Source organism: Zea mays, chromosome 8, assembly GCF_902167145.1.
Source record: "Zea mays cultivar B73 chromosome 8, Zm-B73-REFERENCE-NAM-5.0, whole genome shotgun sequence".
NCBI classification, from domain to species: domain Eukaryota; kingdom Viridiplantae; phylum Streptophyta; class Magnoliopsida; order Poales; family Poaceae; genus Zea; species Zea mays.
The window spans coordinates 5,281,038-5,352,717 of record NC_050103.1 but is presented as its reverse complement, the minus strand read 5'-3'; the positions used below and the strand labels follow the sequence as shown (position 1 = coordinate 5,352,717).

General features: G+C 48.0%; 2 protein-coding genes across 3 annotated transcripts; both read right to left on the bottom strand.

Annotated features, from left to right (window-relative positions):
* Positions 1-35,510: 35,510 nt before the first annotated feature.
* On the bottom strand, positions 35,511-36,677 carry LOC103634686 (flowering-promoting factor 1-like protein 1). Its single transcript, XM_008657279.3, has one exon. It carries the CDS (start codon positions 36,535-36,537, stop codon positions 36,214-36,216), a length of 324 nt encoding a protein of 107 aa, XP_008655501.1. The 5' UTR covers positions 36,538-36,677; the 3' UTR covers positions 35,511-36,213.
* Positions 36,678-44,789: 8,112 nt separating this feature from the next.
* On the bottom strand, positions 44,790-51,616 carry LOC100284425 (zinc finger CCCH type domain-containing protein ZFN-like 3). Of its 2 annotated transcripts, NM_001370625.1 has the most exons (7): positions 50,462-50,764; positions 50,130-50,290; positions 49,306-49,371; positions 49,079-49,192; positions 48,721-48,999; positions 48,095-48,415; positions 44,955-45,651 (listed from the first exon to the last, which is right to left on the bottom strand). In NM_001370625.1, exons 1-7 carry the CDS (start codon positions 50,517-50,519, stop codon positions 45,304-45,306), a joined length of 1,347 nt encoding a protein of 448 aa, NP_001357554.1. In that variant the 5' UTR covers positions 50,520-50,764; the 3' UTR covers positions 44,955-45,303. The 2 variants fall into 2 exon arrangements, with proteins under 2 accessions (XP_035817376.1, NP_001357554.1); XM_035961483.1 differs by having other exon boundaries at positions 44,790-45,651; positions 50,130-51,616.
* Positions 51,617-71,680: the final 20,064 nt, after the last annotated feature.

Here is a 71,680-nt window from a genome sequence, read left to right as displayed (position 1 = left end):
AGCAGCCGCCGCGGCCATGCTGCCATTGCCGTGCGCCCGAGAACCGGCCAGCTTAACCACCTCGCGAAGACCAACTCGGCACTACCCCCTTCGCACCTCCGCATCCTATGTAACTCGGCCAACCCCCTCCCTTTCTTCTCCTTTGCCCCACCGACACCGAGCAACGTGGGATTGGCGAGGGGGAGGAAAAGATCCGCCGTCGGCACCATGTGCCGTTGACGTCGCCCGGGCTTCGGGAAGGGATTCAGGGGCATCAGTTGACGCGGTGGAAGCTTACCTGGGGCAGAGCTCGACATCAAATTGGCTACGCCATCGGTGATTGCTCGCCGGCGCTGCAGATCCGCATCACGCCGTGGGCAGCGTACTGTGCTACATAATCACCGGTGAGTCCTGGACGGTTGCGTTCGCCTCTTTCCCCTCTTTCGATTGCACTAGGTAATAGCCAGCATGTTTCGTTGATTCCGTGGGTTGGGTAGTCACCGGCGAGGACTCCACCGTCTGACTCGTCACGACGCCGTGTTCCTGGGCTGTCGCGTTGGGGGGAGAAGATAAGGTGCGCACCGTTGGTTCGCTTACGGACGGTGTAGATTAGATCAACGCGTAACCCTTCGCTGGATCGGATCCTAGCCCTTAGATCGTAAATGGACAGCCGCGAAGTGATCCTAATGTTTTAAATCCAAACCGTCGATGTCCGATCTCGCGGCTGAGATTGCATACCGGTTCAGTGTAATGTGGCTCTAATCTGGAGCGTAGATCTTAGATCGGGCGGTCGTGGTGCGATCATACCCCTTCGGTATGGCATTTTAGCATATGAAACCCTAGGTTTCCTTGGATTAGAACCCGCCATCCTCATGAACTGTCCCCTGTGCCTTAGAAATGTTACCCCGAGACCCCTGGACTTTCCAGGAATTGTGGCCCAGTCCAGAGATGTTTAAAAACAGAGAAATAATTACAGAATTTCCTTTTTAATACAAAAACAAATCTAGAAACTTGTAAAATGCATAGAAAATTCATTTTAGCTCCAAATTGAGCCATTCCAATTTATAAAATTTTGTAATAATATTCTCTACCATTTAGTGTCACTGTTTTGACATGAACTCAGTTAGAAAATTAATTTCTCATCTAATCCTATTTTAATCACATTAAACCTTAGGAAATTCATAACTTGAATTCTATAACTCCAAATTTAGTGATTCCAGTTCCTATGATTTCATTTTAATGTGTAGATTTTTATTGTGTATTTTATTCACATGTTTGGTGCAATGTTGATTTTTGCTATACTATGTATGTATTGTGTTGATGCGAGTAGACGAGCAAGCCACTGTGGAAACTGAGGTTCAACAAGTAGAGATAGCTGAGCAGGAGCTCGTTGAAGGCAAGTTGTGCCCTTGACCACTTTTTACCCAATAATGTTCTTTAATATCATTTATCCATGCATAGGTTAATTTTGATGGGACCCAATAGGTCACCCTAGATTGCTTATCTCATTACCTTGTTTACCCCTGAATCACTTGGGTAGTTTGCTATTGCTTTACATGGTTTTGGGATAATCATTTATTATATCTATGTTCCAATTATTCTTGTTATTCTATTTATGTTCATGTCAAGTTCATTAATGTTAATTGGAACATAGAGCTTAACTTGAGAACCACGTGCCACCACAAGGGTTTAATGGGACGCCCTTGGCTGACTAATTAGGAAAGCTAGTGGAAGACTACCTTACCCGAAAGGGGCAAGGGCAGTAGGGGAGTGGTCAGTGTAGGGAGGTCCTTGGTTGATTTTGCTGCGATGGCGGTCAGACAAGAACCCTGCATTGGAGCTTCCTATAAACTGTAGCGGGTTTTCGGAAGCTAGTGGAACTTTGTAAAGGCCTCGTAGTGTTGCCCTGCCGCGCTTCCTAGGTAGAGGTGTATGGGATTCGCGACCCCTTGGCAGATGGGTAACATGACTTGTGGGTAAAGGGTACAACCTCTGCAGAGTGTAAAACTGGTATACTAGCCGTGCTCGCGGTCATGAGCAGCTCAGGACTCTCTGATGTTTAAATTATGGAACTTAAATTCAATTTTGTCATTTGCATTGCATGAGTTTATTATTAATTTGTTCAATTACTTTACTTAAGATTTGGTATTTACTTACACTTAGTAATTGCTAATAAAATTTGGACCAACTACTTAAAAGCAATGCTCAGCTTTAACCCCTATCATTGATTAGCCTTACACATCACATGAACTCACACCTTTGTAAGTTTATGTCCACTGGTTCCCCACAACTTGTTGAGCTATGATCATGTGTGAGCTCACCCTTGCTGTCTCACACCCCCCCACAGGAGAAGAGCAGGTGGTTCAGGAGGAGCCACAAGGCGAGGAGTATGATCTGATCTAGGTGGTGTTTCTCAGTTGACATTGGCGCCGACGATCCTTAGTTCGTTTTATTTTTATTATTTTATTTTGTAATAAGTCTTCCGCTATGTAATAAATACTCTGATGTTATTGACATTTATCTCTATACACTCTGTTATTATATATGTTGTCTTCTTGGCGCATGTATGAGATGCACCTGGCTTTGTTCCTTAAAGCCGGGTGTGACAGAAGTGGTATCAGAGGAAATGTTGACTGTAAGACGAAACCTAGATAGAAATAGACAAAACCCTTACCTACTTAACTTACTCTGATTCATTCTATACTTATCTTATCTTGATCATGTCTCACCTTTTGCTGTCATACTCTGATTACTCTTACCTTATCTACTCTAAGACAAGATGGATTTCACACCTTGGAATCCTACAACTATGAACTTTTTCAGAGATAGGGAACCTAAGACGAAATTAAAACTATTTTCTCTATCAAAAATGTTGGTTGATTGTTCTGATGATGAATGCTTGATTTGCTTCTTTGATTGATTGAAACATTATAGTTGGGCATCTTAGCATGTACCACCATAAGGTAATGTATTAGCTTTAGTAGGTGACACACTAATCTACTTAGCTAATAAATCCCCCGCAGTAACATTTCTCGTGATTACTCGCCTTGTCTACAGTCCTTTCGTTCTTACCTTGTGTTCCTAACCCAGATGGGCTACCCCTATAGTGTTAGAAGAGAGCACTATAGATGTGATCCTTGGTATGTCATGGTTAAGAAAGGCAAAGACAGTATATACACTGTGATAAGGGTACCGTAGAACTCACTACCACTAAAGGAGAAAGATTTCAAGTTAATATTGCAGTAACCTCCTCATCCATGCGCGCAATGTTCTTTATACCTGAGGAGTTTGTAGGTGACAACATCCGGGTGGTTAGAGATTTTCCAGATGTCTTTCCAGAGGAGTTACCAGGGATGCCACCCGATAGAGAAGTTGAGTTTGTTATTGATCTCCTACCTGGAACCGCCCCTATTTCTAAACGGCCATATAGGATGTCCGTAGAGGAGTTGAAGGAACTTAAGAAGCAGTTAACTGAGTTACAAGAGGCTGAGTACATTCGTCCGAGTTCCTCACCGTGGGGAGCACCGGTACTGTTTGTACAGAAGAAGGATGGATCACAAAGAATGTGTGTGGATTATAGATCACTTAATGATGTTACTGTGAAGAACAAGTATCTGTTGCCTCGTATTGAGGATTTGTTTGATCAAATGAGAGGAGCTAGAGTATTCTCGAAGATTGATCTCCGAACGGATTACCAACAAATGAAGATTAGACCATCGAATATTTCAAAGACGGCTTTCTCGACTCGATATGGATTATATGAGTTCACTGTGATGTCGTTTGGATTAACCAATGCACTAGCTTATTTTACGAACTTGATGAACAAGGTGTTTATGGAATACTTGGACAGATTCGTAGTGGTGTTCATCGACGATATTCTTATCTATTCCAAGAGTGATAGTGATCACGAGGAACATCTGAGATTGGTGCTACAGAAGCTACGAGATAACCAGTTGTATGCCAAGTTCAGCAAGTGCGAGTTTTGGATTGGCGAGGTGCCATTTCTTGGTCATATTATTTCTAATGGAGGAATATCAGTGGATCCTGCTAAGGTTAAGGAGATACTGGAGTGGAGAGTACCCACTACAGTGACTGAGATTCGGAGTTTCTTGGGATTAGCAGGCTATTATCGGAGATTTATTGAAGGATTTTCTAAGATTGCTAAACCTATGACTTCGCTTTTGGAGAAAGGAAGAGAATTTAAGTGGGATGAGAAGTGTCAAGACAGCTTTGATCAATTGAAGAAGAGGTTGATGTCGCCACCAGTATTGGTTATGCCAGATCTACAGAAAGGATTTGATATCTATTGTGATGCATGTGGCCAAGGCTTAGGATGTGTGCTCATGCAGGAAGGTCATGTGATTGCATATGCTTCTCGTCAGTTGCGGAAACATGAATTGAACTACCCCACTCATGACTTGGAATTGGCAGCCGTTGTGCATGCGCTTAAGATTTGGAGACATTATATCATGGGGACCAAGTGCCAAGTATATACAGAACATAAGAGTTTGAAGTATATATTCACTTAGAAGGATCTCAACCTTAGGCAACGCCGTTGGTTGGAGCTTATTAAGGATTATGATTTGGAGATTCACTATCACCCGGGCAAGGCGAATTTGGTTGCAGATGCCTTGAGTCGCAAGGAGCATGTTCATTCAGCCATTGTTGCCCAGCTACCTGATGAGATTGTTGAGGACTTCAGGAGACTTAACCTGGGGATAATTGCTCATACTGAAGGAGTCACTATTGATATGGAACCTACTTTGGAGCAAGAAATCCGCAAAGGTCAACTTGACGATGCTAAAATAAAAGAGATTAAGGATCTGATTACTGAAGGTCGGGTTCCGGAATTTACGGAAGATGAGCAAGGCACTGTATGGTTCAAGGACAGGATGTGTGTTCCTGATGTTGAAAGCCTTCGAGAGACTATTTTAAAGGAGGCCCAAGATTCAGATTATTCTATTCATCCTGGTAGTACTAAGATGTATCAGGATTTGAAGCGGAAGTATTGGTGGTATGGATTGAAGAGAGATGTGGCTGCACATGTGGCTATGTGCGATGTATGTCAAAGAGTTAAGGCTGAACATCAGAGACCAGCTGGACTATTGCATCCACTGAAGATACCCGAGTGGAAATGGGAAGAGATTGGTATGGATTTTATTACTGGATTGCCTCGCACCCAGAAAGGATATGATGCTATATGGGTGATTGTGGATAGATTAACTAAGGTAGCCCACTTTATTCCAGTGAAGACCACATATTCAGGAGCTAAGTTGGCAGAGTTGTACATGGCACGGATTGTATGCCTACATGGTGTGCCAAAGAAGATTGTGTCAGACCGGGGATCACAGTTTACCTCTCGGTATTGGAAGAAGTTACACGAGTCCTTGGATACAAGATTAAATTTTAGTTCGGCTTACCATCCCCAGACTGAGAGGACCAACCAAGTGCTAGAGGATATGTTAAGACCTTGTGCCCTTAAGCGTGGTGGTAGTTGGGATAAGAGTCTACCGTATGCAGAGTTCTCTTACAATAATAGCTATCAGGCCAGTTTGAAGATGTCACCGTTTGAGGCTTTATATGGCAGAAAGTGCAGGACTCCACTGTATTGGGATCAAACTGGTGAAAGGCAGTTATTTGGGCCTGAGATTATACAAGAAGTAGAAGAACAAGTTCGTCAAATAAGAGAGAATTTGAGAACTGCAGAGTCAAGGCAGAAAAGCTATGCTGACACTAGGAGAAGACTGCTTGAGTTTAAGGAAGGAGATTATGTGTACCTCAAGGTGTCACCACTTCGTGGAATGAGGAGATTTAAAGTCAAAGGAAAGTTGTCCCCTCGCTTTATTGGACCTTTCTTAATCTTAAAGCGAGTGGGAGAGGTTGCATATCAATTGGAGTTACCGGATCATCTTGCGGATGTTCATGATGTCTTTCATGTATCTCAGCTGAAGAAATGTCTCAGGGTGCCTAAAGAACAGTTACCAATGGAAGACCTTAGTGTTCAAGAGGATTTGACTTATGCTGAGTACCCCATCAAGATTCTGGATACACTGACTCGTGTCACGAGGAATAAGGTTATAAAGATGTGCAAAGTTTCAATGGAATCACTATGGCGAAGATGAAGCAACTTAGGAAAGAGAAGAAGAGCTTCACATAGATTTTCCCCACCTTTTCCCTAGATCTTCCTAAATCTCGAGGACGAGATTATTTTTAAGGGGGGTAGGATTTGTAATACCCGATTTGTAATAGAGAATATAAATGTCGGCGTTTCGGGACAGGGGGGTCCCTAAGCCGACGAGTGAGTGTGCTGCGTGCCCCAGCCCAGATGGGTCGAGCGCGTGGGCGAGCGCGAAGGGGGGAGAGGCGAGGTGGCCGGAGCCGAGCGTGAGAGAGGTGGAAGTCCCGCGGCCTTCGTGTTCGTCCCGCGCCCAGGTCGGGTGCGCTTGCAGTAGGGGGGTTACAAGCGTCCACGCGGGTGAGGGAAGCGAGCGGCCCCAAGAGAGCGCCTGTCCCGTCCTCGGTCCCGCGCGGCCAACCTCCTCTAAGAAGGCCCTGGTCCTCCCTTTTATAGTTGTAAGGAGAGGATCCAGGTGTACAATGGGGGGTGTAGCAGAGTGCTACGTGTCTAGCGGAGAGAGAGCTAGCGCCCTAGGTACATGCCAATGTGGCAGCCGGAGAGGTCTTGGCACCTTGCTGGCGTGATATCGTGGCTGTCGGAGGTGCGACGGAGCCTGGCGGAGGGACAGCTGTTGGAGCGGTCGAGTCCTTGCTGACGTCGCCCTGCTTCCGTAAGAGAGCTGGGGGCCGCCGTCGTCACAGAGCTTGTGGAGCGCCATCATTGCCCATCCGGCGGAGCTGGCCGGATGGGACGCCGGTCTTGTTCTCCGTGACCCGAGTCGATTCGGGGTAGGACGATGATGGCGCTTCCTGTTGACGTGGTGGGTCTGTGCCCTAGGCAGGGTGACGTGGGGGCTCCTTCGAAGCCGAGGTTGAGTCTGTCCTCTGGTGCCGAGGCCGAGCCCGAGCCGTGGGGTCGGGCGAAGCGGAGGTCGTTCGGCCGAGGCCAGGGCGGAGTCCGAGCCCTGGGGTCGGGCGAGGCGGAGTTTCGTCGTCTTCCGGGTCTTAGCCCGAGTCCAAGCCCTGGGGTCGGGCGGAGCGGAGTTCGCCGTCTTCCGGGTCTTAGCCCGAGTCCGAGCCCTGGGGTCGGGCGGAGCGGAGTTCGCCGTCTTCCGGGTCTTAGCCCGAGTCCGAGCCCTGGGGTCGGGCGGAGCGGAGTTCGCCGTCTTCCGGGTCTTAGCCCGAGTCCGAGCCCTGGGGTCGGGCGGAGCGGAGTTTGCCGTCTTCCGGGTCTTAGCCCGAGTCCGAGCCCTGGGGTCGAGCGGAGCGGAGTTCGCCGTGGCGCCTTTGGCAAGGCCTGACTGCCTGTCAGACTCACTCTGTCGAGTGGCACCGCAGTCGGGGTGGCGCAGGCGGCGCTGTCCTTCTGTCAGACTGGTCAGTGGAGCGGTGGAGTGACGGCGGTCACTTCGGCTCTGCCGGGGGGGGCGCGTGTCAGGATAAAGGTGTCAGGCCACCTTTGCGTTAAATGCTCCTGCAACTTGGTCAGTCGGTGTGGTGATTTAGTCAGGGTTGCTTCTGAGCGAAGCCAAGGCCTCGGGCGAGCCGATGATGTGTCCGCCGTAAAAAGGGGGGCCTCGGGCGAGACGGAAGTCTCTCGAGGTCGGCTGCCCTTGGCCGAGGCTAGGCTCGGGTGAAGCGTGATCGAGTCACTCGTGTGGACTTATCCCTGACTTAATCGTACCCATCAGGCCTTTGCAGCTTTATGCTGATGGGGGTTACCAGCTGAGAATTAGGCGTCTTGAGGGTACCCCTAATTATGGTCCCCGACAGTAGCCCCCGAGCCTCGAAGGGAGTGTTAGCACTCGCTTGGAGGCTTTCGTCGCACTTTTTTGCAAGGGGACCAGCCTTTCTCGGTTGCATTTTGTTCCGGTGGGTGCGCGCGAGCGCACCCGCCGGGTGTAGCCCCCGAGGCCTTGGAGGAGTGGTTACACTCCTTCGAGGTCTTAATACCTTGCGTAATGCTTCGGCTGGTCTGGTCGTTCCCTCATGCGAACTGGCCGTAGCCCGGGTGCACGGTCGGGGCCCAAGCTCTCGGGCTGGTATGTTGACGCTGTCAATGGTTTGGCCGGAGCCGGTTTTTGCGAGAGCAGCCCCCGAGCCTCTGCACAGGGCGAGAGGACGATCAGGGACAGACTCGACTTTTTACATACGCCCCTACGTCGCCTTTCCGCAAGGAGGAGGGGGGGAGTGCGCCATGTTACCCTCGATGGGCACCGAACATGGTGTCTCCGGTGAGCTGCAAGCGGGTAATCCGAGTGGACGTCCGTGCCCCGTTCGTTGGGGGGCGGCTAGGGGCCCAGAGGCACGCCCAAAAGTACCTGCGGGTGATTTGCCGGACCCGGTCCCCTGGCGACGGGGTCCGAGGGCTCGATGTCTCCCTCTGATGGGATTCCGTTACAAGATCGTTCCCGCTGGTCTCGGAAATGTCCTAGGGTACCTCGGGAGCGCAGCCCGAGCCTCGGTTATGTATCGAACGTACCCCTGGTCATCCCTCGCTCGGTGTCTGAGGCGACTGTGAACCCTTCGGGGGCCAGCCTTCGAACCCCTGATCAGTAATGGGCGCGGAGCCCGAGTAGCCTCAGGCGGCCATGGAACCCTTCGGGGGGCTGGCCTTCGAACCCCTGACCAGTAGTGGGTGTCGGGCCCACGCGATCTGAGGCGACTGTTGAACCCTTCGGAGGGCCAGTCTTCGAACCCCTGATCAGTAGGGGGGGGGGGCTCGGAGCCCGGTTCCTTTGCGGAAAAGGATCCTTTTCGGGGTATCCCCCTTTCCCGGTCCCTGTTGCAAGAGATAGAGAAAGAGGAAAAAGGAAAAGGATACGAAATCGAACGACGTGGCATACCTTTTCTGACGCGGTTATTACGGCGAAGGCGAAGCGTCGCGCGCTCCTCCCGTCGGAGGCGCCGCCTGTCCCGCCGCGGAGTTAATGCGACGGGGCGAGTGGTTGACGGGGCGGCCGCTGCGCGTGCGCGATCCGTTCGAGGAACGGGTCACGGGTGCTCCGTCTTCACGCCGTGGGAGGAGGCTCTCTTGCTGTCCCAGGATGAGACGTGAGCCTGGCTGACGACGTGACTGCTGCGCCCGCCCGCCTGCCACCGCCATTACTGCCGGCCCACTTTCGGTCGCTTTGACCGACGCGCCAGGCTGGCGCTGCTGGGTCGCCTCGAGTCGCGGCATAGGCTCCGCAACCGAAGAGGCGCGACGGTGGCACAAGTGGTGTGAGAGCACCTAGAGGGGGGGTGAATAGGTGATCCTGTAAAAACTTAACTTATAGCCACAAAAACTTGTTAGAGGTTAGCACAATAATTGCCAAGTGGCTAAAGAGAAGATCTTGCACAATACGACAATCACAGAGAATTCAACACAGAGGAGACACGGTGATTTATCCCGTGGTTCGGCCAAGTACAAAACTTGCCTACTCCACGTTGTGGCGTCCCAACGGACGAGGGTTGCAATCAACCCCTCTCAAGCGGTCCAAAGACCCACTTGAATACCACAGTATTTTGCCTTGCTTATCTTTATCCCACTTGCGAGGAATCTCCACAAATTGGAGTCTCTCGCCCTTACACTTAAGATTCACAAAGAAGCACGGAGTAAGGGAGGGAAGCAACACACACAAATCTACAGCGAAATGCGCACACACACGGCCAAGAATCGAGCTCAAAGACTATCTCACAGTTTCTCACAAGAACAGAGCTCGAATCACTTAGAATCACAAACGGATGCGCAAAGACTGAGTGTGGATGATCAAGAATGCTCAAGAGTTGCTTGGTGTCCTCCTCCATGCGCCTAGGGGTCCCTTTTATAGCCCCAAGGCAGCTAGGAGCCGTTGAGAACAAATCTGGAAGGCCATCTTTGCCTTCTGTCGTCGGGCGCACCGGACAGTCCGGTGCACACCGGACAGTGTCCGGTGCCCGATTCCTTTCCTTAAATGGCGAAGCCGACCGTTGCATATGCGGGAGCCGTTGGCGCACCGGACATGTCCGGTGCACACCGGACAGTCCGGTGCCCCCTCCCGACCGTTGGCTCGGCCACGTGTCCCGCGCGGATCGCGCGGCCGACCGTTGGCCCTGGCCGACCGTTGGCTCACCGGACAGTCCGGTGCACACCGGACAGTCCGGTGAATTTTAGCCGTACGCCGTCAGAAAATTCCCGAGAGCGGCCTCTTCGGCCGAGATAGCCTGGCGCACCGGACACTGTCCGGTGCACCACCGGACACTGTCCGGTGCACCACCGGACAGTCCGGTGCCCCAGACTGAAACAGCCTGTTGGCTGTACACAGCCAACTTTCTTCTCTTCTTCTTCTTCCTGTTTCTAATACTTAGACAAGTATATTAGTACACAAAACCAATGTACTAAGACTTAGAAACATACCTTTGCTCTAGATTTGCACTTTGTTCATCCATGGGCATTGATTCACATTGAAGCACTTGTGTTGACACTCAATCACCAAAATACTTAGAAATGGCCCAAGGGCACATTTCCCTTTCAATCTCCCCCTTTTTGGTGATTTATGCCAACACAACATAAAGCAGATAGAACAAGTGCAAAATCACTTCAAATAAAAACTCAAATTGATTTTGATTCAATTTTGGCATATATGGATCATCCTTTGCCACCACTTGGTTTGTTTTTGCAAATCAAACTCAAATCTCTATTTCTATGTCAAACACACATGTTGAGGCATAAAGAGAGTCATTCCAAAAGAGATTGATCAAAGAGTTCAAAAACTCCCCCTATTTCCCATAATCAACACTTCTCCCCACAAGAAGCCAACTTTTGACAATAGAGACAATAAGAGACAATAAAAGCTTTTGACACAACAAAAACTCTATTCTACTATTTTCAAAATCTCTCAAGTGGTAGCTGATCCATTTATCACTTTGGCCTTTATTTTCTCCCCCTTTGGCATGAAGCACCAAAACGGGACCAATCTTGGCCTTTTAACCCCATTGCCTCACCAAAGTCTTCAATTAAGAGCAAATGGCAATAAGATTTCATGAGATGAACTTGGAATTAGTTACCCTCTCATCGGAGTGCAGTGGAAGTCTTTCATGGTCCAAGTCCACCTTTTCCCTTTCAATCCTCCTTCGAGACTAAATTATCAAACTCAAGCACATGGTTAGTCTCAAAGGGTCAAGTTGTAACACATCTCCCCCTAAACATGTGCATCACTTTGCAACGGACTTGTGAGGTCCAGGGAGTGTTTGTACAACTTGAGCACCATAATAAGCAACAAAATGCAAAAAGGAACATGATCAAAAGCATAAGTACATGTATGCTACAATTTAATCCAGGTTCCGCGAATCTATGACATTTAGCTCACTACGCAACCTGCAAAAGGTCTTCTCATCTAGAGGCTTAGTGAAGATATCGGCTAGCTGGTTCTCGGCGCTAACATGAAACACTTCGATATCTCCCTTTTGCTGGTGGTCTCTCAAAAAGTGATGCCGGATGTCTATGTGCTTTGTGCGGCTGTGCTCAACAGGATTCTCCGCCATGCGGATAGCACTCTCATTGTCACATAGGAGTGGGACTTTGCTCAGATTGTAGCCAAAGTCCCGGAGGGTTTGCCTCATCCAAAGTAGTTGCGCGCAACACTGACCTGCAGCAACGTACTCGGCCTCAGCGGTGGATAGGGCAACGGATGTTTGTTTCTTAGAGTTCCATGACACCAGGGACCTTCCTAAGAATTGGCACGTCCCAGATGTACTCTTCCTATCGACCTTACATCCAGCATAGTCGGAATCTGAGTATCCAACTAAGTCAAAGGTAGACCCCTTTGGATACCAGAGCCCGAAGCAAGGCGTAGCAACCAAATATCTAAGAATTCGCTTCACCGCCACTAAGTGACACTCCTTAGGATCGGATTGAAATCTAGCACACATGCATACGCTAAGCATAATATCCGGTCTACTAGCACATAAGTAAAGCAAAGAACCTATCATTGACCGGTATGCTTTTTGATCAACGGACTTACCTCCTTTGTTGAGGTCGGTGTGTCCGTCGGTCCCCATCGGAGTCTTTGCGGGCTTGGCGTCCTTCATCCCAAACCGCTTTAGCAGATCTTGCGTGTACTTCGTTTGGGAGATGAAGGTGCCGTCCTTGAGTTGCTTCACTTGGAACCCAAGGAAGTAGTTCAACTCGCCCATCATCGACATCTCGAATTTCTGCGTCATCACCCTGCTAAACTCTTCACAAGACTTTTGGTTAGTAGAACCAAATATTATGTCATCGACATAAATTTGGCACACAAACAAATCACCATCACATGTCTTAGTAAAAAGAGTTGGATCGGCCTTCCCAACCTTGAAAGCATTAGCAATTAAAAAGTCTCTAAGGCATTCATACCATGCTCTTGGGGCTTGCTTAAGTCCATAGAGCGCCTTAGAGAGCTTACACACATGGTCGGGGTACCGTTCATCCTCGAAGCCAGGGGGTTGCTCCACGTACACTTCCTCCTTGATTGGCCCGTTGAGGAAAGCGCTCTTCACATCCATTTGGTACAACCTGAAAGAATGGTGAGCGGCATATGCTAGCAAGATACGAATGGACTCTAGCCTAGCCACAGGAGCGAAAGTCTCCTCAAAGTCCAAACCTGCGACTTGGGCATAACCTTTTGCCACAAGTCGAGCCTTGTTCCTCGTCACCACCCCGTGCTCGTCCTGTTTGTTGCGGAACACCCACTTGGTTCCCACAACATTTTGCTTCGGACGAGGCACCAGTGTCCAAACTTCATTGCGCTTGAAGTTGTTGAGCTCCTCCTGCATGGCCAATACCCAATCCGGATCTAGCAAGGCCTCCTCTACCCTGAAAGGCTCAATAGAAGAGACAAAGGAGTAATGCTCACAAAAATTAACTAATCGAGATCGAGTAGTTACTCCCTTGCTAATGTCACCCAGAATTTGATCGACGGGATGATCCCTTTGAATCATTGCTCGAACTTGGGTTGGAGGTGCCGGTTGCGCTTCTTCCTCCATCACTTGATCATCTTGTGCTCCCCCTTGATCAAGCGCCTCCACTTGAGGTACCTGTTCGTCATCTTCGGTTGGGGGATGCACCATAGTTGAGGAAGAAGGTTGATCTCGTTCATCTTGTTCCTGTGGCCGTACTTCTCCAATCGCCATGGTCCGTATAGCGGCCGTCGGAACATCTTCTTCATCTACATCATCACAATCAACAACTTGCTCTCTTGGAGAGCCATTAGTCTCATCAAATACAACGTCGCTAGAGACTTCAACCAAACCCGATGATTTGTTGAAGACTCTATACGCCTTTGTATTTGAGTCATAACCTAACAAAAACCCTTCTACAGCTTTGGGAGCAAACTTAGAATTTCTACCTTTCTTCACTAGAATGTAGCACTTGCTCCCAAATACACGAAAGTAAGATACATTGGGTTTGTTACCGGTTAGAAGCTCATACGAAGTCTTCTTGAGGAGGCGATGAAGGTAGACCCTGTTGATGGCGTGGCAAGCCGTGTTCACGGCTTCCGACCAGAAACACTCGGGGGTCTTGAATTCTCCAAGCATTGTCCTCGCCATATCGATTAGCGTCCTGTTCTTCCTCTCTACCACACCATTTTGCTGTGGTGTGTAGGGAGCGGAGAACTCGTGCTTGATCCCTTCCTCCTCAAGGAATTCCTCTACTTGAAGGTTCTTGAATTCGGACCCGTTGTCGCTCCTTATCTTCTTCACCTTGAGCTCAAACTCATTTTGAGCTCTCCTGAGGAAGCGCTTGAGGGTCCCTTGGGTTTCAGACTTATCCTGCAAAAAGAACACCCAAGTGAAGCGGGAAAAATCATCAACAATAACTAAACCATACTTATTCCCTCCTATGCTCAGATAGGCGACAGGTCCGAAGAGGTCCATATGCAGCAGCTCCAGGGGTCTTGAAGTGGTCATCACGTTCTTGCTGTGATGCGCTCCTCCCACTTGTTTACCTGCTTGACAAGCTGCACAAGGTCTATCTTTTTCGAAATGCACGTTAGTCAAACCTATCACGTGTTCTCCCTTTAGAAGCTTGTGAAGGTTCTTCATCCCCACATGTGCTAAGCGGCGATGCCACAGCCAGCCCATGCTAGTCTTAGCTATTAAGCATGCATCTAGACCGGCCTCTTCTTTTGCAAAATCAACTAAATAAAGTTTGCCGTCTAATACACCCTTAAAAGCTAGTGAACCATCACTTCTTCTAAAGACAGACACATCTACATTTGTAAATAGACAGTTATACCCCATATGACATAATTGACTAACAGATAGCAAATTATATCCAAGACTCTCTACTAAAAATACATTAGAGATAGAATGCTCATTAGAAATCGCAATTTTACCTAACCCTTTTACCTTGCCTTGATTCCCATCACCGAATATAATTGAATCTTGGGAATCCTTATTCTTGACGTAGGAGGTGAACATCTTCTTCTCCCCCGTCATATGGTTTGTGCATCCGCTATCAATAATCCAGCTTGAACCCCCGGATGCATAAACCTGCAAGGCAAATTTAGGCTTGGGACTTAGGTACCCAACTCATGTTGGGTCCTACAAGGTTAGCACAAATATTCTTAGGGACCCAAATGCAAGTTTTATCTCCCTTGCATCTTGCCCCTAACTTTCTAGCAACAATTTTCTTATCCTTTCTACAAATAGCAAAGGAAGCATTTAGAGCACAATAAATTTCGGAAGGTTCATTCACTACTTTCCTAGGAGCATTATGAACTACATTTCTCCTAGGCATTTGGTGAACAACATTTCTTCTAAACACATTTCTACCATGCATAACATGAGAACTAGAAGCAGTCATAGCATAAGAGTCATAAGCATGTGAATCAAAAACATCATTACTTCTAAAAGCATTTCTAGAGTATCTTCTATCATAGTACATGAAAGCATGATTCTTCTTAACACTATTAGCCATAGGAGCCTTCCCTTTCTCCTTGGTGGAGATAGGAGTCTTATGGCTTGTTAAGTTCTTGGCTTCTCTCTTGAAGCCAAGACCATCCTTAATTGAGGGGTGTCTACCCACTGTGTAGGCATCCCTTGCAAATTTTATTTTATCAACTTCACTCTTGCTAGTCTTAAGTTGAGCATTAAGACTAGCCACTTCATCATTTAGTTTTGAAATTGAAACTAAGTGTTCACTACAAGCATTAACATCAAAATCCTTACACCTAGTGCAAATTGTAATATTTTCAACATACGAGTTACTTGCTACTTCTAGTTTAGCAGTTAAATCGTTAATTTCACCTTTTAAAGAAGAAATGGTTTCATTACAAGTAGAAAGTTCACAAGAAAGTATTCCATTTCTTTTAACTTCTAGAGCAAGTGAATTTTGTGCAGTAACAAATTTATCATGTTCTTCATATAAGAGGTCTTCTTGTTTCTCTAAGGTTCTATCCTTTTCATTTAGGGCATCGATCAACTCATTAATCTTAGCTATCTTAGTTCTATCCAATCCCTTGAATAAACTAGAGTAATCAATTTCATCCTCACTAGATTCATCATCACTAGAAGAATCATAAGTATTAGCATTATGAGTGATTACCTTCTTTTCCCTTGCCATGAGGCAAGTGTGATGCTCATTGGGGAAGAGAGCCGATTTGTTGAAGGCAGTGGCGGCGAGTCCTTCGTCGTCGGAGTCGGACGAAGAGCAATCCGAATCCCACTCCTTTCCAAGGTGTGCTTCGCCTTTGGCCTTCTTGTAAGCCTTCTTGTTCTCTCTCTTCCCATTTTTCCCTTGCTCCTGGTCACTATCATTTTCGGGACAGTTAGCAATAAAATGACCAAGCTTACCACATTTGAAGCATGATCGCTTTCCCTTGGTCTTGGCCTTGCTTGGCTGTCCCTTTCGACCTTTTAGCGCCGTCTTGAATCTCTTGATGATGAGAGCCATCTCTTCATCATTGAGCCCGACCGCCTCAACTTGCGCCACCTTGCTAGGAAGCGACTCCTTGCTCCTCGTTGCCTTTAGAGCAATGGGTTGAGGTTCATGGAGTGGACCGTTCAATGCGTCGTCGACGTATCTTGCCTCCTTGATCATCATCCGCCCGCTCACGAATTTTCCAAGTACTTCCTCGGGCGTCATCATCGTGTACCTGGGATTCTCACGAATATTGTTCACGAGATGAGGATCAAGAACGGTAAAGGACCTGAGCATTAGGCGGACGACGTCGTGATCCGTCCAACGTGTGCTTCCGTAGCTCCTTATTTTGTTGATAAGAGTCTTGAGCCGGTTGTAAGTTTGAGTTGGCTCCTCTCCCCTTATCATGGCGAATCGTCCAAGCTCGCCCTCCACCAACTCCATCTTGGTGAGCATGGTGATGTCGTTCCCCTCGTGAGAGATCTTGAGGGTGTCCCATATCTGCTTGGCATTGTCCAAGCCACTCACCTTATTGTACTCTTCCCTGCACAAAGACGCTAAGAGAACAGTAGTAGCTTGTGCATTTCTATGAATTTGTTCATTTATAAGCATAGGGCTATCCGAGCTATCAAATTTCATTCCATTCTCCACAATCTCCCATATGCTTGGATGGAGAGAGAATAAGTGACTACGCATTTTGTGACTCCAAAATCCGTAGTCCTCCCCATCGAAGTGTGGAGGTTTGCCAAGAGGAATGGAAAGCAAATGCGAATTCGAACTATGTTGAATACGAGAATAATCAAATGAAAAGTTCGAATTGACCGTCTTTTTGTAGTCGTTGTCATCATCCTTTTGGGAAGAAGTAGACTCATCACTATCGTCGTAGTAGATGATCTCCTTGATGCGCCTTGTCTTCTTCTTCTTCCCTTCCTTCCGTCTATGCCCCGAGCCGGAGTCGGTAGGCTTGTCGTCCTTCGGCTCGTTGACGAAGGATTCCTTCTCTTTGTCGTTGATCACAATTCCCTTCCCCTTAGGATCCATCTCTTCGGGCGGTAAGTCCCTTTGTGAAGAGAACGACTCTGATACCAATTGAGAGCACCTAGAGGGGGGGGTGAATAGGTGATCCTGTAAAAACTTAACTTATAGCCACAAAAACTTGTTAGAGGTTAGCACAATAATTGCCAAGTGGCTAAAGAGAAGATCTTGCACAATACGACAATCACAGAGAATTCAACACAGAGGAGACACGGTGATTTATCCCGTGGTTCGGCCAAGTACAAAACTTGCCTACTCCACGTTGTGGCGTCCCAACGGACGAGGGTTGCAATCAACCCCTCTCAAGCGGTCCAAAGACCCACTTGAATACCACAGTATTTTGCCTTGCTTATCTTTATCCCACTTGCGAGGAATCTCCACAAATTGGAGTCTCTCGCCCTTACACTTAAGATTCACAAAGAAGCACGGAGTAAGGGAGGGAAGCAACACACACAAATCTACAGCGAAATGCGCACACACACGGCCAAGAATCGAGCTCAAAGACTATCTCACAGTTTCTCACAAGAACAGAGCTCGAATCACTTAGAATCACAAACGGATGCGCAAAGACTGAGTGTGGATGATCAAGAATGCTCAAGAGTTGCTTGGTGTCCTCCTCCATGCGCCTAGGGGTCCCTTTTATAGCCCCAAGGCAGCTAGGAGCCGTTGAGAACAAATCTGGAAGGCCATCTTTGCCTTCTGTCGTCGGGCGCACCGGACAGTCCGGTGCACACCGGACAGTGTCCGGTGCCCGATTCCTTTCCTTAAATGGCGAAGCCGACCGTTGCATATGCGGGAGCCGTTGGCGCACCGGACATGTCCGGTGCACACCGGACAGTCCGGTGCCCCCTCCCGACCGTTGGCTCGGCCACGTGTCCCGCGCGGATCGCGCGGCCGACCGTTGGCCCTGGCCGACCGTTGGCTCACCGGACAGTCCGGTGCACACCGGACAGTCCGGTGAATTTTAGCCGTACGCCGTCAGAAAATTCCCGAGAGCGGCCTCTTCGGCCGAGATAGCCTGGCGCACCGGACACTGTCCGGTGCACCACCGGACACTGTCCGGTGCACCACCGGACAGTCCGGTGCCCCAGACTGAAACAGCCTGTTGGCTGTACACAGCCAACTTTCTTCTCTTCTTCTTCTTCCTGTTTCTAATACTTAGACAAGTATATTAGTACACAAAACCAATGTACTAAGACTTAGAAACATACCTTTGCTCTAGATTGCACTTTGTTCATCCATGGGCATTGATTCACATTGAAGCACTTGTGTTGACACTCAATCACCAAAATACTTAGAAATGGCCCAAGGGCACATTTCCCTTTCATGGTGGCGCGGTTGCTTGCATGCAGCAACTGGCGCGCCGGTTGCTTGACGCGTGGGCCTGGGCTTCCAAGCTGTCGTGTCAGAAGTCGGAGAAGCGCGTCCACCTGGCGCGGTTGCATGCCGTCTGCATGGCTGCCCGCCCCTTCCGCCCGTTGGCCTGGGCAAAAGTGGGGGGTCGCTTGTAACCGCTGGACGGTCGTGCGCACCATGCGCGGCGGTTTGGCTTCTTCTGCCCTGAGCCGGTTTGCATGACATGCGGGACCCAGCCCCCGAGTCGCAGGGGAGGGCCTTGGAGCGCGTTGGAGAAGACTCAGCCCGCAGCGTCTGGGGGCGCACGTAGGGAGAGTTGCCTTTAAAAGGAGGGAGACTCCTCTCAGAAGGCAACCACGTCTTCTTCCTCCCTTATGCATCGTGTCTTTCCATCTTCCAAGCCCCCGGATGGGGGGTATCCGCCGCCTTTCCGCCTCCTCGTTGGAGGAACGCAGCTCCATGGGAGTTGGTACCTTTCAGCCATCGTTCGGCTTCAAGGATTTTCATCATGCAGCCCGGCTGCACCCCTCCACCGGTGGTCACCCAGGATGGCGACCTCCGGTTTGATGGTGGGGGAAAGCGAGCCGGGCTGCGGCCTCTGCCCCTCCCTCAGCCTCAAGGATTTTCATCACCAGGGCTGGGGAGGGGAGTGCGCCGAGTTGAGGTCGGCCCCTGCGCGGGCGGTGGCCCGCTCCTTCACTCAGTGACCGGAGGGAAGGGCGGCCGTTGTCCGTGGCGCTGGCAGCTGCAGCGTGCCTGGCTTTCGGCGCGAGTAGCTTCGGAGCCGCTCGCGGTGCCGGCGTCCGCCACGGCAGCTTGAAGAGGTTCTGCTGCCGGCGAGATAGCCGGGGCTGGCCACGGACTGACCTCCAACTCTACGGCCTTCTGCCCGTCCTTGCCTCACGAGTTTTGTCGTGGGCAGGGGCCTTCTGGCAGCAGCATCCGCCCTAGGGTCAGTGCTGCCGCTGTTCGACCCCCCGGAGCAGAAGTCGTCGTCGTCGCCGCTGCTGGGGCAGGTGACGGCGCGCCATTCGTCGGCCTTCCGTTGCTCCGCAGGCCTTCCCCCTCGGAGTGGGGTCGTTCGTACCTGCGGAGGGGGAACCGGAGTTCCGTTCGTAATGGCACTTCGAATGCCAGTGTTTTTTGTTCATTGTGGCTGTCGAGGCCTGAACATGTATGTAATTTCGGCACGGAGCCGTGTTTTTTCCTCATTTTCGAGCGCTAAGTCTCGCCTGTTGATTATCTGAACCGCTTTACCAAGCATGAGTCGCCCCGTGTCAAGGTGACGAGTGAGATATCCGTATCCCGGAGGCGTAGGAATCCCTCGGCCCGATCGACCTTGTTGTCTGGGGCTCCTCTAGCTTAGTTAAAGAGACCCCTCGGCCGCCCTTCGATGAGCCGAGGCCAGGGGTAGCGATATCAGTATGAACAGAGGCGGAGTTGGCTCGAGAATGGGAACCTGGTTGGTCGGAGCCTAGCCGTGTTGTCCGTCAGCGGAGCCGACGCACAAGTCGATCAGCCGAGGCCTCGGGTCGGGCTGGCGCCCTTGGAAGCCGGTTGGCCGAGGCCCCAGGGGTAACCGGCCGAGCCGCCTGCTCGGGCCGGATTCCCGGAGGAGTCCCTGGACCACGTCGCCGTCCGAGGCTGGGTCGGACTTTGCTGAAGACGTCGTCGATGCCGAGGGTGCTACGGCTCCCTTCAGCGCGAAGGCCCGAGCCTGCAGGATCAGATCGTCTTGTAGCGTGTGCCTTCTGCGGCCGCCGAGGCCAGAAAAACACACCCTCGCCGTGCTTGCGAAGCTGCATCTTTTTTCCTCTTGTTTCGAGCATCTAGACTCTGTCGGTAACAGGGATGTTTGTGTGAGCGAGAGTTGCTTCTCGCGGAAGGGACGAGTGAGGTATCCGTATCCCAGAGGCGTGGGAATCCCTCGGCTCGGTCGGCCTTACCGCTTACGCGTACTTTCACCCATTCATGAGGCCCTGTCCCCGACTTAGTCGAGAAAGCTTGAAGGACTGCTTCGGCAGGAGAGCTTCCGAACGTGAAGACTTGTTCGGTCCACGGAGTCGCTTTATCCGAGCGCGAGTTACTTCTCGCAGAAGGTGATGAGTGAGGTATCCGTGTCCCGGAGGCGTAGGAGTCCCTCGGCTCGGTCAGCCTTGGCTGCTTACGTGTACTCCGTCGTTTCCAGGATCCGCTTTCCGAAGTAGTCAAGAAGCACGAAAGTAATCCTGCTGAAAAGAGATCCTTTTTCGAGGAAAAATTCGACGCAGAGGGGGTCTCCCCCCTTTTAGCCCCCGAGGGAGGGTCGGGCTTTGCCGAGGCTAGGCCGACCCTTCCTTGACGACTAAACTTTGCGTAGGTGCGAGGTATATGAACAACTTGGAAACATCTTAAGGGTAGAAGCGACGTAGCTGTTTGATGTTCCAAGCGTTGCCGTAGATCTCGCCTTGATTGTTGGCCAGCTTGTATGTTCCGGGCTTCAGAACTTTGGCGATGACGAATGGCCCTTCCCAGGGGGGCGTGAGCTTGTGCCTCCCTCGGGCGTCTTGCCGCAGCCGAAGCACCAGATCGCCCACCTGGAGGTCTCAGGACCGGACCCCTCGGGCGTGGTAGCGTCGCAGGGACTGCTGGTACCGCGCCGAGTGTAGTAAGGCCCTGTCCCGAGCCTCCTCCAGCTGGTCCAGCGATTCTTCTCGGCTAGCTTGGTTGCTTTGATCGGTGTAGGCCCTCGTCCTCGGGGAGCCGTATTCCAGGTCAGTGGGCAAGATAACTTCAGCCCCGTAGACCAGGAAAAACGGCGTGAAACCCGTGGCACGACTCGGCGTCGTCCTTAGGCTCCAGACCACCGAGGGGAGTTCCTTCATCCACCGCTTGCCGAACTTGTTGAGGTCGTTGTAGATCCGAGGCTTGAGCCCTTGTAGAATCATGCCGTTGGCACGCTCCACTTGCCCATTCGACATGGGATGAGCCACGGCGGCCTAGTCCACCCGGATATGGTGATCCTCGCAAAAATCCAATAATTTTTTGCCGGTGAACTGGGTGCCGTTGTCGGTGATGATGGAGTTCGGGACCCCGAAGCGATGGATGATGTTGGTGAAGAACGCCACCGCCTGCTCGGACCTGATGCTGTTCAGAGGTCGGACCTCGATCCACTTGGAGAATTTGTCGATGGCGACCAGCAGGTGCGTGTAGCCCCCGGGCGCTTTCTGCAAGGGACCGACGAGGTCCAGACCCCATACAGCGAAGGGCTAGGTGATGGGTATTGTCTGCAGAGCCTGAGCGGGCAGGTGGGTCTGCTTTGCATAGAATTGGCACCCTTCGCAGGTGCGGACAATTCTAGTGGCGTCACCCACCGCCGTTGGCCAGTAGAAGCCTTGTCGGAAAGCATTCCCGACAAGGGCTCGGGGTGCTGCGTGATGGCCGCAAGCCCCCGAGTGTATTTCTTGCAGCAGTTTCCGACCTTCGGCGATGGAGATGCATCGCTGGAGGATGCCCGAGGGGCTGCGATGGTAGAGCTCCTCTTCATCGCCCAGCAGGACGAACGACTTGGCGCGTCGCGCTACCCGCCGAGCCTCGACTTGGTCGGGGGGGTAGCTCTCCTCGACGGAGATATTGCAGGTACGGGGCCTGCCAATCTCGATCTGGCGTGGCCCCGTTCTGCTCTTCCTCGACGTCCAGTGCCTTGCCCTCGGGGGCCGAGGGTACCTCGGGCTGTGCCGAGGGTGCCTCGGGCTGAGCCGAGGGTACCTCGGGCTGAGCCGAGGGTACCTCGGGCTCGGGCGCGTCGTCGATCTTGACAGAGGGTTGATGCAGATCCCGGGAGAAAACGTCCGGGGGGACCGTCGTTCGCCCCGAGGCTATTTTAGCCAGCTCGTCTGCGGTTTCGTTGCAGCGCCGAGCGATGTGGTTGAGCTCGAGCCCGAAGAACTTGTCTTCCAGGCGCCGAACCTCGTCGCAGTAGGCCTCCATCTTCGGGTCGCGGCAGTGGGAGTTCTTCATGACTTGGTCGATGACGAGCTGCGAATCACCGCGGGCGTCGAGGCGTCTGACCCCTAGCTCGATGGCGATCCGCAACCCGTTGACCAAAGCTTCGTACTCGGCCACATTGTTGGACGCCGGGAAATGGAGGCGCAGCACGTAGCGCAAGTGCTTTCCGAGGGGCGAGATGAAGAGCAGGCCCGCGCCGGCTCCTGTCTTCATCAGCGACCCGTCGAAAAACATGGTCCAGAGCTCCGGTTGGATCGGAGCCGTCGGCAACTGGGTGTCGACCCATTCGGCCACGAAGTCCGCCAACACCTGGGACTTGATGGCCTTCCGAGGGGCGAACGAGATCGCTTCGCCCATGATTTCCACCGCCCACTTTGCGATCCTGCCCGAGGCCTCTCGGCACTGGATGATCTCCCACAGGGGGAAGGATGACACCACAGTTACCGGATGAGACTCGAAGTAGTGTCGCAGCTTCCGCCTTGTCAGGATCACAGCGTACAGTAGCTTTTGAACTTGTGGGTAGCGGATCTTGGTCTCGGACAGCACTTCGCTGACGAAGTAGACCGGCCTCTGAACGGGCAATGCATGCCCTTCCTCTTGCCTCTCGACCACAATCGCGGCACTAACCACCTGAGTGGTCGCGGCGACGTAGACCAAGAGGGCTTCTCCATCCGCCGGGGGCACCAAGACAGGCGCCTTCGTAAGGAGTGCCTTTAGGTTGCCGAGGGCTTCCTCGGCCTCAGGGGTCCAAGTGAAACACTCGGCCTTCCTTAAGAGGCGGTACAGAGGCAGACCTCTTTCGCCGAGGCGTGAGATGAAGCGGCTCAGGGCCGCGAGGCATCCCATAACCCTCTATACACCTTTTAAGTCCTTGATGGGTCCCATGCTGGTGATGGCCGCGATCTTCTCCGGGTTGGCTTCAATGCCTCGCTCGGAGACGATGAACCCTAGGAGCATGCCCCGGGGCACCCCGAAGACACACTTCTCAGGATTGAGCTTGACTCCTTTCGCCTTGAGACATCGGAATGTTGCTTCAAGGTCGGAGAGGAGGTCAGAAGCCTTCCTTGTCTTGACTACGATGTCATCGACGTAGGCCTCGACTGTGCGACCGATGTGTTCGCCGAACACATGGTTCATGCACCGCTGGTACGTCGCGCCCGCATTCCTCAAACCGAACGGCATGGTGACGTAGCAGTACATGCCGAACGGCGTGATGAAAGAAGTCGCGAGCTGGTCGGACTCTTTCATCCGGATCTGGTGATACCCTGAGTAGGCATCGAGGAAGGACAGGGTTTCGCACCCAGCGGTGGAATCCACGATTTGATCGATGCGAGGCAGAGGGTAGGGAACCTTCGGACATGCTTTGTTGAGACCAGTGTAGTCTACACACATCCGCCATTTCCCCCCTTTCTTCCTCACAAGCACAGGGTTGGCAAGCCATTCAGGATGGAATACCTCTTTGATGAACCCTGCTGCCATTAGCTTGTGGATCTCTTCGCCAATCACTCTGCGCTTCTCCTCGTCGAATCGGCGCAGAGGCTGCCTGACGGGTCGGGCTCCGACCCGAATATCCAGCGAGTGCTCGGCGACATCCCTCGGTATGCCGGGCATGTCCGAGGGACTCCACGCAAAGACGTCGGCGTTTGCGCGGAGAAAGTCGACGAGCACTGCTTCCTATTTGGGGTCGAGCCCGGAACCGATCCGGATCTGCTTGGTGGTGTCGCCACTGGGGTCAAGAGGGACGGCCTTAACCGTCTCCGCTGGCTCGAAGTTGCCGGCATGGCGCTTCACGTCTGGCACCTCCTTGGAGAGGTTCTCCAGGTCGGCGATGAGGGCCTCGGACTCGGCGAGGGCCTCGGCGTACTCCACGCACTCCACGTCGCATTCGAACGCGTGTTTGTACGTGGGGCCGACGGTGATGACCCCGTTGGGGCCCGGCATCTTGAGCTTTAGGTAGGTGTAGTTGGGGACGGCCATGAACTTTGCGTAGCATGGCCTCCCTAATACGGCGTGGTAGGTTCCTCGAAACCCGACCACCTCGAACGTCAGGGTCTCCCTTCGGAAATTGGAGGGCGTCCCAAAGCAGACGGGGAGGTCGAGTCGCCCGAGGGGCTGGACGCGCTTCCCAGGGATGATCCCGTGGAAGGGCGCAGCGCCTGCTCGGACGGAGGACAGATCGACGCGCAGGAGCTTGAGGGTCTCGGCGTAGATGATGTTGAGGCAGCTGCCCCCATCCATCAGGACCTTGGTGAGCCTGACATTGCCGACAACGGGGTCGACGACGAGCGGGTATTTCCCCGGGCTCGGCACATGGTCGGGGTGGTCGGCCTGGTCGAAGGTGATGGGCTTGTCGGACCAGTCTAGGTAGACTGGCGCCGCCACCTTCACCGAGCAGACCTCCCGGCGCTCTTGCTTGCGATGCCGAGCCGAGGCATTCGCCGCATGCCCTCCATAGATCATGAAGCAGTCGCGGACCTCGGGGAACTCTCCTGCTTGGTGATCTTCGTTCTTGTCGTCGTCGCGGGCCCTGCCACCCTCGGCGAGTGGCCCGGCCCTGTGGAAGTGACGCCGAAGCATAACGCACTCCTCGAGGGTGTGCTTGACGGGCCCCTGATGGTAGGGGCACGGCTCCTTGAGCATCTTGTCGAAGAGGTTTGCACCTCCAGGGGGCTTCCGAGGGTTCTTGTACTCGGCGGCGGCGACAAGGTCCGCGTCAGCGGCGTCGCATTTCGATTGCGACTTCTTCTTGCCTTTCTTCTTGGCGCCGCGCGGAGCAGACGCCTCGGGAGCCTCTTCCGATGGGCGGCCCTGGGGCTGCTTGTCCTTTCGGAAGATAGCCTCGACCGCCTCCTGGCCAGAGGCGAACTTGGTGGCGATGTCCATCAGCTCGCTCGCGCTGGTGGGGGTCTTGCGACCCAGCTTGCTCACCAGGTTGCGGCAAGTGGTGCCGGCGAGGAACGCGCCGATGACATCCGAGTCGGTGATGTTGGGCAGCTCGGTGCGCTGCTTCGAGAATCGCCGGATGTAGTCCCGGAGCGACTCCCCCGGCTGTTGCCGGCAGCTTCGAAGGTCCCAGGAATTCCCGGGGCGCACGTATGTGCCCTGGAAATTGCCAGCGAAGGCTTGGACCGAGTCGTCCCAGTTGGAGATCTGCCCCGGAGGCAGGTGCTCCAACCAGGCGCGAGCAGTGTCGGAGAGGAACAGGGGGAGGTTACGGATGATGAGGTTGTCGTCGTCCGTCCCACCCAGTTGGCAGGCAAGGCGGTAGTCCGCGAGCCACAGTTCCGGTCTCGTTTCCCCCGAGTACTTCGTGATAGTAGTCGGGGGTCGGAACCTGGTCGGGAATGGCGCCCGTCGGATGGCCCGACTGAAGGCCTGCGGACCGGGTGGTTCGGGCGAGGGACTCCGATCCTCCCCGCTGTCGTAGCGCCCCCCACGCCTGGGGTGGTAGCCTCGGCGCACCCTTTCGTCGAGGTGGGCCCGACGGTCGCGTCGATGGTGCTCGTTGCCGAGGTGGCCCGGGGCCGCAGGCGCGGTGTTGCGCGTGCGCCCGGTGTAGACCGAGGCTTCCCGCATGAATCGGGAAGTCGCGGCATGAGGTTCCGAGGGATATCCCTGCCTTCGGGAGGCAGTGCTCTCGGCCCGTCGGGCCGCAGCGCCTTCCAGGAGATTCTTGAGCTCTCCCTGGATTCGCCAACCCTCGGTGGTTGATGGCTCCGGCATCGCACGGAGGAGCATCGCTGCGGCTGCCAGGTTCTGACCAACCCCGCTGGATGCGGGCGGCGGCCTGACCCTGACATCGTTGGCGACGCGGTGCTGGAGACCTTGGGGCAGGTGACGTATTTCTCCGGCCAGGGGTTGGCCCGCCCATGCCTGCCCGACGTCCCGACGGGTCGGCTCAAGCGCTCCTGTTCCCTCGTTGAGCCTGGCCTGCGCCTCGCGGACTTGCTCGAGTTGTGGGTCGTAACCCCCCGCCGGAGCGGGGACCACAGCTAGCTCCCGTGGGATGTCGGCGTGAGGCATCGGCCTAGGAAGATCACCGTCCTCCGGCATGCCGAGATGGTTGCCTTCGGAGGGATCCCCTAGCTCGATGTGGAAACATTCGCGGCTTGGGCCGCAACTCTCGTCGCCAAGGCTGCGGCTTCCGTCGGAACAGTCGGATAGGCAGTAGTCACATGCGGTCATGAAGTCCCGCATGGCACTGGGGTTGCCAAGTCCGGAGAAATCCCAATAGATGCTGGGATCGTCATCTTCCTCGGACCCAGAGGGCCCGTAGGTCGAGACGTCCGTCAGTCGGTCCCAAGGTGACCGCATACGAAACCCCAGTGGGGTTGCACTCGCCTCAATGAGAGCGCCCGCCAAAGAGAGGTCGTTTGGCGGGTTGAGGCCGAGTCGAAATGACGTAAGATGGGAGTTAGTCGGTACCTTTTGGTCGACGAGGAGCGACGTAGTCACATCGGGGACTGGTTGCACCGTCATCTCAGGTACGAGGGCGACGTCCTGCAGGCTTTCCGCGAGCGCGCCGGTGTCGTCTTCTTGCTCGGGGTCGGCGTGTCGCGGGGGGACGGCGCCTGCCTTCGTCTTGAACGCGAGGTCGACGTCCAGCGTGCCTTCCGTCGGAGCGTCGGGGGCGTCGATTCGCTCGACGGCCGACGAAGCGCGGCCTCCCGCTTGGCCTGATGGCCCCGCCTCCTCCTCCGTTGGCAGGGGAGAGAACGGAGCGAGCTCGAAGGTTGCTCTTCCACCACGCGGGGAAGATGTCGTCGATTCCGCCGCCGGCGGGCGGGTTGTCGGCCGCCATTGTCGTTGTCGCGCGGCGGTGGAAGAAGTATCATGTCGTAGCTGCCGTCGAAGGACATGAACTCAAGAGTCCCGAAACGAAGCACCGCCCCGGGCCGGAGAGGTTGCTGGAGACTGCCCATCTGGAGCTTGACGGGGAGCTGTTCGTCAGCACGCAGCAGGCCCCTACCTGGCGCGCCAACTGTCGGCGTTTCGGGACAGGGGGGTCCCTAAGCCGACGAGTGAGTGTGTTGCGTGCCCCAGCCCAGATGGGTCGAGCGCGTGGGCGAGCGCGAAGGGGGGAGAGGCGAGGTGACCGGAGCCGAGCGTGAGAGAGGTGGAAGTCCCGCGGCCTTCGTGTTTGTCCCGCGCCCAGGTCGGGTGCGCTTGCAGTAGGGGGGTTACAAGCGTCCACGCGGGTGAGGGAAGCGAGCGGCCCCAAGAGAGCGCCTGTCCCGTCCTCGGTCCCGCGCGGCCAACCTCCTCTAAGAAGGCCCTGGTCCTCCCTTTTATAGTTGTAAGGAGAGGATCCAGGTGTACAATGGGGGGTGTAGCAGAGTGCTACGTGTCTAGCGGAGAGAGAGCTAGCGCCCTAGGTACATGCCAATGTGGTAGCCGGAGAGGTCTTGGCACCTTGCTGGCATGATATCGTGGCTGTCGGAGGTGCGACGGAGCCTGGCGGAGGGACAGCTGTTGGAGCGGTCGAGTCCTTGCTGACGTCGCCCTGCTTCCGTAAGAGAGCTGGGGGCCGCCGTCGTCACAGAGCTTGTGGAGCGCCATCATTGCCCATCCGGCGGAGCTGGCCGGATGGGACGCCGGTCTTGTTCTCCGTGACCCGAGTCGATTCGGGGTAGGACGATGATGGCGCTTCCTGTTGACGTGGTGGGTCTGTGCCCTAGGCAGGGTGACGTGGGGGCTCCTTCGAAGCCGAGGTTGAGTCTGTCCTCTGGTGCCGAGGCCGAGCCCGAGCCGTGGGGTCGGGCGAGGCGGAGGTCGTTCGGCCGAGGCCAGGGCGGAGTCCGAGCCCTGGGGTCGGGCGAGGCGGAGTTTCGTCGTCTTCCGGGTCTTAGCCCGAGTCCGAGCCCTGGGGTCGGGCGGAGCGGAGTTCGCCGTCTTCCGGGTCTTAGCCCGAGTCCGAGCCCTGGGGTCGGGCGGAGCGGAGTTCGCCGTCTTCTGGGTCTTAGCCCGAGTCCGAGCCCTGGGGTCGGGCGGAGCGGAGTTCGCCGTCTTCCGGGTCTTAGCCCGAGTCCGAGCCCTGGGGTCGGGCGGAGCGGAGTTCGCCGTGGCGCCTTTGGCAAGGCCTGACTGCCTGTCAGACTCACTCTGTCGAGTGGCACCGCAGTCGGGGTGGCGCAGGCGGCGCTGTCCTTCTGTCAGACTGGTCAGTGGAGCGGTGGAGTGACGGCGGTCACTTCGGCTCTGCCGGAGGGGCGCATGTCAGGATAAAGGTGTCAGGCCACCTTGCGTTAAATGCTCCTGCAACTTGGTCAGTCGGTGTGGTGATTTAGTCAGGGTTGCTTCTGAGCGAAGCCAAGGCCTCGGGCGAGCCGGTGATGTGTCCGCCGTAAAAAGGGGGGCCTCGGGCGAGACGGAAGTCTCTCGAGGTCGGCTGCCCTTGGCCGAGGCTAGGCTCGGGTGAAGCGTGATCGAGTCACTCGTGTGGACTTATCCCTGACTTAATCGTACCCATCAGGCCTTTGCAGCTTTATGCTGATGGAGGTTACCAGCTGAGAATTAGGCGTCTTGAGGGTGCCCCTAATTATGGTCCCCGACAATAAAAGGAGAAGAAAATTTTATTTCCTTTATTTATATGTGTGGGTTGGACCTTTTTGTACCATCTTATGTGAACACCATACTTAAAAACAAATAATTAATAAAATATATGCCACTAAATTATGCATCATGCTGGGAGTTTATTTTTGTGTGCATTTTATGACAATATAAAAATAATGTGACAAGAAATATATTAAAGTCCAAAGTGGAATTTGACATCTAAAAGAAATTCTAGAAATTAGAAAAGAGAAGAAAGAAAAATGCTACGAGAATAAAAACGAATATATAAAAATATATCATTCATACACCAGGATTTGAATTTGTGCATTTGACTCCAAGGGAAACTCATAACAAGATTCAAATTTAGATTTGAGATTCAAACGAAATAGGGAAATAAAAAAAAGAAAAGAAAAGAATAAGAGAAAACGTGCTTGGGCTCTTTTCCTCGTTCCCGGCCCACCTAAACACTCATCTGCGCAGTCCAACTAATGGGTTTGACGCCGACGCGTGGGACCCACCAGGCGGTCTCTCGCTCTCGCTCGTGCCCGACGTCTCACTGTTTCGCGGGACCACGCGACAGCTACATGGTGCGCTCCGCGTCATCTCACCAGGCACTGACGGCTGGCCCTAGGTTGTCAGGGTCATCCTCCTTTCTCGCGGCGAGGTCGTTGTAACCAGAAGCGCGCAATGCGGGGCGATAGACTGGGAGCTGGTCTCCGCCGGGGATAAAGCCACCCCTGTGACCTCGCGCTTGCGTCTTCAAGTCAACAACGTGGGTGCAGTGCCCTCCACAAATCCATACGCCCCATTGAGACCAGTTTGTACCGTAGCAGCCGCCGCGGCCATGCTGCCATTGCCGTGCGCTCGAGAACCGGCCAGCTTAACCACCTCGCGAAGACCAACTCGGCACTACCCCCTTCACACCTCCGCTTCCTATGTAACTCGGCCAACCCCCTCCCTTTCTTCTCCTTTGCCCCACCGACACCGAGCAACGTGGGATTGGCGAGGGGGGGGAGGAAAAGATCCGCCGTCGGCACCATGTGCCGTTGACGTCGCCTGGGCTTCGGGAAGGGATTCAGGGGCATCAGTTGACGCGGTGGAAGCTTACCTGGGGCAGAGCTCGACATCAAATTGGCTACGCCATCGGTGATTGCTCGCCGGCGCTGCAGATCCGCATCACGCCGTGGGCAGCGTACTGTGCTACATAATCACCGGTGAGTCCTGGACGGTTGCGTTCGCCTCTTTCCCCTCTTTCGATTTTACTAGGTAATAGCCAACATGTTTCGTTGATTCCGTGGGTTGGGTAGTCACCGGCGAGGACTCCACCGTCTGACTCGTCGCGACGCCGTGTTCCTGGGCTGTCGCGTTGGGGGGAGAAGATAAGGTGCGCACCGTTGGTTCGCTTACGGACGGTGTAGATTAGATCAACGCGTAACCCTTCGCTGGATCGGATCCTAGCCCTTAGATCGTAAATGGACAGCCGCGAAGTGATCCTAACGTTTTAAATCCAAACCGTCGATGTCCGATCTCGCGGCTGAGATTGCATACCGGTTCAGTGTAATGTGGCTCTAATCTGGAGCGTAGATCTTAGATCGGGCGGTCGTGGTGCGATCATACCCCTTCGGTATGGCATTTTAGCATATGAAACCCTAGGTTTCCTTGGATTAGAACCCGCCATCCTCATGAACTGTCCCCGGTGCCTTAGAAATGTTACCCCGAGACCCCTGGACTTTCCAGGAATTGTGGCCCAGTCCAGAGATGTTTAAAAACAGAGAAATAATTACAGAATTTCCTTTTTAATACAAAAACAAATCTAGAAACTTGTAAAATGCATAGAAAATTCATTTTAGCTCCAAATTGAGCCATTCCAATTTATAAAATTTTGTAATAATATTCTCTACCATTTAGTGTCACTGTTTTGACATGAACTCAGTTAGAAAATTAATTTCTCATCTAATCCTATTTTAATCACATTAAACCTTAGGAAATTCATAACTTGAATTCTATAACTCCAAATTTAGTGATTCCAGTTCCTATGATTTCATTTTAATGTGTAGATTTTTATTGTGTATTTTATTCACATGTTTGGTGCAATGTTGATTTTTGCTATACTATGTATGTATTGTGTTGATGCGAGTAGACGAGCAAGCCACTGTGGAAACTGAGGTTCAACAAGTAGAGATAGCTGAGCAGGAGCTCGTTGAAGGCAAGTTGTGCCCTTGACCACTTTTTACCCAATAATGTTCTTTAATATCATTTATCCATGCATAGGTTAATTTTGATGGGACCCAATAGGTCACCCTAGATTGCTTATCTCATTACCTTGTTTACCCCTGAATCACTTGGGTAGTTTGCTATTGCTTTACATGGTTTTGGGATAATCATTTATTATATCTATGTTCCAATTATTCTTGTTATTCTATTTATGTTCATGTCAAGTTCATTAATGTTAATTGGAACATAGAGCTTAACTTGAGAACCACGTGCCACCACAAGGGTTTAATGGGACGCCCTTGGCTGACTAATTAGGAAAGCTAGTGGAAGACTACCTTACCCGAAAGGGGCAAGGGCAGTAGGGGAGTGGTCAGTGTAGGGAGGTCCTTGGTTGATTTTGCTGCGATGGCGGTCAGACAAGAACCCTGCATTGGAGCTTCCTATAAACTGTAGCGGGTTTTCGGAAGCTAGTGGAACTTTGTAAAGGCCTCGTAGTGTTGCCCTGCCGCGCTTCCTAGGTAGAGGTGTATGGGATTCGCGACCCCTTGGCAGATGGGTAACATGACTTGTGGGTAAAGGGTACAATCTCTGCAGAGTGTAAAACTGGTATACTAGCCGTGCTCGTGGTCATGAACAGCTCAGGACTCTCTGATGTTTAAATTATGGAACTTAAATTCAATTTTGTCATTTGCATTGCATGAGTTTATTATTAATTTGTTCAATTACTTTACTTAAGGTTTGGTATTTACTTACACTTAGTAATTGCTAATAAAATTTGGACCAACTACTTAAAAGCAATGCTCAGCTTTAACCCCTATCATTGATTAGCCTTACACATCACATGAACTCACACCTTTGTGAGTTTATGTTCACTGGTTCTCCACAACTTGTTGAGCTATGATCATGTGTGAGCTCACCCTTGCTGTCTCACACCCCCCACAGGAGAAGAGCAGGTGGTTCAGGAGGAGCCACAAGGCGAGGAGTATGATCTGATCTAGGTGGCGTTTCTCAGTTGACATTGGCACCGACGATCCTTAGTTCGTTTTATTTTTATTATTTTATTTTGTAATAAGTCTTCCGCTATGTAACAAATACTCTGATGTTATTGACATTTATCTCTATACACTCTGTTATTATATATGTTGTCTTCTTGGCGCATGTATGAGATGCACCTGACTTTGTTCCTTAAAGCCGGGTGTGACAATTTCAAAACGTTACTTCCTCCGTCCTAAAATATAGTTCTTTTCAGCTCTTTTTTCGTCCATGTTCGAATAAATAATAATACAAACTATATTTTTAGGTTAATTAATGTATACATGTTTATTCTAAAACAAATAATATTTTAGGATGGATAGAGTATTTCGTAATTAGGTCTCGGTGCATCTTTTTTAGACCCACCATCCAGGTTATGACAGGCTTGAGGGATTCTGTTTGCATGGTTGTACGATTTTTTCTGGCCTAAGACTACTTCATTTACGGAAACATCACACGTTCCATTGGATATATATATACATACCAAAACTAATACCCTTACGTGTACGATGCAGTGAACGCTACTATAATAAAGTTCTACTCAAGCGATCCAATTAGCCTCTATATAGACAGTTTCAGGAACCGTTAGTGGTGCACCACATGTGATGTAAAACAACATCTCAGACGGTTAATCTAAAACCGCTTATGATAGACACACATTACAGACGAATTGGGCCAAAGGAACCGCTTATGATATACACGCATCATAAGCGGTTTCTAGTCCTAGCCGCTTGTGTTAGACAAACATCTGAGGCGGTTTCTAGTCCTGGCAGCTTGTAATAACCTTAGATCATAGACGGTCTTAAATATAGGCCTGACTGTAATTTTTATTGTGGTTCAAAATTTCAGTTTGGATTCATAATTCATATCCAGATTCATACATATCACAAATCATATTCACGAACAATAACAGTAATAGTATTAGCACCAAACCACAATAAGATACTTCTTGGAGGGATACACAACAGAAGAACTGATTGAGAGTTGTATAGATTACATTAGAGATGCAACAATGATAGGTGTGTCTGTAGCTAAACATGAGGGTAAACTATGTGGGAGAGGGGAGAATGGGCAGAAAAACTTTTCGCGTTGATGATTACAAGCTAGTACATTGTGCTCATGGTAGTGTACTACAACATCTTGCGATAGCCGAGCCTTACATCGAGAAACAACAGGATGAGCTTCGTAAAGTAAATCAGAACCGCAGAGAGGATTAGATCATGAGGGAGCAGAAACATCGTTTCAGCGAATGGTTAATGGACAAAAACATCCCACCCGAAGACTCTTTGGAAGAGAAAACAATGAAAAATTTGGCTTCTGAGCCATAGTGTTTAGTGACATTATAGTAAGCATATGACATCAATGGGTACACATTCCACACTAAATCAATGATAGGTGTTCGTATCGATGCTTTTGACCTACACTAGCACATAAGACCACATATTTTGGATTCATAGAGGAAATATGGGAACTTAATTATGGCCCAAGCATGAAAATATCCTTATTTAAGTGCCAATGGGTACAACATTTGTGGGGTGACAGTGGACAACTATGGACTCACACTAGTAGTCTTAAAGAAAGTAAGATATAAAGATGACCCATGGGTTCTCGCCGAATGTGTTGCACAAGTGTTCTATGTACTCGATCCAGCAAATGAGAAGATGCATGTAGTTATTTTTGGAAAGCAAAAAGTTATTGGAGTTGAGAATGTGGGAGACGGAGGTGAGGAATACAATAAGTATGAAGAGATGTCCATCTTTAACGGTACAGAGAGAATCAAGTATGTGGAAAAGAAAATCAATAAGAACTTAAAACCATACATGCGGAAAATGGTAGTCCATGAAAAATTGTATGAATCAAATTATATTTGGCATGTATGATCGACTATGCATTGTGGTTACCAATAAATTTAAAATCTCTCTAGTTATCTACGTGTGCTATTTAAATTCATTTACATACATGGTGGTTTGTACTAACAATAATCATATTTTGAAGCTTTCACTAGCAAAAAATATCAGGTACATCTTATGTACCTTCTTATGTACCTGATAGCTACTTGTTAAAAAATATCATGTATATATACTATTAGTATGGTAATCGAATCACAATCGGGTCTAATGAGAACCACATGTGATACGAATCGCCCACCACAAGCATTTCTTCATTCATACCGTTTGTGATAGCAATCGAGCACCACAAGTGTTTTTTTTTCTTCCGGACCGCTTGTGATACGAATACATCACAGACGGTCCAAATAGCCTGGGACATCGCAAGAGGGTTTCGATCCAAACCGCCTGGGATGGAAAAAGCCTACCGCTTGTATAGAGCCAAATTGTAGTAGCGTAAAATGCATGCACAAATAATAAAAATCGATCTTGAGCAACTGCGTACACATAATTCTTGGACAGGGGCTGACAGACAGGGGGCAAAGTGGGCCATGGTCCCCCTCAATTTGTAGAATCCTTTATAGCTAATGTTAAGTATAGAAAAAGTAGAGTATTGAATATGCCAAAATAGCTTTGTCTGGGTCTTCTTGTCGGAGGCTCCGTCCTCCTGACTTTCGTCCTCTGGCTCGGTCTAGTCCTCGCATCTATTTGTCCGACTCTATTTTTCCTGACGTCGCTTGAGCCAGTCCGCCGTGACACCCCGTTCCTGACACCGTCCGACGCTACGAAGTCGGGGTGTTTGTTTAGGATTATAATATGCCTACATTATATAATCAAACTTATTTAAACTAACACTTAGTTTAAACTAAGTTGAATTATATAATCTCGACAAATTATAATCTCAAACATACAGGCCCGTCATCTGACACGCCAACTTCCTAGAGTCCTGTCCCACTCGTCATCGTCGCGAAGCCAGACCACCCGATAGGCCCGATCTCGCTCTTCATAAGAACACGACTTGTCCTTGGCGGTCAGCAAGCTTGAAGAACCAACGGGCCTTCGCTCTCAGCCAGAGACACCGCCCGATCCTGCCCCTCGCCTTTCGAAGAGATCGACATTCCACAAGTTATACACGGCTTCGATTCGGTGGATGTTGTTTTCATTCGATTGGCATATTGAGTATGTGATTGAATATCTAGATTAGATTAGAATAATCACTTTTAATTGTGAAACGAAGATTAGATAAGTAATTGATGATTATTGCTCCTCTTTATTTAGATAAATGAGGAGGTTTTTTCAACCTCTTTAAAGGGGTTCCACGATAGGTGCGAACAATACCAATGTGAACGATTCGTCTATTGCACAGAACTAGACGGTTTTAACGTCTCAAAACTAGAAGGATACAATTGTCTCAGTCAGCAAAAAATTAGTTGTATGTTTGTTTCTTTTGTCTATAGTTTCTTTCTTTGAATCTATATCATGTATTGATATAAAATTTAAATTACATGTCACACTAGTTTTTTACAGCCTTGCTTGATTTTTAATAGCCCTATGAGTTTTTTTCCTGCGTCCGACATTCCCAGACATCTACACGCACACGTTGCTGGCATACACACATATATATAGACGCACGCTACTGGTCCAGGACTCCAGGTCCAGGTCAGCTCCACACACACTCACACACTTAGAGATGTCCAAACGGGCCGCCCGGCCCGGTCCGGCCCGGGCCCGGTGAAGCCCGGCCCGTTTTGGACCCGGCCCGCCAGGCACGATTAAAAAACCGGGCCGGGCCGGGTAAGCACGCGGGCTCAATTTCTTGTCCGAGCCCGGCCCGCAACGGGCCTAAACAGGCCGGGCCGGCCCGTTTAGCACGAAAAAAGCGGGCCGAAAAGCGGGCTATACGGGCCGAAAAGCACGTTTTAGTGTAAAAAAAGCGGGCTTAACGGGCTTAGACCTAAACGGGCCGTGCCGGGCTAGCCCACCGTGCCTAATTTCCTGTCCGAGCCCAGCCCGCTTATTCGTGCCGGGCCGGCCCGGACCCGCATATAACCGGGCCGTGCCGGGCTCGGACCAGGCCCAAAAAGCGGGCTTCGTGCCGGGCTCGCGGGCCTCGTGCTAATTGGACATCTATACACACACTGCGTCGAAATCAAATTCAGCGAGACATGCATGTATAGTAGCTAGCTAGCTAGATCAGACGTTGACGACCCTGAAGGAGTCGCGGTTCTTGACGACGATGTCGTACATGTGGACGGAGGAGAAGCTGGCGAAGTCGGCGGGGAGGGAGATGAGGTCGAGGGAGCCGCGCTTGTGGAACTGGTACAGCGCCGGGTCCTCGTAGTAGCGCTCCCAGCCCAGCGCCCGCAGCTCCGGCTCCAGCTCCGCGTACGACCGCACCACCTGCCCGCTCGGCGTGTGCACCAGCGCCTTCCGCCGTCGCACCGCCGCCTCGCCGCCCGCCGCCCCGTTCTCCACCAGACGCACCACGCCGTTCTTGAACACCCAGACGCCCGACATGGTGATCGAATCGGTAGATCGGTCGGTGATATATATAGCTAGCTGGCTAGCTAACTTGAGAGAGCTAGAGATGGTTAGCGTTGCTGCTGCTGGAGATGCATGGATGGATGATGGAGCAATGGAGGCCGTGTATATATAGACCATGAAGCTAGCCAAAAAGTGCCAAAGGTATATATATTGATGATGATGGGTAGATATGGTATGCATGTAGGGGACATACAATACAACAGATGCATTTATGTTACGTTATGTGGGGCTACCGTACCTAAGAACATCTTGGTTTGAAGTGTGGGGTCGCACTCGCACCTAGCTAGGTTAGGCCACGCCAAACCAAAGATATACTGTTACAACGAAATTATTATTATTATTATTATTATTATTATTATTATTATTATTATTATTATTATTATTATTATTATTATTATTATTATTATTATTATTATTTGCATCCTTAAGGGCTTGTTCGGTTCTACCCCAATCCATATGGATTGAGGGGGATTGAGGACGTTTCAATCCTGGTAAGTCAAAATCTCCTCTAATCTGTATCAATCCCCTCCAATCCATATGGATTGAAAATAACCGAACAAGCCCTAAATTTGATATAGGTGATGCATGGCGGTGTGGAGTGGACATATGTTCGCTTAGTTAAATTACATTGCAATCGGGACGATCTATCTATTCTCGCTTTGAAATGCCCGTGCACGCATAATTTATAAAATAAAGTTAACTTTGTGGATGTGCTTAGTTGGCGTGTTCGCGAATCAGTCACGGTACAAGCTCATGTATGGTGTATTGTGTCTGACATAGAGTTTGTGTGGTCGTTAAGACCGAGTGGTAGGTCAACGCTAGCTCGGTTTCGGGGTGGTGTGGCGGCATTTTAGATCTCCGATCCGGTGGTACTGTTTCTTTGATTTTTAGATAGAAATCTTTAGGTCTAACCTTAATTGGTTGTACCTAGCAACGGTCTTTTTAGAGCTATTGTTTAAAATTCGAGCATCCGTTCTGTGGTGAAAACCTAGGTGGTTGGATCATTACAGCGGCGGTGTGTGTGACGGTATTAATATTATCTTCTCTTCTAAGGCATTGTTTGTTGGAGAGCTTCCACCAGATCCAAGTGTTGTTTTGTCCGTGGTTGGTTTTGAAGACTAAATTGTGTGTCATCATTTACTGTCACATAATAGTTATTGTTATGTCTTTTTTTCTGTGTTTTTGTGGCTATGTACATCTTAGTTGTGGTGTAGAGGCCGGAAGATTTTTTAGTGTAACTGTATGACTCGATATTCACTAGTTTCTTTTCCAAAAAAAAGTTAACTGATCCGCGTGGAAGTTAGATAAGTATTCGATCTCGCTTGGAGAGAAAATTATATACACGGTGTGCGCGGAATCCTACCAACCTTTTCCCCGAAAAGAAAACAAAAAGGACCGGCCGTAAGGGGCCAAATCCTCGCTCACCAAGGGAGTACGATTCACTCTCGCTATATACATACTAGTTTAATTAGGGTCTATTTATTTCTCTTCTAAATTATATATATGTTAGATTATGGTCGAAGATTAGAGGATAAAATATCACTTTGGTACCAAAAATAAGTCAGCATAGATATCTTATTTTAATTATTAATAATCTTAAAGTGATATTTTACCCTCATATATTTTTATTATAATCTAGCTTATATAATCTAGAAGAAAAATAAATAAGGCCTTAGCCATCTTATAAGAGAATTTGGCCGGTACCTTAGAGCAAAATTTTTTTGAAGAAAAAATAGCGAAAGGGAATTCGATCTCCATATCGAGATCAACCGCCTTTTTATCGATCGGGAACAAAATTCGATGCCCCGCTCACTGTCAAGTATATATTTTGGCGTACGGCAGGAATAATGTAATTGATGCATGCATGCATGCTTTTCGCTGTAGGCTTGGAGTTGGAGCATCTGCGGCAAAGAGAGATTTTTGGCTTATCATAATTCCCTAGCTACTACTAGTGCCCAACGTGATAGCGCACACATTATTTGTTGGATGGATCCGTTGGCTATCTAATTCCCTGTATAAACTTGGCATGCTAGCTGCCGGCCGGATCATTGATAAATACGTATTGAAGAGTCAGATTAATTAAAGTTCTCGCGTTATCTTCCTCCTGAATCTCTATATATGCGTTACATACCAATTAACTAATAGTCGTGCTTGCCAGCTAAGTACGCGTCCTTTTTTCTTTCTTTTTTGCTAAACCATGCATCCTGCTGGAGAACACATACAAATATGAATCTATATATATATATATATATATATATATATGGCAGGTATAACGGGAGCCCTGGTCTTCCAATAGTTAAAGGAAGCCCAGGCCGACCACCCCTGCAAACTGGTTCAACCAGCGCGTCCAAACAGGCTGTCGGGTGCGCCACCTGCCCCACGTCTGTTAGCGCAAAAAAGGAATGCATGCATGAGTCAAACACGATCCAATGCATTCGCATAAATTTAGGAAAGATATGTGCGGCAGTTTCTGTTTTTAAAATCCTTTATTTCCCCCATAAATTTAGGATCGCTGCAACAGTCATGCAGCTAGACGCGTAAGGACCATTTTATGATATATACTGAGACTAAAAATGCTACACTGTGTTAATAATTATGCAATTCGATATACTACGTAAAAATCTGTTACCAGTTGCATGCACACGAATTTATGATAAAAAAATGTGCAATGAAAGGAAATGAATTACACGCATAGAAACAAAAAATCGTATTTAATGTTTTATTTCCTTCATAAATATAAGGTCCCTCCAACAGCCATGCAGCTAAAACACATTAAATCTAGTTTATGACATATACTGATACAAATTATACTACATGGTGTAGGTATTTATGCAATTCGTTACACTGCGTAAAAAATCTGGCATGTTGTTCACTGGTGGATGCACCTCCGGGTTGGAGCGTAATAACCTTAAGTTTTGAGCATAAAATCCCTCAATTATAAGCGTATATACCGAGCCAATGTGAGAGGTTGATAGCTCTAGTAGGTTGTTATTACGATCCTATTTTTATGGCAGATCCGAAAAATATGGCAGTCGCATGCATGCGGTTATACAGATCCTAAAATTATGGCAAAATGCATGCATGAGTCAAACACGTTCCCTTGCATGCGCGTAAATTTAGGAAAGATATGTGTGGCGGTTTCTATTTTAAATGCTTTATTTCCTCCATAAATTTAGGATCGCTGCAACAGACATGCAACTAAAACTCGTAATGACCATTTTATGCTATATACTGATACTAAATATGCTACACTGTGTAGATAATTATGCAATTCGGTATACTGCGTAAAATTCTGCTACAGGCTGCATGCACACGAATTTATGATGGAAAGAATATGGAATGAAAGGAAATGAATTGCATGCATAGAAACAAAAAATCACATTTAATGTTTTATTTGCTTCATAAATATAGGATCCCTCCAACAGCTATGCAACTAAACGCATTAGAACTAGTTTATGATGTATACTGAAACAAATTATACTACACGATGTAGGTATTTATGCAATTCCTTACACTGCGTAAAAAATTTGGCATGTTGTTCACTGGTGGACGCATCTCCGGGTGGAGCGTAAAAACCTTAAGTTTTGAGCATAAAATCCCCCAATTATAAGCGTAAATACCGAGTCAATTAGAGGTTGATAGCTTTAGTAGGTTGTTATTACGATCCTATTTTTATGACAGATCCGAAAAACATGGCAGCCGCATGCATGCGGTTTCTATTTTTATACAGATCCAAAAATTATGGCAAAATCGTGGGAGTTTCCATTGCATGCGCGCAAATTAAGAACAACATAAATCAAGGAATTGTCTTTCCAATGTGCATGCAGTAAACTGATATACGAACCCTGTGTTAAAGCATAAAATCATACAGTTTTTAGCGTAAATAATACATGTGGTAGGCATAAAACACAATAAACGAAAAGAAAAATGCGCCGGATCGGAGGATGTCACGCGCGATCATCGCTGCGCGCATCTCGCCCCTTCTGTGACGTCGCTCGCTCGAACATCGCGCCTCATGCGTCGCCGTCGCTACTCGCACGTCGACGGGCGTCGCTTGCTCGTCGGCCTTGGAAGTGCCGCCTCCTCGGGGCTTCGGGGACGCCACCGCTTGCCCGCACAAGGGCCTCGCTGCGGATCGAGAAACCTCCACCACCGCGCGTCGAGGTAATGGAGTTGCGGCCACCGGCCTAGGATCCGTCGTCGCCGCACAAGGGCGCTGCCGCCGCTCGCCCTCTGGATCGGGGGCCGCCACCGCCGGCCTGGGAACCGCCGCCACCACATGTCGAGGTCGGGGAGCCACGGCCACCGCAGCCACTGGCCGGGGTCCGTCGCGCGCGCGCTATCGGGCAACCGCCGTCGCTAATGAATCGAGATGGGGCATGAAAAATTGAACCCTAGCACTCCGGGTCCTATTTTATAGACGTCCGGATGTGGTCCGGCTCGACCGGATTGCACTGTGTGGCCCGGGCTTCCTTTAGTTATTGGAAGCACAGGACTTCTAATATAATATATATATATATATATATATATATATATATATATATATATATATATATATAAACATACATTAAATATTGTACGAATAAATTTATTATTAATTACCTAAAACGAATTTTAATTTGTGACAGAGAGAGTACGTAAAAAGCAATAAATGAACCATGCATCAAGGGATCGATACATATATATTTGATGATGATTAGGTAAGCGGGTACGCACATTAAGAACGACATCAACTTGTGAATGGCACTTTCCGTGGCTGAGCTGGCCGGCATGCATGTATGCAGTTACTTACAGCCAAGAAACTCTCTAGATGGGAATCATATTCGACTGATCGTACGCGTATATCGCATGCGCTATACGCGTACGCGTGTAACCGGTACACCAAATCTTTAAGATAGTAACCAGCTACGAAGGGAGGCGTGCGAGCTCGTACGTGCATGTGCATGCCGCCTAACAATCTTTGACGCGAGTCGAACACGCTGTTAATTTGGGGCCTGTCGACGACTACAATATAGTATATTCCTGAACGGCTTTAATTATTACAGTAAATTTGAGGCCTGAAGGGAATATTTGGGGTCTTTTCAGACAAATATGGCTTTAATTATTATGCGTGACAGTAGTATATATCCTCGTTAGACTACACTGATGATCTATCTGACTAGATGCATGACCGGTGGTGACTAGGATGCATGCATGCAGGTTTCCGCAAGTTACAGTTACAGCACACTGCTCTCTCTCAGCCTCTCAGGTCAAGCTCAATATATAAGATGCTAAGTTTTGTTCAAACCGCGATCGAGCAGGGATTATATTGTCCGTGTTTCACACTGCGTTTTGACGATTATGCATGATTCGGTCTCGTCGTGTCAGCCTGCTTGCTAGGGCTTTCCAGATCGACTAGACATGCATGCATGCATGCTTTGGATCAGCACGAAGTTAGCTGAAAGAAGGGATCTTGGATTATTTACGTCTCCGAGGATCGGAGTCCCTAGCTAGTAGTAGTCCCTACCTACTACAACATCAACGATTTTGTAAAGTCGGCTGTCTAGATCGGAGCCGTCTGTGTATAAATTATAGAGATATAGCTCGTATAGCCCACCTCGCTCCACAAATCGTTTTACAGATTATGTTAGAAGGCTCTTGGTTCCCCTTACTAAACTTTAGTTAGGGTCACATCAAGTATTTGAATATCAATTAGCTCATGCATGGCATGACCACTGGATTGGGCTAGACAGGCCCAGTGAACAATGCTCGTGTTGAGCTCAAATAGTGTGCTTTGTATGGGCTATCGGGTCTCGTGCTTTCTAGCCAACTATAGGTACTTGGTTTCCCTTCTAGCCTTCCCCTTGTTGCCTACTTTTTCTTATCGATATTTAATCTTCACAGTTCACCACTCACTCATTTAACATTTAATTTTTAGGTATCATGAGTATAATTTAATATTAAGTCATTACCTGCTATCGATCATTCATCAAGAGTTTAAGGCCCATTCGACTTGATGCAAAGGGTGCTGCGCCGAGCTCAAGACTCCCAAACTAGGTCACCGCGCCGAGCTGCAAAGGGTGCCAGGGTTGGCCAGCCTTGATGGGAACGTGGTGTCTGCACGCAGCGAGCCCCTACCTGGCGCGCCAATTGTCGGTGTTTTGACCCGAGGATCCTAACGACTAGTGAATTAGTGTTGCGTGCCCTGGCCCAGATGACCATATGGTATTTTTTTAGCTTTGTGTTGAGATGGTCACGAAATTTGACTTAGTAATGCAAGATCACCTTAGACATATTTCAAAACAAAGAAATTCATTATTACTGATCTTAGTCAAAATTTACGGTGAGTTGATTTATCTTATGGCTTCTAGCATTATAAATTCTATTGTAAATACGGTTAAAGATGCCAAATATTTCTCAGTTTCCTTGATTGTACCCCAAATATGAGAATATATGAGCTTGTTGATTTGATGTGTTAATATGTATGATGGAAAAAATAAAAAACGATGAGTACTTTCTTGATTTTCTGAAGGTGAATAACACATATGGTGAAGCACTTTTTAATGTATCGGTCGATTCCATCGAGTCATTTGGTCTTAATAGTGATGATATTAGGGGTTAAGATTACGATATGATAATGGTTCCAATTTGAAAGGAAAAAAGGGGTACAAAAAAGATTTCTTGGTATAAATCCAATAGCTTTGTATATGCCATGCACTTGTCATAGTCTTGGTGTTACTTTTTTTATATGGCTAAATCATGCCCTAAGGCTATTTCATTCCTTGGAGTTATGCAACAGATATATGCACTATTTTCTAGTTCTACCAAAAGATGGAGTGTATTTCTTGAACATGTTAGAAATTTAACCATGAAATCATTGAGCAATACTCGTTGGAAGAATCGAATAAAGTGTCAAAACAATTAGATATCAAGCTCCTTAATTAATACCAGCCTTACCATGGTTAAGTGAAGATACTAATAAAGAAGCTGAGGATAGGAGTGATGTAAAAAATATCTGATATGCTTGGTAGCTATGTGATTATACTTAGTATGGTTATTTGGCATGCAATTTTGTTTGTTGTAAATGTTGTGAGAAATAAGGGGTGTCTGGGACTACTCCAGCTCAAGAAAATTTGGTAGAGTTGGTGGAGCAGATTATTGGGTACTTCAAAAAATAATGTTATACGTTGCCTAGAGCAGTTCCAAACACCCCCTAAGTTGCGGTCAGCATCCATATGCATTGGTTCTACCTTACGACAAATAGAAGGTATGGTGAACTACTTTGAGAATTATAGAAATGAAGGGTTTGCTTCTAGTGTAAGTGTAACCATTTCCTCAAAAAATAGTAATAAAATGCGTGTAGAACCATCATTTCCAGTAAAGCGCCATGCTCTTAGGAAGAAACAATTTGATAAAACAGATTACAATTATGCTATTTTGCAAGTTGAGAAGGACATTGAAGTTAACTACCTTTTTGGTTATGACATGGCAATCAATTCATTGAAAAGTAGATTTGAGGAACTCTGGCCAATAGATGGTACTAAACTAAAAGATTGTTGCACTAGATTTGCAAGATCTCTCTCTAGATGGTTCATCTGATATAGAGATAAATGATCTAATTGCTAATTGTTATGCAATTCACTTTGGAGTTCTTTTATTTTATCAGAGAAGAGGATTGTTATCCTAATATTTCTATTGCTTATCGAATATTATTTACTATGTCTGTAACCGTGGCATCGGCTGAAAGGAGCTTCTCTAAGTTAAAATTATCAAAGAATCGTTTGGTATATGTAATGTCTCAAGAAAGGTTAAATGCATCAAGAAGGTATTATTGGGTCAAATTAACATTAATGCCATCACCAATGACTAACATCTGTAATTGTTAGAAGAAACTTTTAAGATAATATGCTAAATTATTTGATGTGAACTTGTTTTTTAATGCATTTAAGTCTTTATTATTACTACTGTTATTATCAGAGGGCCTCTCTTTTTAGTTTAGATCTAGACCACCAAAATTCCAGGCCTGCAAACTCTGCCACGTTATTTTTGCTATGCTCATGTCAATGCATCCGCCTGTGACACGAAAAGATATAATCTACATATACTTTAACGGGGGTTGTCTTCGAAGTATTAACTAAAACTAAAAAAAATGTCTAAACACCACCACCTCACTGTCGCAGGTTCACCATTAAAGCATACATAGGCTAAAGCTAATCCTAATAAGAACCAGATTCGTGCTAACAGTATTCAATCTAGGATGGGCAATCAGTCGAATAATTCACGCCCAATAAACAGTAACATGAGTTTAGAGTAATATATATAGATAGATATACATGTTGCTGTTCCGACGGGGTATACACATCATATCATATATGTAATAAGATGACGAGATAAACAAAAGATTTGGGCTAGAGCTATGGAACCCATCAGCTTTCCCATTCGAATCCCCTGCAATTGTGCACGTTACACGAGATAATAACGGAGCTCTGAATCCGACTACAGTCAGAATTACCTCCTCTCGTTTCAGAGATGGACAGAAAAATGGCAAGTGAATGAGCTTGCCAATCCCTATCTTTCCATTTATTGAGACCTTTCTATGTCAGCTGCGGCCGTTATTCACAGTTGATGGGAAGTCGAATTGGAGCAAAAAAAAAAGAATCCGAGACCCCATTCCACCTATGGCAGAAAAATCCTGAGAAGGTTTGCCCAAGATCTATCTTCATGACAGAGAGGGGACTAGTGCTCTCAACTCTTGTCTCATTACGACGCTTGCATGCCAGCAGCTCCAGAAGTCGGGGATCGGATAAGCGTGTGGCGGGCATAAACCTTTGATATCGCCCCAACAGGTCCGTACGTAGTTCCGGGCGCTTGTGGTGGATAAGCAGAGGGATCCTTGGCTAGAGTGTATTGCGGCCGCGGATCAGGGGGCAGCAGATATGGAGCAATAGGAGTAACAGAGAAAGTGTGAGGATATGGAGCGACTGGCACATCAGTAAGTGATGGTGCTGGAAGACTGTAGTTTGGAGTACCCATCGGGTGATCAAACTTGCATGTCGGCCCAAACTTGCAAAAGCCATGGTGTGCGTAGTAAGCACATCGCTGAGAACCCTGCACACCAATGTAAGCTTCAGATGAAGATGTACTGAAAACTGAAAAAGCGCAAACAATAACTAAAAAAGGGCAAACAGGAACTCAAAAAAAAGGCAACAGATGATGTCAATCTCAACCCTGTGTGTTTACAGTAATGTTAAAAAAACTGGCTCAAACTGATGATTTTCACCACTTCAAGGTAATACTCTACCGCTGAGTTATATCCCTTCCCCGTCCCATCGAGAAAGAGAATTAACAAATCCCAAGGCAAAGGGGCGAGAAACAGAGGGCCAGGTCACTCTGCATCCGGGTTTCTTTCCGCACTGTCATGGGCAATCAAATAATGGGAAAATTTGGATTCAATTGTCAACCGGTCATATCGAAAATAGGATCGACCGATTGACTATGGATTAGAGTCCTAGAAAATGGTTTCATAGAATCTGTACAATTTTACCGGTCTAAATCGAGTAGGTTTCCATAAAAAAGACCATGTTCAGCACTTCAGCATGTTCTATTCGCTAGTAGAAGAACCCGACTCGGTATTCTTGGAAAAAGAGGGGAAGCAAAACCAAGCCAAGATGGTATGGATCACCCCTTCTTGCACCAAAGATCTTACCATTTCCAAAGGAACTGGGGCTACAATTCTATCATGCTACATTATTTAAAAAAAATGTGTGCCAGCAAGACTGCTATGCTTCATATCAGTTGCAGCAAAACATTAAAATCTTTCTGTGTCAAGGTAAATTGAGAAAAAAATATTGTTTTTAAGAGAAAAGCTGTGAGGAAAACCCCCACGAGAAAATTTTATTAAATAAGAAGAAGAAGAAGCAAGTCAGAAAACAGCGAAGCAAATCACCAGGGAGGGGGGGGGGGAGAACCAGCTATCTAGAGTTTAGCCATGATGATATTTGAGAATTAAGCGCAGGACTAAATCTAAACATCAATTGTGAATAAATATTGTCAAATGTGAGAAAAAATATTGTCAAATGCAAGAAAACAAGGATTGGGGCATGAGCATGACTAAATTCATACTCAACTACACAAATAAAAGAAACTGAATCCAAGACAAGTCCAGGTCACAACAAATGAAGTTAATCACTGGTCAGATCTTCAATAACATTGTCTCTCCCACTCTTTTGTGATTTCATAAATGGGGCGTACCCAGTGTCGTAGGTTTTCCACACTATGCGGGGTCTAGGGAAGGGTATTTTTAAGCGCCAAGCCTTACCCGCATAATATGCAGAGGCTGGGGCTCGAACCCGGGACCTTCCGATTACAGACGGTAGGCTCTACCGCTGCACCAAGCATGCCCTTCCCTTTTGTGATTTCATAATGGAAAAAAATCTTTTTATCTGACTTCTATCATAAGGATGGCGGCCTCAGGCATATGTATAGAAAACTGTGTTATACCAACAAAAGGCGTAGTAAACTAAATTTGCTAGGATGTAAATTGTACTATTTGACACATGTTCTTGCTCCAGTTAAATTGTGCGGTTTCCTTTCCACTATTTAACTTTCCAACATCATGGTACAGAACTGGAAGGTTTTTGAACTCTTTAATGTGCAAAGCAAATGTAGCCTTCAGTTTTTCACTCATTCAACAATAAAAATCTGAGACTAGGTACAGGGGTACCAGTTTTGAAGTAAGTATAAAAAGCGGTAGACTAAAATATATAGTTCAGACGTGACCAAAATTTCATTCATAGCAAGTCATGATTTATGGACATAGAAATGAAACAGCCTAGACTACTAGGGCCAGTGCCCTGAATGAACAATGAAGAAATTACATGGACAAACTTAGGTCATAAAACTAGGGTGTTGAGTGGACAACTGCTAGAGCTGCACTGCTGCAGTAGTTCATCTTTTTTTCCCAAAATTGAAGTATAAACCGCAGCTGGTTTCCATCAGAATCTCACCTAAATGCCGCTCTGAAGTTTTATGGTATGAATTCTGGATATTCTAAACATTCTAAAAGATTAATGTGTTCAATTGATCAGAAGGCCTCAACCAATAATAACAAAGCCTTTTAGTCCTAAGCAAGTTGGGGTAGGCTAGAGTTAAAACAAACATAAACCACAAGTCAAGGTTGAAGCATGTGGATAGTTGTTTTCCATGCACTCCTATTGAATGCTAAGTCTTTGGATATATTTCATCATTTCAAGTCTACTTTTATTGCCACTCCCGTGTCAATTTCAGGCTTCCCCTGCCTCTCTTCCCAATACTATCGCGCCTTCGGGTCCCACTAAATAATGGTGCGATTAGGGAAAACAAAAAAGCATGTGAAATTGGTCAAAATGATCATCTTGCATGCAAATTAAATGTAAATTATCAATTAAATTGCATCAAGGAATAAAATGCACACCGGTAATCGAAGGATGCAAACCAATATGGATCATATTTCATTTTTCATGTAGACAACAAAGAAGCTTCTTGAATGAAAACATGCATGAGATCTACTCACAGGACGCAGGGGAAGACCCAGAGGGCTCAGTATACAGTTAGACTTTGGTCCACTGAAGTATTGAGGATGATGATATTTGCAGGCTGCTCCATATTTACAGGTTCCTGTCTTCATGTAATGTTCACATTCAGGCTGCCCAGGCCGCTCTGGAAACACATATTCTTGTATGTTGCTGCTTGAAGTCCCAGAAGAAGAATACAATTGCGCATAATGACTGCCATAAGTCACTGCAGAGGTTGGCTCCTGGTGCGACAAGCCATAAGATGGCCCTGCTGGAACAGCTTGCTGGCCCCCAGCTGGTGTAGTTTGGTTCATAGGTGACTGAGAACCAAAAAGAGTTTTTAAAAATCATCAGGCAGTCAGTGGTGTCTTCTATTCATGGCTAAGATTGTGTTTTCAAGGCATGAAGGAATTACTAACTTACATCCAATTATTTGTGGTCCTATAAAACCTCCATTTTAGCCCATTGCCTCTATTTTGTTATGAACTTACCACTGAATTCTCACTACTTACCGCAATATTGGAGATGCCAATTTAGAACAAAGATATCTTCCTAATTTATATAAGGCACGCAAGTGCCTTCTTTAAAGTAATAAAGTACAAAATGACAAGTAATAGAAACTTACAACATAAGGGTTCCATCCCTGCATTGGCATAACTGTAGGTGGAAGCATCATTGGTGGATATGGGCCTGGTAAAAATGACCCTGGCACAACAGCAGGCCTCCCCATTTGCCAGTTGGAATGATGTGGATATGGATGTGGGGAGGAAATAGGTGATGGTTGAACTGGTGGGTACATGCCAGGCGTCTCTGTAAGAAAACCAAGTTCTGGGTGATGGAATTTACATGTACCTCCAAATTTGCAATGTCCAGTTTTCATGTAATACGAACATTCCTTTTCACCCTACATTAACCACGAAATTTTCATAAAATAAATAAACAAGATCCTAGATTAAACAGAAACATGAAATGAGAACACCCACCAGACGTAGAGGGAATCCACTGTTGTTTAAAGCGACAGGTACAAAACCACTTTCCCTGGGATGATCAAACTTGCAATTGGAACCAAATTTGCATGTGCCATTCTTTGCATAGTACTGAAAATAACGAGAATTTCGTAACCAGAGTTTCCACCACATGACAATAAAAAAATAATACATTTTGACCTAAAATGTCAATAAGAAATAGATTTAAAATTGGTTTTATTTACCTCACAGAGTGGCTGTCCAGGGCGCTCTGGGTACTCCATACCTGTGGTCTTCCCAACGCCATTAACCTGAAAAACACAGCAAAATTTAACAGGTACATGCTTAAATCAAAAGCAGGATAAAATATTTTTGGAATATCCTATAAGTCTGTACATTCTACATTATACTCCATCATGCATTCATTCTAGTGTGACATATGAAGGGTATAGCTCCTATTAGGTACTGAAGGTTCTAGCTCCCACCAAAGACTCCAATCTCCCACTCATTGTAGACATATATGAAGACTGGTTATTATCTGCTCTCCCTCCCTATCTACGTGGATAGCAAAGGCTATGGATGTAAAAAAGTCAAAACACCTTATAATTTGGGAAGGAGGGAGTACTAAAGGCGCAAGACATAAGGAAAAGACAGACAAATAAGCAATACAATCCTAATAGGAGTAGAACTGCAGAGCCAGAGCAGCCTACAATGCAAGGTAGTAAACGCCTAAGCAGTATGGCAGTATTCACTATTCAGAGCAAAGATGCGAAGTCTGAATTCCCCTCTCATCAAACACAAGACACCAAATTTTCAAAACTTCCACACATGCCGTTATATAATCATCAATTCGCTGAATACCTTCAACTTTAAGAACAAACTCGTCACCCACCAACCAGATGTAACATCACGCAGTGTCGGTCATTGTCGGGAGCGCTTAGCTCACCAGTAACCATCGAGATGAGCACGAGACAAAAGAAAAGGAACAGAATAAAACTTGGCAGAGCACTAGAGCAGGGGTAGGGGAACAAGCGGACAGCGAGGCTGCGTGGGTGAGGCTGGCGCTGACCGGAGCCGGCCGATCCCGGGGGTGGTTGTAGCGGCAGCGCTCCCCGTAGCCGCAGGCGCCAGTGCGGAGGTAGTAGGTGCAGTCCGCCTCGCCCGGCCGCTCCGGAAGCTTCTCCTCCCCCGCTTCGTCGTCCTCGCCGAGCCCCAGCTTCCGCATCGACTCTGCGAAAGCATCCACGCCAAAACTACGGTTAGCAAGCGCGGGGACCAAGCAGTCGCATGGGAGATCTAAAACCCTAGCGAGTGAGCGGGCAAAAGCGAAGCGGCGAAACCCCCACGGAAGCGGCGAGACCCCAATTGCGCGAAGGAGGTCGGGCCGGGCGGCACGCGTACCTTCCAGGCCGGTGCCGGCGTCGGACTCGCCGCCCTTCGTCGCCGCGTACGGCTCCATCCGACGGCCCTCGGAAGCTCCCGGAGAGCGGTGATTGAGCTCCCGACGGCCCGCGTACGGCTCGATCGAAGCTCAGGCGAGCGAGCGAGCAAGCACAGGAACCTCACGGAGCCAAAGGGAAGAAAAAAACTATTCCAGAATTTCTTTTTTTTTTCTCTGCGCCGCTGCAGTGCAGCTCGCTGCTTCCTCGCGGTCTCGGTTGCTTCCTGCCGACTCTTCTCTCGGCCTGCCTGCCTGCACTGCACTGCACTCGCGGCTCACCTCCCGTACGCGGTCGCGTCGCGGTGGCCTTTTGCAGGGAGAGGGATTGGGGGGACGCCGGGACGGGGGATCGGGAGTGGCCAGTGCTGATGGGGATTTCCGTTCGGCGCTGGAGCGGCCCCCCTACCCCGGAGACAACGAGCGAAACGGGCGGACGCGTGGATTCGCTCGGGCAACCACTGCCGCAACCGTGCGGCGCTGTTTAACGGGGACGAGTACGGCGTGGCGCAGCGGCGGATAAGCCTGGGATGTCAGCCTCTAAACGGGGTAAAACAGAGGCGTGGCGCCAATGGACATGGGAAACGGAAAAGGAAAGGGGCAGGCAGGCCGCAGGGGCAGCCGCGTGTAGCAATAAATGCGCGGTCGTCGTGGTGGGCCCGCAGCGGGACGACGGTGATTCGTTGCTTTCCTTCGAGTTCTGACCGTGGCCTGCTAGACGCCAAGGTCACGTGGCACTGCCACAGTACTACAGCGCGCGGTAGCCTCGGCAGCCTCTTTTTATATCAGATTAAATTTAAGATTTAAAAAAATATGTATGAAATTGTGCATAGATTAGGTGAATATTCTCCGTATTTCACCCAAATAGAATATGCCCTAGGTTGGCTTGGTCTATCGCCCCTACCAAAGTGCACCGTGGTTGTGTGCTTAATAACATATGGATCTGCTGCAGATTCGATAGATGAGTACTTAAAGCTAGTCAGATCAACTGTATTAGAGTGTCTAGAGAAGTTTTGTGAGGGAATCATTTCACGGATACTCAACGTCTACTAGCAAAAGCAGTAGAGTGTGGCTTTCCAGGCATATGCTAGGAAGTATCGATTGCGTGCATTGGCAATGGAGGAATTGTCCGGTCGCCCATGTTGGCCAATTCACAAGGGGTATATCAAACATCCCACCATCATCTTAGAAGTTGTTGCATCATATGATCGATAGATCTGACATGCTTTTTGGGGTGGCCTGGTCCATCAATGACATTAACGTACTCAACCACTCGTTATTATTCACTGATGTCCTTCGATGTCAAGCACTCGTAGTGAACTTCATGGCTAATGGGCACGAATAAAATAGGGGGTACTATCTTGCCGACATCATCCACCCTTCATGACCGATGTTGATCAAGGGTATTTGATGTGACCATACCAGCATCGCCAATCTTGCCGACCATTCCTACTGGACCTATCACTCGAAGCCGAGCAAAAAAGATACACCAAGAGGTGCATGCGCTACTTTATGAATTTCAATTAAACACTAATGAGAACTTTATGCTACCTACGTCGTGTATGTTGATATTGCTTAGGTTCATCAAAGAGGAAGGACAAAACATATCAAGGGCGAATCAGAGAGAAGAGCTATGTTCGAGTCAGTCCAACGCAACAGAACTGTCCAGAAGAAACAATCATATCTATTGATTCCTAAAAGCTATTGTTGGGAGCCTTCCTCTTCCGAAGGTCCTCGAAAACATGACTAACCATTTGTTTTCAGCATGATATGAATTATTACAGGGAGCTTCGGCTTGAGGATGGAGGTTTTCTCTAGTGACAAAGGCATACGAGGTGAAGATATAATCCGAAGATGATAAGAATAAACGTCGAAGCTATAGCGGAAGAGTAATAACTTCGGCTTATAATGATGATGAAGACTGAACATGATGCTAGCCAGAAGGGAAAAAGACTAGCTAGTCCTTAATGATTTATGTTATGGTCATAAAAAATGTCAGGGACACAAATGTACTTTTACGGTTTTACCCGGGTTGCGTCTCGTGCCTATAAATAGATGAACAGTAGCACCGTATTGTTCACGCTGAATTGTAATCACTCTCGTGTCAACACCTTCGAGCAAGCCGAAGGTATCAATGTAATACATATTCTATCAATACTCATACATACTTTGTGGAATGCAAATATGAATGAATCAATGAGTTATATTCATTATCTTTATCCTTATGTATTCTTATTTATCTATAAGATGATGAAGGCATGTCCTTCATGACCTTCGTCTGATGATCATTATATCCGCGAGGAGGTAATGCTTCAGAACACAAAGGTCCTTAATACTTAACAATTGTGTTGCCTTGTTCTTGATTCACAGCATTTGAGAACAAGTGACCAACATTGGCGTTATCTGTGGGTGAACTCACTTCCACAACCTTCGGCAAGCATTCACCTTCGTCATGCCGCCAAAGAAGGCAATAGCGCCAGGGGCTGCCCTGCAGCCACTGGACACCAACCAAGAGACACTCTTGTTGAGAGAAGCTCGGAGCTAGAAAACAAAGGCTACCAGCCCAACACCACAAGAAGAGGAGTTGGACCAGGAAATCAGAGACCTGGAAGCAATACATCAACAAGTACAGAGGAAAAGAGAGAATATGCTTCGGCTAGCCGAACTTCAAAGGAAGATCGACGAAGCTGCTGAAGAAATGTGCGACATCACCCAAGATGACCAAGGACGAAAGCCTCAACAGAGAGAGCTTCATCGAGAAAGTCCAACCAACGATGATGGATGGTATGATGACTTTTATCATGGTAACTTTGCTTTTGATGATGCTTCTCCTCTAGCAGCAGAGTTATAGGCTACCCCATGGCCACCATCTTACAAGCCACCGCAGCTTTCCATGTACGATGGGCACTCGGATCTGAAGCAGTTTCTCATGAGCTACGAAGCAACCATATACTCATATGGGGCAACACAGCTGTCATGGCGAAATCATTCGTCATGGCGGTCAGGAGTGTAGCTCAAACATGGTATTCTTCCCTTCGCCTAGGAACGATCACGTCATGGCAAAAGCTGAAGGACGTGCTGGTAACTAGCTTTTAGGGTTTCTAGACGAAGCCAGTGACTGCCCAAGCATTGTTCCAATGTATGCAAGATCACGAGGAGTACTTGCAGGCATACATCCGAAGATTCTTGCGACTCAGAGCCTAGGCGCCAACGGTGCTTAATGAGATTGTCATCGAAGCTATGATCAAGGGGCTCCGGCTAGGACCGACAGCACAATATTTTGCTAGGAAGCTACCACAAACTCTGGAGAAACTCCTCCGGAAGATAGATGAATATATCCGAGATGACAATGATTTTCGCCAGAGAAGGGAGGAGGCTTACAAGTATTCTGAGATTACCAGGGCTTCGGAGAAAGATTCCACCCCAGGCATGTCAGAACAATACACAATCCCAACACAAATGATGATAGGGCAAGCCACACTCAAGGCAGCCTACAAAGCTCATAATCTTCGGGATTACAGCAAACCTCTTATAGGCCACTAGCTCCAAGAGGCAGAGGGGGAAGAAGCTTCGAAGGAAGGTTCAACACTCAACCCAGGAGATTGTTCTGCTTATTTTGTGGGGAGGATAAGGGACACACAACAAGGACGTGCCAAGTCACGATCCAAAAGCAGAAGGAGATAGCTGAAGCCAAAGCACGACAGAATCAGCCGAAGCAGGTCTTGCATATTGTCTCATGCTATTCGCCATATATCCCTGAGTATGTGGGCAACCAGCAACCCACGATATCAGTTGCTTCGGTAAGTAATTGTCAAGATGCATGGGATCAGTTACCACCACCACCACCACCACCACCACTGGCACCTACCTTGGTTCATAACCAGCAGCTAGAAGGGCATTGCTAGGCGCAACAACAGCGCGACACTCGGGAGGAGTCCGAAGCTCGCACAGTCAACAACATTGTGCCCGAGTCGAGACATATTTACTAAAGCAACACATGGGCTTAACCAGAAAGTTTCCAAGTTCAATGTATTTTTACTTTTTTGTCTTTAAATTTTCCCCTCCGAAGACAGTATAAGAAGGTTTAACCTTCGGCCTGTTGTAATAAATCTGTGGTTACACTATCGAGTGTAGCAAGGGTGACAAAAGCTCCAAAGTCGTTCCTAAGAGGATGCAGAGCTAAAATACCACCTAAGTCAAAGGTGAAGAAGCTCCAAAGTCGTTTCTAAGGGGATGCAGAGCTAAAATACCACCTAAGTCAAAGGTGAAGAAGCTCCAAAGTCATTTCTAAGGGAATGGAGAGCTTAGCTTCAAAGTCGTTCCTAAGGGAATGCAGAGCTGAAATACCACCTAAGTAAAAGGTGAAAAGACTCCAAAGTCGTTTATAAAGGAATGCAGAGTCTTGGTTTTTCTTTGATGATTTGTGCGTAAACATCATTTGCATCATATCATATTGCATAGCATCGCATCATACATCATTTTGCATCGACAAAAGCAGTGGAGAAGGAAAATTGCTCCTTCGAACATACCTATCGGCTCATGAAAGAATGTACCAATAACACAAGATATGCCTTTGACAGATATATTGTTACATAGGGATGGTACCTTCATCAACAAAATAACTACACAATAGTCATGACATGATATTCAGTATTGCGTCGGCAGAAGGGGGATTTCTTTCTTCGTGAAGCGTGAAAAGAAGGGAAGGTGTTTTTTCGCCAGCGACTAAAAACGGTATGTACGAAGGTTTCATGCATCACAAAAAATATTACATTAATATATATATGCAAATAGTTGATAATTGTTTCTTCCAAAAATGAAAGCTACGTACAAGGACACTAAACTCTCAAATATACACAACTTCAGTCTTCTTTTAGGACTTTGTCGGCAGCTTCGTTCAACAGCTTGTCGATGGCTTCGTCAATAGCCTCGTTAGCAATCCTAATCATATCGAGCGCTCCCTTCACATATGGATCAGTTTCAGGATCGTATGGCTCTGGAGGGAGAGAAAGCTCAGCTACATTAAAATACGAATATCTGTTAGTACCGAAGCTACAAAAATTTATGAAGCTAAGCTATAAAGGATATACCTATAAGTCTGGCCCGCTCAACAGCTTCTTCAACTCTTTTAGCATCTTCTAAGGCGTCATGAGACCCTTTCTCATTTTCCTAATGGCTTAATCAGCTATTTCTCAGCCACCCTTCAGCCATACTTCGGAATAAACTTCCCACCTAGTGTAGTAGCTTCGGCCGAAGGGTTTCTAACATTGTTGGCTGAAAAGACAAAATATGGCTGAACTACAGCCTTGGCATGATCACAACCAGCCTTTTTCAAAATGGACACGGCCCCATGGGTACCAGCAAAGGCACGAAAATCCCCTCTATCACGAAGGATTTCTTCAAAGGCTTCGACCTCACCATTAATCCATTGGATAATTCCATCGGGGTCACCGCGGATGAACTTTTGCTCTGAAGAAAATACACCAACTTTGGAAAAGTTGTTCTTCAGATTCTTAGCGCGTTCCATAGCCATATCGTAGCATTTTTCTTTAGCTGCACGAAGCTCGTCAACATTTCTTTGTGCCCTTGATCGTTCGATTTCACATATTTCATGTTTCGTTAGCTCCACATCAAAATTTTCAGTTGCTTCGATAACTTTCTTTTCTAGCTCTTGCACTACAGCTTTGTGGGCTTCTGCTTGAGCAAATAGCTTAGCTTCGCTAGATTTCAGTCTCTCGACCAAAGATAGCAAAATCTTGTCCATTGCGAGAGCTTCGTTTCTCAAGGTTATAACCTCCGATCGAAGGTTTCCAAGTGCTATCTGACATCTCTCGTTTTCTGCATCCTTTTGAGCTTTCAGAGCTTTACTGAGGATTAGACCATGTTAAACAAAAGAGCAAGCAAACAATAAAAGTAAGAATTACCAAAAATAACTCAAAAAATATCAAATACGAGGCCAAAATATACAAACCTTCAAGCTATTGTAGGCGAGGCTGTCCGCAAGCTGGTCCTTTATCATAGCGGACAAACAGAGCTCGAGCTTCGGAAATCCCATGTTGTTCATCATTTCGCGGCAAACATTAACCTCCTTACCGTCGGGAAGATAGTAGAGGAAGTCGTCTTCATCATCCCCTCCGTATACCAAGGACCATCGGGGTATTTCAAGTCCTTGGCATAGTGCTCTACTTTGACAATTTGTTCTAATGATAGCTGCTTTCCCGAAGCGTGTCGAACAATGAATTCCAAGTCACCATGAGGAGGTGCTTCGAGAGCAGGAGATTTAGATTTTTTAGGAACACTTTCTTCCACCAGCCCTATTGGCGTGGCTTCCGAAGGTCCGACTTCGGCAAGAACATTAGTCGTACTTGCAGTAATTGCTTATTTTGCGTCTCCAGATTTTTCACCAGATGCTTCGACAGAAGCAGAAACTGGCGCTTTCACGGATTCCAAAACAATATCTAAAACGCTAGCCATTCTTCTTTTCCTTGGAGTCGCCGTTGTAGTACTCGATGGCTTCAGCAGCCTTTTACGGCTGGTGGGCTCAGCACCTTTACCTGTTCTGTTGCCTTTTCTGATTCCGGCTCTTTGACCGGGCCTGCACTAGCTTCAATCGGCATCGCAGGAGCTATTTCTATGGCTAACGGGACAGCCTCTGCACTTTCAATAACTTCGGCACTTCGACTGTCCCAATAGGCTTCGGCCTACATGTTAAGACCTTGGCCCTCTTTGCCTTCGGCGTACTGGAAGAGGTTGAAGCAGCAACTTTCCTCTTTCCCCCTTGCCTTCAGACAGGAAAACAATAATCAGGGTAGACAAACCCAATAACATCGAAAACCCTCTTCGGCCTCCTTTTCCCTCGAGCGCCGAAGGCAACTGTCATAGCTTCGTCTTCTGTCCTCGAGTAGGCTCCAAGTAGCTCGTCACTCGTTGCCTCTATAGCGTCTAGCCAATCATCATTTGGCTCGTCAAATCGACTTCTGTACCGGAAGGTGTACTTGAGATAAACCAAGCCATCCTGACTGGAGCCAGCGGTAATTTCCTTCGGCATTTCCCATTCATTTGCAAGAGGCCATACTTTGAAAGCGATGTGCTGTTGAACTAAATCTCTGGTACCAATGTAGGTACATATGGTGTTGAAGGTCATTAGGCACGCTTGCACTTCATTCCCAATTGCGATTGATGGCCTCCTAATGCCAAAACGTGACCATATGGGACGTTGAATGATGCCCCTCACATCCTCCCTCTGATTCAGATCATTCTTCACGTAAAACCAATGCTTCATCCAAGAGCCCGGCCACTTCTTCCGAAATGTAGGCATAGGGTAATTTGTCTCAGAGCGGGGCACAAAGCTATAACAGCCAAAGTTGTTATGGTATTGTTCTTTTTCGGTCGCCTTCGTCTGGTAAGATAACTTGTGAATGTTGCAGAAGCACCTAGCATCCAGCTCCAGTCCCTGACTCCTCATGGCCCATATAAAAACTCCCACTTTGATAAGAGCTTTGGGGGTAAGTTGATGAAGGTATATCTCGAATGTCTTCAGAACCTCAACCAACATCTTGTGGAGCGAAAAGTGAAGCCCAACTTTCGTGAAGCTCTTGAAGACCACCACCTCATCAGCTTCAGGAAGGGAAATGGCGCTTTCTCCCCCAGCCCTCACTATGGAAATATCATGAAAATATTTGCCTTTCATCGCTTCAATTTGTCCTTGTTTGACATTTGACTTCCCAAAAACAACATGGCTCGGCCTCCACGACCGATCTTCGACATCTTCATTCCCACTCTCCACGTCAAAACTGTTGCTATCGCTGGAATCCTCAAACAACCCAGCCAACATCTCATTGTGATCTTTTCTGTGTTGGTCTTCACCATAGCTTCGTAAAACTCAGACATTTCAGGGTCTGTGGTGTTCTCCTCAGCCATTTGGGTGATGGTTGCGGCAGATGCCGAAGCTCAAAAGTCAATCAAGCTCGCAAAAGAGAAGAAGGCTAGAATGGCAAACACAGCGCAAACAACTAGATGGCACGAAAAATATTTGCGACACAACCTTCTATATATATACTCAGAGCCCCACAGCTTGGTGGGTCCCACGGTTAAGAATGATTTGCTATTCTAGCGAAGGGAAGATGTTTTTTCAGACCTTCGGCTAAAGGCCTTCGTTCACGTCGCAGTCTGAATTTGTTAAAAAGAAACAAATTCATAATGCAAGGGATACTGTTGGGGGCCTTCCTCTTCCGAAGGTCCTCAAAAACATGACTAACCATTTGTTTTCAACATGATATAAATTATTAAAGGGAGCTTCGGCCGGTTACCCTTGCGACCCTGTTGCAGCAAATTTGTTGGAAACTCCGACAAACCAACATAAAACGCTCGGGGGCTCCCTTCGCGCCTAGGCTGCAGCCAGGTGACAAATGGAGTCCGCCACGCCTATAGAGGTAAAAACTAAGACCCCGAGGAGTCAACCACTCCTTCAGGGCCTCGGGGGCTACACTCGACGGGTGCGCTCGCGCGCACGCACTCGGAAACAAAATCTTACACTTCTTAGGAAAAGATAGTGTACTCGCACAAAGAGCAGAAGAACCTCCAAACAAGTGTCAAAACACTTACTTGAAAGGCTCGGGGGATACTGTCGGGTACGTTAATTAGGGGATACCCAGATTATGCCCCTAAACGCGCTTAAAATCCTAAGGACTTCGTCAAGGTACGTCCTCCGAAAACAAGGAACCAAAGCTCCGCCTCGCTCGAGGTTCCCCTCAGGGGTCTTCCCAAAGCTCTGCCTCGCCCGAGCTCCCCCACAGGGATCTTCCCAAAGCTCCGCCTCGCCTGAGCTCGCCCTCAGGGATCTTCGCAAAGCTCCGCCTCGCCCGAGCCCTGTCTTGGACAGGACGTAAGCTCGGGAGAATCTTCGTCCCGGTCGAGGCTCCCTCACCCTAGGGCAGCCGTGTCCGCCTCGTCTGAGCCCGCTGAGAGCACCTAGAGGGGGGTGAATAGGTGATCCTATAAAATTCAAAACTAATAGCCACAAAAACTTGATTATAAAAGTTAGAATGGCTAAGTAGCTTGAAACTAGTTCTTGTGAACACAGATAATCAAAGAGAAAGCACACAAGAGACACACGATTTTATCTCGTGGTTCGACCAAGTAACACTTGCCTACTTCCACGTTGTGGCGTCCCAATGGACGAGGGTTGCACTCAACCCCTTTCAAGTGATCCAATGATCAACTTGAATACCACGACTTTTCTTCCTTATCTCTTTTCCCGTATGCGAGGGATCTCCACAAGTTGGAGTCTCTCGCCCTTACAACAAAGATCACAATGAAGGCACAAGAGTAAGGTTGGGGAGCAACACACACAAATCCGTAGCGCACACACGCACACAAGCCAAGACTTGAGCTCAAAATGAAGCACAAAGAGTTCACAACTAGAACGGAGCTCAAATCACTAACACAATCGATCAAGTGCGTGGAGACAGAGTGTGGGAGACTTAGAATGCTTAGTGAATGCTTGTGTTACTCCTCCATGCGCCTAGGGGTCCCTTTTATAGCCCAAAGACAGCTAGGAGCCATTGGAGGCTGAATGTCGCCTAGAGGGGGGGTGAATAGGGCGAAACTGAAATTTATAAAGTTAATCACAACTACAAACCGGGTTAGCGTTAGAAATATAATCGAGTCCGAGAGAGAGGGTGCAAAACAAATCGCAAGCGAATAAAGAGTGTGACACGCGGATTTGTTTTACCGAGGTTCGGTTCTTGCAAACCTATTCCCCGTTGAGGTGGTTGATAGTAGAGCTGGGCGTTCGGGTTTACCCGGTATTTCGGGTCGGGTTTTTCGGGTTTTTTATATTTCGGGTTTTAAACATCTAAACCCGAACTCGTACCCGTAATGTCGGGTACCCGTAATTTTGGGTACCCGTACTTTCGGGTACGGGTTCGGGTAATACCAAAATACCCATAGTCAATATTCCAGTGAAACAATAATAGAGAGAATATAGACTATAGAGTACACAGACACAGTACACATTATTTAAAAATTAAAACAGTGAAACAATATTTCAGTCACAGATTATTTAAAAATTAAAACAGTGAAACAGTGCAGTAGTGCACAACAGCTGAACTGCTGAACGGCATCAGGCATCAGCCATCAGGCGCAGGCAGCCAGGCACCGCACGTCCGCACTAGCCAGTAGCCACTAGCTCAGGCTTCACCGCTTCAGTCCAAATAGTCCATAGCTGAACGCCTCAACGGCTCAAAGGCAGTGTGGCACTAGCTCAGCTGCTCAGGCACAACGGCAGTACCGCACAACGGCTCAAAGGCACAATGGCACAAGCACAACAGTCAACAGATGAACAGAGAACAGACAACAGGCGGTCAGTGAAATCACAAATAAACTACCAAAGTAACTTCTAGTGCATAATAAATTACCTTCCGGTGGCGCAGTGGCTTGCCGACGACGACTTGGCTGCTGGAGGCTGGAGCGTTGGGCGCTGGCCGAGGGGCGAGGGCGCTGGCCGCCTGATGGCTGATGCTAGAGCTGGGCGCGGTGATGCCTGGTGCTAGAGCTGGACGCTGGCCGCCTGATGGCTGATGCTAGAGCTGGGCGACCGTCGTGCTGGGCTGCTGGCTTGCTGCCTTGCCTTGCCTGGTGCCGACTGCCGCGTGCTGACCTCGGAGCGAGAGCGACAGCGTCGGAGCCTTCAGTCTTGCAGCCAGCAGCCGTCACCTCCAGGGAGCTAGCCAAGTAGCCAGCTAGGGTTTGCCGTTTGTGCTTTGTGGCGTCTCACGGTCTCACAGGGTCTGGGCGTCTGGAGTCTGGACTCTGGTGGCCGTGGAGCGTGGACGACTGGGAATTGGGATGGGAGTCTGCGTCTGGCTGGGCCGCTGGGACTGGGAGCTTGGGCGCTCTGGCGCGCAACGCGCTGCTACTTGGGCCTTGGGCGGTTGGGCCACTATCCGCGAGACCGTGACCGTGAGAACTGAGAACTGAGGGGCGATGGCGCGGCGCTGCCAGCAGACTTCGGGTAGTATGGGTACTTCGGGTACCGTCGCATAATACCCGATTAAGCCCGAATTTAATTCGGGTATTTAGTTTTGTTACCCGCAAATGCTATTCGGGTAACGGGTTTTGGGCTATACGGGTACGGGTTCGGGTATTTCGGGTACAGGGCTTCGGGCTCGGGTTTTATGCCCAGTGCTAGTTGATAGTCGCCTAGAGGGGGGGTGAATAGGGCGAAACTGAAATTTACAAATATAAGCACAACTACAAGTCTGGTTAGCGTTAGAAATAAAAACGAGTCCGCGAGAGAGGGTGCAAAACAAATCTCAAGCAAATAAGGAGTGTGACACAAGGATTTGTTTTACCGAGGTTCGGTTCTCGCAAACCTACTCCCCGTTGAGGTGGTCACAAAGACCGGGTCTCTTTCAACCCTTTCCCTCTCTCAAACGGTCCCTCCGACCGAGTGAGCTTCTCTTCTCAAATCAAAACTGGGAACAAAACTTCCCCGCAAGGGCCACCACACAATTGGTGCCTCTTGCCTTGATTACAATGGAGTTTTGATCACAAGAACAAGTGAGAAAGAAAAGAAGCAATCCAAGCGCAAGAGCTCAAAAGAACACGGTAAATCTCTCTCGCTAATCACTAAAGCCTTGTGTGGAATTGGAGAGGATTTGATCTCTTTGGTGTGTCTAGAATTGAATGCCTAGCTCTTGTAAGTGGTTGAGAAGTGGAAAACTTGGATGCAATGAATGGTGGGTGGTTGGGGGTATTTATAGCCCCAACCACCAAACTAGCCGTTTGGTGGGGCTGTCTGTCGCATGGTGCACCGGACAGTCCGGTGCACACCGGACATGCCGGTGCGCCAGCCACGTCACCAAAGACGTTGGGTTCTGAACGTTGGAGCTCTATCTTCTGGGCCCGCCTGGATGTCCGGTGGCGCACCGGACATGTACTGTAGAGTGTCCGGTGCGCCAGTATGGGCGTGCCTGCCTTCTACGCGCGCTGGCGCGCAATAAATGCGCTGCAGGTAGTCGTTGGCGCCGAAATAGCCGTTGCCCCGCAGTTACATCGGACAGTCCGGTGTACACCGGACATGTCCGGTGAATTATAGCGGAGCAGCCGTTGCGCATTCCCGAGGCTGCCAAGTTCCAGAGCCGCGTCCTCTTGGAGCACCAGACACTGTCCGGTGTACACCGGACAGTCCGGTGAATTATAGCGCGCCGGCTCTGAAAATTCCCGAGGCTGAGGAGTTCAGCGCAAAGTCCCCTGGTGCACTGGACACTGTCCGGTGGCACACCGGACAGTCCGGTGCGCCAGACCAGGGAGCCTTTCGGGATGCTTTTAGCTCTCAATTTTGAACCCAACATTGGTCTTTTAATTGGCTTGATGTGAACCTTTGGCACCTGTATAACTTATACACTCGAGCAAACTAGTTAGTCCATTTATTTGTGTTGGGCAATTCAACCACCAAAATTATTTAGGAACTAGGTGTAAGCCTAATTCCCTTTCAATCTCCCCCTTTTTGGTGATTGATGCCAACACAAAGCAAAGCAAATATAGAAGTGCATAATTGAACTAGTTTGCATAATGTAAGTGCAAAGGTTGCTTGGAATTGAGCCAATATTAATACTTACAAGATATGCATGGATTGTTTCTTCATTTTTAACATTTTGGACCATGCTTGCACCACAGATTTTGTTTTTGCAAATTCTTTTGTAAATCCTTTTCAAAGTTCTTTTGCAAATAGTCAGAGGTAAATGAATAAGATTTTACAAAGCATTTTCAAGATTTGAAATTTTCTCCCCCTGTTTCAAATGCTTTTCCTTTGACTAAACAAAACTCCCCCTAAATGAGATCCTCCTCTTAGTGTTCAAGAGGGTTTTGATATATCATTTTTGAAATACTACTTTCTCCCCCTTTTGAACACATTAAGATACCAATTTGAAATTTACCAATTGAAAATCTCCAATTTTAAAATTAGGTGGTGGTGGTGCGGTCCTTTTGCTTTGGGCTCATACTTTCTCCCCCTTTGGCATGAATCGCCAAAAACGGATACTTTGAGTGAGATATAAGCCCTTAAAGTACTTTCGTCCCCTTTGGTCATAAATAAATGAGTGAAGATTGTACCAAAGACGAAGTCCTTTTGCTTTTGAATTCTCCCCAAAAAGATGGAGAGATGCGCGGAGCGACGACGAAGGATGAGTTACGGAGTGGAAGCCTTTGTCTTTGCCGAAGACTCCAATTCCCTTTCAATATACCTATGACTTGGTTTGAAATAGACTTGAAAACACATTAGTCATAGCACATGAAAGAGATATGATCAAAGGTATATAGATTAGCTATGTGTGCAAATCAACAAAAGAAGTTCCTAGAATCAAGAATATTTAGCTCATGCCTAAGTTTGTTAAAAGTTTGTTCATCAAGTGGCTTGGTAAAGATATCGGCTAATTGATCTTTAGTATTAATGTAAGAGATCTCGATATCTCCCTTTTGTTGGTGATCCCTTAAAAAGTGATACCGAATGGCTATGTGTTTAGTGCGGCTATGCTGGACGGGATTATCCGCCATCTTGATGGCACTCTCATTATCACATAGCAAAGGGACTTTGGTTAATTTGTAATCGTAGTCCCGCAGGGTTTGCCTCATCCAAAGCAATTGCGCGCAACAATGGCCTGGCCTGCGGCAATGTACTCGGCTTCGGCGGTGGAAAGAGCAACCGAATTTTGCTTCTTTGAAGCCCAAGACACCAAGGATCTTCCCAAGAACTGACAAGTCCCCGATGTGCTCTTCCTATTGATTTTACACCCTGCCCAATCGGCATCCGAATAACCAATCAAATCAAATGTGGATCCCCTAGGATAACAAAGCCCAAACTTAGGAGTGAAAGCCAAATATCTCAAGATTCGTTTTACGGCCGTAAGGTGAGCTTCCTTAGGGTCGGCTTGGAATCTTGCACACATGCATACGGAAAGCATAATATCCGGTCGAGATGCACATAAATAGAGTAAAGAACCTATCATCGACCGGTATACCTTTTGATCCATGGGCTTACCTCCCTCATCGAGGTCGAGATGCCCATTGGTTCCCATGGGTGTCTTGATGGGTTTGGCATCCTTCATTCCAAACTTAGTTAGAATATCTTGAGTATACTTCGTTTGGCTTAAGAAGGTGCCTTCTTGGAGTTGCTTCACTTGAAATCCTAAGAAATACTTCAACTCCCCCATCATAGACATCTCGAATTTTTGTGTCATGATCCTACTAAACTCTTCACATGTAGATTCGTTAGTAGACCCAAATATAATATCATCAACATAAATTTGGCATACAAACAAATCATTCTCAAGTGTTTTGGTAAAGAGTGTAGGATCGGCCTTGCCGACTTTGAAGCCATTAGCTATAAGGAAATCTCTTAGGCATTCATACCATGCTCTTGGGGCTTGCTTGAGCCCATAAAGTGCCTTAGAGAGCCTATAAACATGGTTAGGGTACTCACTGTCTTCAAAGCCGGGAGGTTGCTCAACATAGACCTCTTCCTTGATTGGTCCATTGAGGAAGGCACTTTTCACGTCCATTTGATAGAGCTTAAAGCCATGGTAAGTAGCATAGGCCAATAATATACGAATTGACTCAAGCCTAGCTACGGGTGCATAGGTTTCACCGAAATCCAAACCTTCGACTTGGGAGTATCCCTTGGCCACAAGTCGAGCTTTGTTCCTTGTCACCACACCATGCTCATCTTGCTTGTTGCGGAAGACCCATTTGGTTCCTACAACATTTTGATCAGGACGTGGAACTAAATGCCATACCTCATTCCTAGTGAAGTTGTTGAGCTCCTCTTGCATCGCCACCACCCAATCCGAATCTTGGAGTGCTTCCTCTACCCTGTGTGGCTCAATAGAGGAGACAAAAGAGTAATGCTCACAAAAATGTGCAACACGAGATCTAGTGGTTACCCCCTTATGAATGTCGCCGAGGATGGTGTCGACAGGGTGATCTCATTGGATTGCTTGGTGGACTCTTGGGTGTGGCGGCCTTGGTTCTTCATCCTCCTTGTCTTGATCATTTGCATCTCTCCCTTGATCATTGCCGTCATCTTGAGGTGGCTCATTTGCTTGATCTTCTCCTTCATCAACTTGAGCCTCATCCACATTTTGAGTTGGTGGGGATGCTTGCGTGGAGGAGGATGGTTGATCTTGTGCACTTGGAGACTCTTTGGATTCCTTAGGACACACATCCCCAATGGACATGTTTCTTAGCGCGATGCACAGAGCCTCTTCATCACCTATCTCATCAAGATCAACTTGCTCTACTTGAGAGCCGTTAGTTTCATCAAACACAACGTCACAAGAAACTTCAACTTGTCCAGAGGACTTGTTAAAGACTCTATATGCCCTTATGTTTGAATCATATCCTAGTAAAAATCCTTCTACAGTTTTAAGAGCAAATTTAGATTTTCTACCTCTTTTAACGAGAATAAAGCATTTGCTACCAAAGACTCTAAAATATGAAATATTGGGCTTTTTACCGGTTAGGAGTTCGTATGATGTCTTCTTGAGGATTCGGTGTAGATATAATCGGTTGATGGCGTAGCAAGCGGTGTTGACCGCCTCGGCCCAAAACCGATCCGAAGTCTTGTACTCATCAAGCATGGTTCTTGCCATGTCCAATAGAGTTCTATTCTTCCTCTCCACTACACCATTTTGTTGTGGAGTGTAGGGAGAAGAGAACTCATGCTTGATACCCTCCTCCTCAAGGAAGCCTTCAATTTGAGAGTTCTTGAACTCCGTCCCGTTGTCGCTTCTAATCTTCTTGATCCTTAAGCCGAACTCATTTTGAGCCCGTCTCAAGAATCCCTTCAAGGTTTCTTGGGTATGAGATTTTTCCTGCAAAAAGAATACCCAAGTGAAGCGAGAATAGTCATCCACAATAACTAGACAGTACTTACTCCTGCCGATGCTAATGTAAGCTATCGGGCCGAATAGATCCATGTGTAGGAGTTCCAGTGGCCTGTCAGTCGTCATGATGTTCTTATGTGCATGATGAGCACCAACTTGCTTCCCTGCTTGGCATGCGCTACAAATCATATCTTTCTCAAAATGAACATTTGTTAATCCTAAAATGTGCTCTCCCTTTAGAAGCTTATGAAGATTCTTCATCCCAACATGGGTCAGTCGGCGGTGCCAGAGCCAACCCATGTTAGTCTTAGCAATTAAGCATGTGTCGAGTTCAGCTCGATCAGAATTTACTAAGTATAGCTGACCCTCTAACACTCCCTTAAATGCTATTGAATCATCACTTCTTCTAAAGACAGTGACACCTACATCAGTAAATAGACAGTTGTAGCCCATTTTGCATAATTGAGAAACGGAAAACAAATTGTAATCTAATGAATCTACAAGAAAAAAATTGGAAATAGAATGGTCAGGAGATATAGCAATTTTACCCAATCCTTTGACCAAACCTTGATTTCCATCCCCGAATGTGATAGCTCGTTGGGGATCTTGGTTTTTCTCGTAGGAGGAGAACATCTTCTTCTCCCCTGTCATGTGGTTTGTGCATCCGCTGTCGATTACCCAGCTTGAACCCCCGGATGCATAAACCTACAAAACAAGTTTAGTTCTTGACTTTAGGTACCCAAATGGTTTTGGGTCCTTTGGCATTAGACACAAGAACTTTGGGTACCCAAACACAAGTCTTTGATCCCTTGTGTTTGCCCCCAACATACTTGGCAACTACCTTGCCGGATTTGTTTGTTAAAACATAAGATGCATCAAAAGTTTTAAATGAAATGTCATGATTATTTGATGCACTAGGAGTTTTCTTCTTAAACAACTTGGCACGGGTTGGTTGCCTAGAACTAGATGTCTCACCCTTATACATAAATGCATGGTTAGGGCCAGAGTGAGACTTCCTAGAATGAATTCTCCTAATTTTGCTCTCAGGATAATCGACAGGGTATAAAATGTAACCCTCATTATCTTGAGGCATGGGAGCCTTGCCCTTAACAAAGTTGGACAATTTCTTAGGAGGGGCAATAAGTTTGACATTGTCTCCCTGTTGGAAGCCAATGTCATCCTTAATGCCAGGGCGTCTCCCTCTATAGAGCATGCTTCTAGCAAATTTAAATTTTTCGTTTTCAAGTTCATGCTCGGCAATTTTAGCATCTAGTTTAGCTATATGATCATTTTGTTGTTTAATTAAAGCCATGTGATCACATATAGCATTGATATCAACATCTCTACATCTAGTGCAAATAGAAGTATGTTCAACGGTAGATGTAGAGGGTTTGCAAGATTTTAATTCTACAACCTTAGCATGCAATATATCATTTTTACTCCTAAGGTCGGAAATGGTAGCATTGCAAACGTCAAAATCTTTAGCCTTAGCAATTAATTTTTCATTTTCATTTCTAAGGCTAGAAAGAGATATGTTCAATTCTTCAATCTTAGCAAGTAAATCATCATTATCATTTCTAAGATTGGGAATTGAAACATTACAAACATTTGAATCAACCTTAGCTAACAAATTAGCATTCTCATTTCTAAGGTTGTCTACAGTCTCATGACAAGTGCTTAGCTCACTAGATAGTTTTTCACATTTTTCTACTTCTAGAGTGTAAGCATTTTTAATTTTAACATGCTTCTTGTATTCTTTAATAAGGAAGTCCTCTTGGGTGTCCAAGAGATCATCCTTCTCATGGATAGCACTAATCAATTCATTTAATTTCTCTTTTTGTTGCATGTTTAAGTTGGCAAAAAGAGTACGTAAATTATCTTCCTCATCACTAGCATTATCATCGCTAGAGGACTCATATCTAGTGGAGGATTTGGATTTAACCTTCTTCTTTTTGTCGTCCTTTGCCATGAGGCACTTGTGGCCGACGTTGGGGAAGAGAAGGCCTTTGTTGATGGCGATGTTGGCGGCGTCCTCGTCGGAGGAGGAGTCGGAGGAGCTCTCGTCCGAGTCCCACTCGCGGCATACATGGGCGTCGCCGCCCTTCTTCTTGTAGTATCTCTTCTTCTCCTTTCTTCTCCCCTTCTTGTCGTCGCCCCTGTCACTATCACTAGATAATGGACACTTTGCGATAAAATGACCGGGCTTACCACATTTGTAGCACACTTTCTTGGAGCGGGGTTTGTAGTCCTTCCCCCTCCTTTGTTTGAGGATTTGGCAGAAGCTCTTGATAACGAGCGCCATTTCCTCGTTGTCGAGCTTTGAGGCGTCGATTGGTTATCTACTCGGTGTAGACTCCTCCTTCTTCTCCTCCGTTGCTTTGAATGCAACCGGTTGTGCTTCGGATGTGGAGGGATCATCTAGCTCATTTATTTTCTTTGAGCCCTTGATCATATACTCAAAGCTCACAAAATTCCCGATTACTTCCTCGGGAGTCATTAGTGTATATCTAGGATTACCACAAATTAATTGAACTTGAGTAGGGTTAAGGAAAATAAGTGATCTAAGAATGACCTTAACCATCTCGTGGCCATCCCACTTTTTGCTCCCGAGGTTGCGCACTTGGTTCACCAAGGTTTTGAGCCGGTTGTACATATCTTGTGGCTCTTCCCCTTTGCGAAGCCGGAAGCGACCGAGCTCCCCCTCGATCGTCTCCCGCTTGGTGATCTTGGTTAGCTCATCTCCCTCGTGCGCGATCTTGAGCACGTCCCAAACTTCCTTGGCGCTCTTTAATCCTTGCACCTTGTTATACTCCTCTCGACTTAGAGAGGCGAGGAGTATAGTTGTGGCTTGAAAGTTGAAGTGCTCGATTTGTGCCACCTCGTCCTCATCATAATCCTCATCCCCTATGGATGGTACCTGTGCTCCAAACTCAACAACATTCCATATACTTTTGTGGAGTGAGGTTAGGTGAAATTTCATCAAATCACTCCACCTAGCATAATCTTCACCGTCAAAGGTTGGCGGTTTGCCTAATGGAACGGAAAGTAATGGAGTATGTTTAGGAATGCGAGGTAGCGTAGGGGGATCTTACTAAACTTCTTGCGCTCATGGCGCTTAGAAGTGACAGACGGCGCGTCGGAGCCGGAGGTGGATGGTGATGAGGTGTCGGTCTCATAGTAGACCACTTTCCTCATCTTCTTTTTCTTGTCCCCACTCTGATGCGACTTGTGGGAAGAGGGTTTCTTCTCCTTCCCCTTCCCTTTGTTGCGGGACTCTTCCGATGAAGCCTTCCCGTGGCTTGTAGTAGGCTTGTCGCCGTTGTGCTTGTCGCCGGTCTCCATCTCCTTCTTGGCGTGATCTCCCGACATCACTTCGAGCGGTTAGGCTCTAATGAAGCACCGGGCTTTGATACCAATTGAATGTCGCCTAGAGGGGGGGTGAATAGGGCGAAACTGAAATTTATAAAGTTAATCACAACTACAAGTCGGGTTAGCGTTAGAAATATAATCGAGTCCGAGAGAGAGGGTGCAAAACAAATCGCAAGCGAATAAAGAGTGTGACATGCGGATTTGTTTTACCGAGGTTCGGTTCTTGCAAACCTATTTCCCGTTGAGGTGGTCACAAAGACCGGGTCTCTTTCAACCCTTTCCCTCTCTCAAACGGTCCCTCGGACCGTGTGAGCTTTTCTTCTCAATCACTTGGAACACAAAGTTCCCACAAGGATCACCACACGATTGGTGTCTCTTGCCTTGATTACAAGTGAGTTTGATCTCAAGAAAGAATGAGAAAGAAAGCAATCCAAGCGCAAGAGCTCAAAAGAACACAACAAATCACTCTCACTTAACACTAAAGCTTTTGTGGAATTGGGAGAGGATTTGATCACTTGGGTGTGTCTTGTATTGAATGCCTAGCTCTTGTAAGTGGTTGGAAGGTGGAAAACTTGGATAACTTGAATGTGGGGTGGTTGGGGGTATTTATAACCCCAACCACCAAATTAGTCGTTTGGTGGAGGCTACTGTCGCATGGCGCACCGGACAGTCCGGTGCGCCACCGGACAGTGTCCGGTGCGCCAGCCATGTCACCTGGCCGTTGGGTTCCGACCGTTGGAGCTCTGACGTGTGGGCCCGCCTGGTTGTCCGGTGGTGCACCGAACAAGTCCTGTAAACTGTCCGGTGTGCCACCCGCGTGTGCTCTGCTCCTCTGCGCGCGCTGGCGCGCATTTAATGCGTTGCAGACGACCATTGGCGCGAAGTAGTCGTTGCTCCGCTGGCTCACCGGACAGTCCGGTGTGCACCGGACATGTCCGGTGAATTATAGCGGAGTGGAAATCCGAAGCTGGCGAGTTCAGAGCCGCTCTCCTCTGGAGCACCGGACACTGTCCGGTGGTGCACCGGACAGTCCGGTGAATTATAGCGAAGCGCCTCTGAAAATTCCCGAAGGTGCGAAGTTTGGCTTGGAGTCTGACACACCGGACAGTCCGGTGCGCCAGACCAGGGCTGCCTTCGGTTGTCCCTTGCTCTTTTTGTTGAACCCATTTCTTTGTCTTTTTATTGGCTAAGTGTGAACCTTTGACACCTGTATAACTTATAGACTAGAGCAAACTGGTTAGTCCAATTATTTGTGTTGGGCAATTCAACCACCAAAATTAATTTGGAAATAGGTGTAAGCCTAATTCCCTTTCAGAGGCCAACAAGGAAGGCCAAAGTTGCCTTCTGTCGGGTGGTGCACCGGACAGTCTGGTGCACCACCGGACAGTCACTGTAGACGGTCCGGTGTGGATCTCCTTCCTCTTCTGGCGCAGATGACCGTTGCAACGCCGAGCAAGTTGGTGCACTGGACACTGTCCGGTGCACACCGGACAGTCCAGTGCCCCTGCCGACCGTTGGCGCGGGCCACGCGTCGCCCGCGGATTGCGCGGCCGACCGTTGCGCTAGCGACCGTTTGCTCACTGGACAGTCCGGTGAATTATAGTCGTACGCCGCCAAATTCTCCCGAGAGTGGCCTGTTCACCGGAAGCCAGCCTGGCGCACCGGACACCGTCCAGTGTGCCAGACTGAGCTGGACTTCGGCTGTACACAGCCAAGTTACTTGCAATCCTTTTCTTCTTTTATTTTCTCTCTTTCTAGCACTTAGACAATATATGTTAGCACTCAAAACAATGTACTAAGTCTAGAAACATACCTTGTTACATGATTTGCACCATTTGCTTGTTTGGCACATAATATCTCACTCACTATGTGTTGGACACTTAATCACCAAAACATTATAGAAATGGCCAATGGCACATTTACCTTTCA

Excerpts from the sequence above, each read along its gene's own strand:
- LOC103634686 (XM_008657279.3), bottom strand. The coding sequence starts at position 36,537 with ATGTCGGGCGTCTGGGTGTTCAAGAACGGCGTGGTGCGTCTGGTGGAG.
- LOC100284425 (XM_035961483.1), bottom strand. The coding sequence starts at position 50,519 with ATGGAGCCGTACGCGGCGACGAAGGGCGGCGAGTCCGACGCCGGCACC. Across the intron at positions 49,000-49,078 it reads GTGGATTCCCTCTACGTCTG|GGTGAAAAGGAATGTTCGTA; the intron begins GTGGGTGTTCTC and ends TGGTTAATGTAG. Across the intron at positions 48,416-48,720 it reads AGGGATGGAACCCTTATGTT|TCACCTATGAACCAAACTAC; the intron begins GTAAGTTTCTAT and ends TTTGGTTCTCAG.